The sequence below is a fragment of the Toxorhynchites rutilus genome, chromosome 3, assembly GCF_029784135.1.
Source record: "Toxorhynchites rutilus septentrionalis strain SRP chromosome 3, ASM2978413v1, whole genome shotgun sequence".
Classification (NCBI taxonomy): Eukaryota; Metazoa; Arthropoda; class Insecta; order Diptera; family Culicidae; genus Toxorhynchites; species Toxorhynchites rutilus.
The window spans coordinates 202617094-202673473 of NC_073746.1; the positions used below are offsets into that span (position 1 = coordinate 202617094).

A 56380-nucleotide genomic window follows, 5' to 3' on the forward strand; every position below is an offset into this window, starting at 1 on the left:
AATCTAATTTCCGTGTTGATATCGTCTAGTGGTGATCTGTGTTTGAACAGTTACGTTTGTGGATCGATCCGTACAGTTGTTGTGTAGCATTTTCTACTTCCCGCTGGTTTGTGTTTATTCGGTGGAACAAAACAACAAAGGTGCTTTACTCTCCACGCCGATTTTCTGGCTCGAAGCGACATCTACTGGACTCAAACTCAACCTCGCATCTGCTCGAATTTTCAAAAGCTCGGCACGCGCATTGTACTGCATACCCAAAGGCGCATCATCATGGCAAAAAACTGCGCTAAGTGCTCTAATGCTATTTCGGGCATCGATTATGTCGTTTGCCGCGGCTATTGCGGTGCGTCTTTTCACATGAATGCATGTTCCGGTGTAACTCGTGCGTTGCAATCGTACTTCGCATCTAACAGAAACAACCTTTTCTGGATGTGTGATCAATGTGCTGAGTTATTTGAGAACTCGCATTTTCGCGTCATCTCACGCCAGGCCGATGAAAAATCTCCACTATGCACGCTCACGACTGCGATTACTGAGCTGCGGTCGGAAATAAAACAACTGCATTCTAAGCCCGTTGCCCAGTTTTCACCCGCTACAAGCACGCACTGGCCAGCACTTGAGCAGCGCAGAGCATTGAAACGGCCTCGTGAGATCGATTTCACAATCCGAGCTTCTGAGAGTTGCCAAATAGGAAGCAAAAAGCCGATGGCAAATGTTGCTTCTGTGCCAATTTGCAATAATGATGCTGATCATAAATTCTGGTTATACGTATCAAAAATTCGCCCAGACGTCACCGTGGAATCGGTATCGACTATGGTTAAGGCTAATCTCGGGACCGAGGATAATATTTCAGTGGTCAAGCTCATTCCAAAAGGCAGAGAGTTGGATTCCCTCACTTTTTTGTCCTTTAAAATTGGACTGGACCACTCGTTCAGGGAAAAGGCACTTGACCCATCTACATGGCCCGAAGGATTGCTATTTCGTGAATTCGAAAACTACGGTTCACAAAAATTTGGAGTTCCAACGAAGTACAAGAAGTCTACAACGCCGTTGATGCCACCAGAAACGGTATCTTCTCCGACCGCGACTATCATGAATTTGAGTTAGTTCACTGCAGCCCGGGACGCAATAGTTTGAGTCATTCGGAAGGCCCCTCTCCTCCCATCCCAGTCATGCCCCTCACGCCGTCGGTCAGCAGTCGTCCCGGACCTGCGTTTGGGCTTGGAAAAGGGGTCTTCCAGCCAGTTTGCACAGGCAAGTACAGTTCCTCTGGATCTAATTTCGTTCCTGATTCTCGGTACGTTTTCAGTTGCATTTCTTCAATAAGTATGACAATGTCATACAGCCATTGCCCATTCGGCCAACCGCGGTTACTCCCAACGGAATGCACACAGAACAGCATGATGGAAGCTCCCAAACCGCCCGGCACAGTCGAGCACCGCTGTCGTCTCTCCGCTGACTGCTCCTGCCACTCAAGACATTCCGTTCCTGTGTTCGGAGCTGGTGAGGGAGTCTTCCAACTTGCTACCTCAGGCAAGTACGACTACAGTACCGTTCCTTCGCTTTCTGAAATCCGCCCCACTAATAGTGTTGCCTACATCGACGGTGCGGCTGATACCGCACCTTACTCTGATGCTCCCGTCGTTTCTGCTGTTTGTCGGTCATCATTCACCGAATCAGAGGATACATCGTCACCGTCACCGCTGACCGTTTCCAGCCGTCTGTGGTTACTTCCAACGGAATGCGCGCAAAATAGCATGATGGAAGCTCCCAAACCGCCCGGCACAGTCGAGCACCGCTGTCGTCTCTCCGCTGACTGCTCCTGCCACTCAAGACATTCCGTTCCTGTGTCCGGAGTTGGTGAGGGAGTCTTCCAACTTGCTACTTCAGGCAAGTACGATTGCAGTACCGTTTCTTCGCTTCCTGATATTGGTCCCATTGATAGTGCTGCGTACATCAATGGTGTGGTTGATGCCGAGCCGAACCTCGATGCCACTGTTGTTCCAGCTACCACAACCTCGCATTTCAACGCTCTTTCTTCCAACCGTCATCAGGAAATTAGTGTATATTACCAAAACGTTGGCGGTATCAACAACAAGGTCGACGATTTCCGGGTAGCTGTATCAGACCAATGCTACGACATAGTAGTTCTCACGGAGACTTGATTGGACTCACGTATACTCTCTCACCAAGTGTTCGGCTGCGATTACGATGTTTTTCGTTGCGATAGGAACGCTGATAATAGTCGTAAGGCTAGAGGCGGAGGCGTTTTAGTAGCCGTGAACTCTAGACTTGAGACGAGGGCTGTAGAAAACCAAAAATGGTCTTGTCTAGAGCAGGTATGGACGGCGATCACACTTGGCGACCGCACTTTATATCTATGCGCATTGTATATCCCTCCTGACCGAACACGAGAACGTGAACTTATCGAGATCCATTGCCAGTCAGTTTTCTCCGTTCTGGAAGTCGCTAAAGCAACAGATGAAATCATCTTGATGGGTGATTATAATATCCCAGGAATCTCCTGGAAGAAATCACGCAACGGTTTCCTTTATCCGGATCTGGGTCACTCAGCCCTCCATTCCAACGCGTCTTTCATGCTAGATACTTATAGCTTAGCCACTCTCTCGCAAATTAATCACGTCACTAACGAGAACGGCCGTAGCCTGGATCTTTGCTTTGTGAGTGCGCAGGACACAGCCCCATTCTTATGCGAGGCTCCCGCTCCTCTCGTGAAACTTACCCCTCATCACCCACCCTTGCTGGTTGCCGTTGGCACAAAACTGTTACAGGATATCAATATTTCACCTGTAGTCGTTTCTTACGACTTTCGAAATGCTGACCATCGTAATATCAGCCAGTTGTTCTCTAGCTTCAATTGGGGCGACATATTAGATACCGCTAACGTCGAGTCTGCAGCTGTAACATTCTCCAACGTCCTGGCATATGTCATTGATAGATATGTGCCAAAGAAGAAGTGCCTCCATACGTCCCGAAAACCGTGGCAAACACGCGAACTTCGACGAATGAAATCCATAAAGAGGGCCGCATTAAGAAAGTTCACCAGATACCGCACACAATCTCTTCAATGCCAGTATGCGAGAATCAATTACGAATACAAACGTGTCGCGAAACAATCTTTCCTGAATTATCAGCGCAGAATACAGAGGAAACTCAAATCCCGCCCAAAACAATTTTGGAATTTTATCAACGAGCAGCGCCATGAAGCTGGCCTGCCATCGTCTATGACGTTCAATGGAATTGCGGCCTCTACTCAGCAGGATATCTGCAACCTATTCTCAGAAAAATTCGCCAGTGTTTTCACCGATGAAACATTAACCGACGACTATATCAGGCATGCTGCTAGCTACCTCCCCCGTTCTAGCCAAACTCTGAGTAGGTTCGACATCAATACGGAGATGATTTCAAGGTCATTCTCAAAGCTCAAAACGTCGTTCAACCCGGGACCCGACGGTATTCCTTCAGCTTTTCTCAAAACGCACATGAATGACCTATTGATCCCGCTGCTCCACATATTTCAACTCTCTGTAGCCACCGGTGTTTTTCCGACCTGTTGGAAAATATCGCATATGTTCCCAGTCCATAAAAAGGGAAATAGACGAGATATTAACAATTATCGCGGCATCACTTCGCTTTGCGCTTTGGCAAAACTATTTGAGCTCGTTATTTTGGAACCGCTAGACGCTCTCAGCAAACCGTACATAAGTACTGACCAACACGGATTCATGACGGGCCGCTCCACCACCACAAATTTACTGTGCCTCACTTCTTACATTACCGACAGCATGTTGAAGCACGCCCAAACGGACGCTATTTATACGGATCTGACTGCAGCCTTCGATAGATTAAACCACAGTATAGCTGTCGCCAAACTGGACAGGCTTGGGATTAACGGCAACCTTCTACAATGGTTTCAATCATACCTCACTGGCCGTCGACTAGCCGTCGTTATAGGTGATTGCCAATCCCCTTTTTTCGCTGCTACGTCTGGTATACCACAAGGTAGCCATCTGGGCCCCTTGATATTTCTGATATACTTTAATGACGTAAATCTGGTAATTGAAGGTCCACGGCTATCATATGCTGACGATTTAAAAATTTACCTTCAGGTCAGCTCGATTGAAGATTGTCGCTTCCTTCAACGACAGATGGATGCTTTTGCCGATTGGTGTATTCTAAACCGAATGGAGGTTAACCCCGCTAAATGTTCTGTCATCTCGTTTTCGCGCACGAGACAGACCATATTGCACAACTATGTCCTGTTCGGCACGGAAATTGAGCGTGTCAGCGTAGTCAAGGACCTGGGTGTCATTTTAGACGTGCAACTCTCTTTCAAACCGCACATCACATACATGGTGAATAAAGCATCCAGAACTCTGGGGTTCATCTTCAGGATTGCTAAAAGTTTTACCGACATCTACTGTCTGAAGTCCCTCTACTGCTCCCTCACTCGCTCCATCTTAGAGTATGGTGCAGCTGTTTGGACTCCACACTACAGCAACGGTGTCGAAAGGATCGAATCAGTTCAACGAAGGTTTATAAGATATGCTCTGCGTAGATTGCCGTGGACTGACCCCCTCCGATTACCGAGTTACCAGAGTCGATGTCAGCTGATCAGCTTGGAAACTTTGTCGGTTCGTAGAGACACAGCCAGGGCTTTGATGATAGCTGATACCTTACAAGGACGCATCGATTGTCCCGGTCTTCTGGAAAAAATTAATTTCAACGTTCGACCTCGGGCTCTCCGAAATAACTTGATGTTACGATTGCCCGCCCTACGTACAAACTACGGCATGTTCGGTGGATTAAATGGTCTACAAAGACTTTTCAACAGGGTAGCCCAGCTGTTCGATTACCATTTATCCCGAACGCTTCTTCGTCGGAGATTTAGCTCTTTTTTTACTGAACAAACAGTCACGTGATTATTGTTTTTAAGTGTATCTTTAATATGTGATGACTGTAATTTGATGTAATCAGTTGTAACACGATGTCATTTGATTCATGTTTAGATTTAAATGTAGATTTAGAATTTTATATATCCTTAAGCACATCATTGGGGCCCTTACAGCCCGTTGATGAATTGACAAATAAATAAATAAATAAATAAATAATGGCACATTTACTTGGGTTCACCTTCATGCACGATAATTTGCTGTCTAGAAGTACCCCTAGATCTTTGATACAGTTGGTTCTCTCGACGGAAGTATCCAAGAGTTTATAATCGAACAAGATCGGTTCCTTTTTTCTTGAATAGGTGATAATGGCATATTTAGTTCACCTTCATACCTTCATACTTCATACAATTAGCAATACACCATTCGGCAAAACTATCCAACTATTGCTGAAGTAGGCAGGCATTCCTCGGTAGTTATCGATTTGAGTCTTGGCACCCTTTTTATGTACAGGAATCAAAAACGCCGACTTCCAGGAAGTTGGAAATTTTCCACTGATCAACGATAAGCGGAAAATGCGACAAAGAGGAATCATCAGAATAGCGGCGCATTTCTTCAATAGAATAGACGGAATTCCATCAGGACCAACGGAGCAAGATGCCTTGAGTTTGTTCATAGCAGATTTTATCATTGGCTCGTCAACCTCGATATGGGAGCAAGACTGGCCGAGAAAAGGTACATTTCCAGCAGCAGATTCAATTTGCTCGGGTGTTATCGACTCATCCGAAAACACGCTTCCAAATTTATCAGCAAATAGGTCACATATCGTTTGTGTGTCCGAACTCCGGCGCCCATTGTACTCCATTGTAGAAGGTAGACCGGACTCATTCCTTTGCTCGTTTACGAACTTCCAAAAAAATTTAGGATTTGATTTCAGTTTCAGCTGCATGTTAGTTATGTAACTACGATAACACGATTGAGTCATTCCTAAGTGGCACGGTTCGGTACTTGGCAAATCGACGTAATGCCGCTCTCTTTGCTTTTTTCATTTGACTTAGTTCCCTAGTCTGCCATGGAGTATGCGAATGCTCTGGAGTAGTTCGCTTTTTTTAATTTTTTTTTAATGGTTTTATTTGTCAGTTTATTTTGTAAATGTTGCTTGTTTCATTTTAATTCGTCAAAATTGCATATGTAGATGAAACTTCAATTGATCTATATCAATTCTATCATTGGAATCATTGATAAAGCAAATATAATTAATGAAAAGTTTAAGAATTTTCACTGTTTCCCTTCTGTTAATTCCTAGTAGGGTAGGTTTTTTCAGCTTCTCGAAATCAAGCCTCCTCCATCCGCCTAAGATGCCTGATATCATCTGTTGAAGTACCGTCCAAGCTAGTTGGACGCGAACACATGTACAAAACTTGTGATTTACTGTTTCTGCAACTCGGTTGTCGCAGTGTGTACAATTTTCGTCATCTACACGCCGCGCTTTCGGATATCGCAGACCATATTTCTGTCGTAATGTCGCTCATGCAGACTTCGTCGTTTGGCGGAATAACAGGTTCACATATGAAACTGTTCCCATCGGCCTCTCTCGCCTCCTCTGAGTATAGTGACGAAAAGTAGGTGACCATGTGGTCCTCGATCGATCTCGACTCTGTTATTGTTTGCTCCCGCTCTGTATGCAGCTGCGTGATTATGGTTTTCTTTCTCCGTCTTTCCCCCAACTGGAATATCGATATGGGTTCTCCCGCCACGTATGTTTCGTTGATTCTCATGAAATTGTGAGAAAATCTCCGTTGGAGCGCTAGCATTTCGCCTTTCAGTCGGATGATAGTGGTCAACATTTCTGGATGCTGGTAGTACCTGTCGTATGCACGTCGTGGTTCGCCGTACAGACGTTGATGTTCACTGTGCAATTAATCGAAAACGGATCAACTTTTCCACTTAAAGAAGCGCTTTCTTTTGGGTTTCGCGAAACAGAGCCACCACAATCCAAGAGCCGTAATTTCTGCGTTGTCGGGTCCAGTATTGCCACTTATACTGGAATTCCGCAACGTTTTCGTTAGTCATAAGATATGGTCGAAGGGACCAAAATCTACGACCATGTTCTTGTCCATGGTGGGGAAGACATAGACGAAGTGTGAACGCTTTGTGGTCGGTGAACGAGCAGACGTGGGTGTGTGCTACTCGCAAATGCCGCTGCTGACATAGATGCGATCTAGGCGCGACTGGGCGTTGCGACAGACGTACGTGAAACCACTATCACTGGGACATAGTTTCTCCCAAACGTCGTGCAGCTGTAGTTGCTAGACGGCTGCTTTGAGAGCGGGACTCGCATTCGGGCTGCTTGAATCGCATGTTCGAAGCACGCAATTGAAATCGCCGGTCAAGATTACATTCGTGGTGTTATGACGAAGGTAGTAGGGAAGCGTTTCGTGGAAAAAAATTTCCCGAACGGCGCGTTGTGAAGATCCGGAGGGAGCGTAAAAATTGCAGATCGTCGTGTCTTGCACTCGTAGCGCAATCAGTCGGCTGTCCAGACTTCTCTCAACGTTTGTAACTTGTATATGTTGTTTCAGGGCAACAGCTGTGCCCCTTTTCGTATGGTCTACATTGAAGAAAACGACGTAGCCAGGCAAGGAGAGCTGCTCGTTCTCTACTTCTTGCAGACACACGATGTCAAGGCTCTGACTGTTGACGAAGTTTCGTAAAGCGTTCTGTTTCGTGGGGTTCGTGATGGTAGCGATGTTGATGGACGAAATGTTATACGATGTGGGAGCCATGTAGATTAGCATCACTTGAAAACTCTCTCCGTCGGTATCTTCCCGGCGAGGTTTTTTACCAGCCGGTCGTCCTCGATTCGATTTGCTGCTGATGGATGTGGTAGAGTCATCTGTTTCATTACCATTGGCTACTCTTGCTCTGCGATCGCAACGCTGGTTTTTGAAAAAATCGTCCACAGCCACGACAGCTTGCGGTGGCGCTAGCAATTTGGTTCGTTGAGATTGGGCTCTAGGCTGGCTGTTTGTATCCGGTTTTGGACATGAGGTGCTTTCGGGCTGCCCACTTGTGTGCTTTTTTGAACCCGAAGGTTCACTCTGGTTCGTAACACTCAGTCCCGGAAACACTTGTGATGATGTCAGTGGTGGAGTGGTAGATTTCTTCATTTGTGTCGGTCTCGCACCAGCTGATTTCTTGTGTTGTTGATTGGAGGTTGACCTGTTAGTCTGTCCAGATTGCTTCGCCACGTTCGCGTAGCTTTTCTGGTACATAAGCTTTTTGTTCTGGACACATGATATGCCAGTGTGTGCTTGCTCTTTGCAGTGGCGGCAGGAATGAAGCTGTCCCTTATACACGACAAACGCTTGCTCTCCGTCGATTGTTACCCATGAGTCTATATTTCGCTTTACCAGCATACGAGCGGACCAAATGCCGAGCGGTATATCTTGGGCTTCATTGTTTTCGCCCACGATACTTCTCTGATCGAGATTACTTCACCGAACGCAGTGAGAAAATCGACGACCTTCCTTTCGGATACATCTTCCGGGAGATCGTAAACACGTACTCCTACACTACCTTCTTCCAGCGTAATTCGAAGAGTGTGTTTCTTCCCCTCACACTCCACTTCGTGCTTTCCGTCATGTTCATCGACGACTTTTTGTGCGATCGCCAATTCACTGACTTTTACGAACGCACATGCATCACCTCTGTGGCACTGAAGTCGTTTGATGTCTTCCATCTTCAATCCGAGAACTGAAGAACAAAATCCAACAAGCTTTTCGACCGAAGGCTTGACGGCGAATTGAGAATAGTCTATTTTAAACGTGTTTTCTCGCCTCATCGCGGAGCACTGGTCACACGACGCGGCACAGTATAGTATTAGAAAAATCAACGGTTAATGCTTCACTTGTGGTAGGCGCAATGGGAATATACGTCTGCACGTGTCAAAAGCTGAGCGGTATATGCGTTTCGTACATGCCTGTCAATAGCATAGTTCACGATAATGGAGAACATTTGAACTGCAGTGTCTACATCGTCACAATCTAAAACATCTTCCCAGTCGATAGTAGACAGGACGTTAGAAATGGTGTATAGTCAGCTTTTTTGAAGTCATAGTACACTGCAGTAGCGTTTTATTAGGAATATATTACTTAACAAACAAAAAATAAATTGGTGTCAATTGGACTGTCCCCTGAATAGCCCCAACCGGTTGTGGATACTGTAACAGAAAGTTACGTGCAATTTTTTTTCTTCTGTTGATTTTTTTAAATTTTTTTATTTTAATAAAAAAATATTTTTTTTTCACAACAAAACGGTACATATTTGACCCAAATCGGATAATTCGAAACATATTAAAAAAAGGTTTGAATTTCACGTAAAAATATTGGATTAGTTTTTCCCCAACCTAATATTATAATGATTAGTTTTGGTAAAAGTACTAGGAAATTGTAAAGTGCCAATTTAAAGATCAATCAATGAAGAGTTCTGTGAATGAATCCACGGACATTCGCTTAGTAAGAAAAAGTGAATGTTCGAAAGAATTTACATCAAAAAATCAATTTTGGGCGGGAAAAGTTCGCCGGGTCAGCTAATTGAGAAATAAAAATGGAATTATTAAGTAACGATCACGGTTACCTCCTCCCTCTTTGTCATAACGCTACTTCGACCCCCTCTTCCACCTTCTCGCGTTTCGTAATTTGTACACGACGCCTAAGCTAGACAGTTACTTGACCTTCTTTGTTTTAAATAGGCTTAAAACTTTTCAGTTCATTCGCCTCTGTCCCTGGACAGTTACTGATTAATATCAACATTCAATGTTTGTCATCTGATTCATACAAGTATATTCTTTAACAAATTTGGTATAGTACGGTACTTTTAATCGCTATACAAAAATATCACATTATTTGGAACACACAACTACTATATCGTCTAACCAATAGAAAGATTGATTGAAATCGCCTTCACACAAGTACGGAGCTTTGGTCCAAGATAATATTTTGAACCCGACGTATTCCAACTGCTCGAAAAACTTTTCAATTTCCTTTTCGATGGGTAGCCACGTCGAACTGCGCCAATGCTCCATTAACGGTCTCAAGGGCATGTGGCTGGAATCTGCAAGATATGTATTCATTTATATTGAACATTTTGCTCGTGATATATTTTATTTCAATTATAACACGAAACATTTTTTCCCCACAAAAAAATATTTTATACGAGAAAATTAAGGCAAAATACATTACTTTTTTCTACGTAATGGTTGTACGGCAGCACCAGAGCTACTAATAATCTTCCATTGGGAGCCAACGCGTTGTAAATATCTTGTAAAATTTTATGGGGATCTATGCATCGATCAAGTACATTCAGACAAGATATAAAGTTAACGTTGCTAAGCTGATTGATGTCTTCTAACACGCTGAAACAAAGAAAAAAATCATTGACTGATTGAGATGTATTGATTTATTAGACGGTGATTTATGTTTTTTGTTGAAAAAAACAGGAAGTGAAAAACAGGAATGGTATAACCGCAAGGGTGACGTAGGACTATCGTTGATTTAGAGATCATTTGTATGAAGTTGAATCTGAATTCATTCTGAATGAATGAATATTTGGAGAACTTCGAAAACGAGAGCGTTACGTTGGAGGCACAAGGTTTTATGCATCCAATATTGGATACGGAAATATCCTACTGATTGGGAAGAATAATCTTCAGAAGCTATCCTGTTGATTGCGATTGATTGAAAAATCACAAAACCTAATGTATTTGGTCATAGTGTTACATGGATAGAAAACATTAAAATAAACTCTTTCATATTAATGTAATTTTAAATTCCCAGAGGAACTGGCAGATTATTTTCAGTAACGATTAGATATTTCCACATTTTCCTCGATACTGGAAGCCCACCAGTGGTTAATGCTAACTCGATAACCATCTGTTAATAGCACTTGATTGAAACATATTTGGTCACAGTGTTACATGGATAGAAAACATTCAAATAATCTCTTTCACATGAATGTATTTTTAAATTCCTAGAGGAACTGGCAGATTATTTTCCGGATCTTTCTCGATCCAAACGGAAAGAATTCCGTGCGTGTATGTGTGTGTGTGTAGCGGCTGCTTCGAGATCTTCCCGGGGAACCGTTTGTAGCATAACTCTCCTCCTGATGGATTCACTTCTGGCCTAAGGTGCACAAACAGGCTCTTGGTGACACTGTTCATCCGCGCTTTCATGATAAATGGAGAGCTTCACCACAACAGCGACACCACGCTCCAATCGCTGTTCAATTAGAACTGAGTGGATTTCCGAGCGGCGCTCGCTTATATACCGATTGGTGATTTCAATAGCCTATTTTGAAAGCAAATTTAAGACTATTGAAACAAGTTTTTGGATCAGAAAGTAACAAGTATAGAACGCGTAGATATTTTATCTTTCGAATGAAGTGTTTATCATACCATTTCGTTCAGTTGTTTAGGAGCTATTAACACTCAAAATCTCGGTCTCCGGCGTAACGCTTTCGTTTTCGAAACTTTGATTTTACACCCCGGTATAGAAATGAAAGACGTAGTCCTACGTCAAAATGAAAGCAGTCATTAAATAAAGTTTCCTTATAGTAACCCCAAGAATCCGATTTCATAGAGCTAACTTCTGATTCTTGCCATTATAAAAAAAAGATGAAGGGTTGCGACCGAAACATGACCGCACATTTGACGTAAGTAATTAACGCAGTCGATCACCTGCTAGGGAAATGCCTTGCGGTTCCTTCTAGTTTGCCATACATGAAAGTATGGCATATTAGAAGCTCACATTTCAGTTCTACTTCAGAGGATCAACTGTTGAAAAAAAATGATCTATTTTGCATCAGTATTTAAATCGGTTGGTGCGAAAATTCGTGCATCCATAAAAAATTGAGCAATAAGCGATGAAAATATAAAAAAAACGATATTTTGTTTTTCAATCTATGTCCTCATCACGTTCCCGAAAGACCTAATCCTACATCCTAAAAATTCCTATCATTTAATGTTAGATATGCTAGCTTCGATATGATTATCACACAGTAGTACCTTACATTATTTCGCGAAATGGTACGTTTGTTGTGTAAAGGCATGAACTTTTTAATTTCTATTTTTTTTTCTACAAAAAAGGATTTTTAACGCTTCAATTTACTTACTTTATTTGTTTTTCGACCAGCCTTGATCTCATTGTCCAACTGGAATCAGTTGCATACAATTTCATTGGTATGTTTGGAAAGATCATAGTGATTGCCTTGACGAACCGCATGGTGACTTCGCCATCGCCAGCACCGATGTCTAGAACATGTATCTGAAAATATGATTAAAATTCGATTACAATTTTATGGATACAATCTATGATTTCCCTCTTCCGCTAGGATATCTATAAGGATGGGATAGAAGTATTTGTTTTGTCACGTCTAGATGTTTTGAAATTATTGTCTCATCCTTGTCCGCTTCAACAGGGACCGGTAAGTCCCTCAAACATATCCTACACAGAAATATGTTTCTTTCGAGAATAGCAAACTCATGCCATTACATATGCTCCGGCCTAAAAAAAACACTCGCAACCATTTCCTCTCATCCCTCTGTACTCTCCACTTCGACTTCTCAGCCCCGCCCAAACCACGACCTTATCTCCCTCATCTGTTGAAACTGCCCCCGCGTCAAGGTTCATCCGGGCAATGCACCTGACACTAGGCATGAGTTGCCCAAACCGAGTGGAAAAGCCATCTTGAAGGTCATCCAGATCATGACAGATCTGACAAGAAATCCCTCCGTAACAGATATTTGTAAGGTGCAACCGTGAAAACTATGAGTTGTCTTATCGCGTTTACATTCCTTCTCGTAATTTGAGAATGATTTAGCTAATGAACGACCGGACAAAGGACAATCGATACTTCGGGTATTTACAGGCATAAGTTGGACCACTAGCTCATTGTCCATTAACTCCTATCCCTATCTCCTTGTGATGCCCACTCAAGTACAAGCAGGGCCCGAAATATTCTAAGGTGAAAAATGAAGATCGACTCTACTCTCAGTAGCTTCGCTTCGACTAGAACTGCTTCGACAGTGGCCGTCAACAAAAATAAATTGACGAGCGTTGACTAGCGAGGATGACTGATAAATTAGTCCAGTCAGTGGTTATTCTAACTGACGCGACTAATGAATACAAATCTGCCACTTCATTCAACTAACTTCAATCCACATTTCAACGAAATTGTTATCCGCGTACGCAATCTCAAAAATCGGCCATCATTGTTGTTGATCGCGATCGACTAAAGGAAACAAGTAAATAAGTAAATAGATGCCTATGGAGTAGTTTATTGTATATAGTTGTCCTTCGAAACCGTCCATGTAAATGCTGTGTGTGCTCCGTAATCGCATGCGTGTTATTCAGTTCAATCGTATTTTCCCTGTACCGCAATTTGCATTTGCAAAAATCCATCGTTGTCTATATCGGACTCAGCCATTGTGCAAAGTTTCACTTGTCAGAAAACAATACGGGATAAGCGCTATCTCTTTCCGTACTCGTCAACCAGAATGTCAACACGAAGAACTCCTCCCAGTATCAGAGCAAATCTAAACAACAAGCGCGTACGATCGGACTACGATGTAGATGCTAATCTCCAGCCTCTGTCGTTAGGGGCTGTTATGCAGGCGATGAATCAACAGTTTGCGAAAACCTTAGCGCGGATGGAAGAAATCAATGAAAACATTAGTAAGAAAATTGATTCAATAAAAGCGGAGCTAGATGGTAAATTAGAAGCGGTATTGCTTGAGCTTGAGCTTGGGTACTGTACAATTCGTAGTTGCACTCCGCAATTGACCTGAACAAACCAAATTACACAAAGAACACATAGAATGACGCTTGGGACTAGCAAATCATTCTCGTTGTGCAATTTTCGGCGATTTGAGCTTTAAATGGTCAATAACGACGCCGGCCACGTCCTTACAGTCACCAGGGGAAGGGTAGGAATGTTAGCATGATATTCGCCGCCCGACAGTCAGAATGGTCGCCTCTTCCCTAGCATTTATCATGGAAGGGATAATTGTTAGTGGGAATGGTTAAGAAAAATCAGGATTCACTGCGGTGAGTGATGTGATTCTCAAAAAGTTAACTCTCAACTATTCGGCGAATTGAAATTTGAAGAAAATTTCGTTTTCGTTATTCATCGTGCGTAGTACATAGATATTTTTCCTGATCTAGGGAAATTGGAAGCGGTATCGCACGACATTAACATCTCCAAGACGGATTGTGCTGCAAAGTTAAGAGCAACGATGATGCGCTGAGTGTTTTGAATGGGAGAGTGGATGAAATATCATAATCTATTGGCGGTCTTGAAAACAGGAATGAGTTTATCGTGAGTGGAATCCCGTACCTGAAGGATGAAAACCTGACTACGTATTTCAATGCACTATGCACTTTTCCTTGTCAGCATTCAAGTGCACATGAATCTACCTTTCCGCTCACCACTAACTTGCGTTAATATGGTCTTTTGCGTTGGCTTAGATCATTCCATACTAGAAATAAAAAATGCCATTGCAATAGTGCACAGGAAACAACTCGATTTCAACTATCTACCTATATTTTTCTGCCATGATCGAGGCTCAATGATTGCTATTTGAGTGAAAAACGAATGATTTTACAGAGACACTCGCTGGCACAAGCAAAAGTTTCCTATTTGATTCTATCACCATTTAACGTCATTCCGAGAGGCAAATAAGGGAATGCAAAATTCTCTGAGCATAGATGAGCGGAATCGAGACAGAATTTTCCCGTTAAACTCGAGAATGAACTTTGCGAAGACGATAGGTGAATGTTTTCTGTCTCAAATAAAGTGAAGCATGAACGAAGAATAGATGGGTGAGTTTTATCTGTGAATGAGTGTTGTTGAACGAACTTCGATGCGATTTCGCCCATACTTGCCTATAGCCACACACTCGGATGGGCTTCTTGGACCATTGTTTTAGATAAGTGATAAAATTTAATATAAAACAAAAAAAAGTATAATGTAGTAGTTAATTTGTAGGATTTAATGTTGTTAGAAACGATCAATGCTATCGCCGTGGGGGCGGAATCGTGCTGTATTATAAAGATCATCTGTCCTGCTATATGATTTTTAATACACAATTGACACTCGAGTCTGTGGATATAACTGAGTGTGTGGCAGTGGAGTTGCGACTAGGAGTTGAAAAAATCTTGATTATGGTTATGTACAATCCCCCAGAGAATAACTGCTCACATTTCCTTGAAGAGAAACTGTCAGATTTCGCCACTCGCTACAATAACGTTCTGCTAATTGAAAATTTCAACACTGATTTGTCGAAGCCTAGTAGAAAAAGAATACAGCTCGGATCCATTCTAGTGAGGTTTGCCATGTGCTCCATGGGTAATGAACCAACGTTTTTCCATAGAGACGGTTCGTCACAGCTGGATCTGTTTATCTCAAGTTCTAGCGACAAAGTATTGCGGTTCAACCAAGTTAGTTTCCCTGGACTATCACAAAATGATCTCATCTTTGGTTCACTGGACTTTGACGTAAGCCCTGCTCAAAGGAACGCCACGTATCGAGATTACCTTAATTTCAATCCACATTCACTACGAAATGCCATTCTTTCCGTCCCCTGGAATATATTCTATGCGATCCACGGTCCCAGTGAATTGGTTAATTTTTTCAACTATCACATAAAACAAACTCACGATGACTGCATCCCGCTTCGTACCAGAAAGAATGAAAAATCATCCAACTCGTGGATCAATAGCGAAATTCATAAGGTTACGCTGGAACGCGATTTGGCTTACACAGAATGGATCAGGTCACCGAGAACATCCAAGGACCAAGCGCGTCATCGGTATAAAGTTCTGAGAAACCGAACCAATACGATAATTTCGGTTGCAAAAACGACATTTTTAAATCATCTCTTAGACGACCGGGTACCGTCAAATTTCCTTTGGAAACGGCTCAAAAGTATTGGAGTGGGTAAAGACAAAACGTCACCAATTTGCGAGTTTCACCCAGATGAAGTTAACCGTGTGTTCCTCTTGAGCTACATCTACAATGACAACCACAGTGAAATAAGAAGATCATCGTCAGACTCGCCTTACAGCTTCTCATTCCGGCCAGTGCATCAGTGGGAAGTGGTAAACGCCATATGTAGCATTAAATCCAATGCAATTGGACTGGATGGCTTTCCAATCAAATTAATCAAAATAATCCTGCCGTTGATCGTGCAGCAAACTACTTTTATATTCAACAGTATCATTGAGACCTCGACTTTTGCTTCATGTTGGAAACATTCCAAGGTTTTGCCACTTCGAAAGAAACCACATTTAAACGCTTTGTCAAATCTTAGCCCAATCAGTATCCTATGTTCGCTATCGAAGTCATTTGAGAAACTTATGGAACAACAGATGTCAGCCTTCATCACGGAAAACAATCTTCTATCAGAGTTTCAAGCGGGTTTCCGAAAAGGGTAAACATCCAAACAGCAACGGTTCGAGTATATGACGGCACTTGGCACAAACTATCAATAGGAAAGGTACTGCCATTTTGCTACTGTTAGACTTTTCCAAAGCCTTCGACACTGTTCCTCATCGCAAACTATGTTCGAAGCTACAAACTCAGTTCAACTTTGTCACGTCAACGATTTAACATTCGTTCCCAGGTGGTGGTCGATTCAGCTGTATGTTCAGCTCTATATCCTTCGCTTCGGTCCGTGTTGCAGCGAACTCATCAGAATGATGAATGAAGATCTCACAAGAATCACGGAATGGTCTTGTCGAAACCAGCTATTTGTGAATCCATCAAAGAGCAAAGCCATGTTTTTTAAGGGCCTCCGTAGGAACGCTGCTCAATCGAATCTGCTACTCTCTATTACTATGGATGGGCAATCTATAGAGTGGACGGAAAGCGCGACTATCCTCGGTTTCATTTTTTAATCGGATCTAAAATGGGATGGCATGATCAATCAGCAATTTTTTTTTTATCCAAAATATATATTTTATTAAGGCTCATATGGCGTCAGCCTAACGGGGCCGGGAGTTCAATATTTTGACAATGTTTACTTACAACTATGTTAGTAATATGTAACCGATTACTCGCGGTTGACTCGAGGTTAGTATTACAAGTGTTCTCATAATTGGTATGTCGCAGTCTTCGATGCTCTGTACGTGTGCCCGACACGGGATACTTCCTATTGGGATGCAGCTGACCATTAATCAGCAACGCCCCCCTAGTCTGTACCCCATATCTAGCGTGGTGCGTCTTCCCGACTCGAGGAATCCAGGATAGAATGGTCACTAGCCGGCGCAATCATCAGCTCGTGTAAAGTTGTCATGAGCGGTACAATCTTTGGCTCTTGTTGAATGATCAGTGGACTGCACAACCTTCGGCCCGTGCATCTGTAAAGAGTGTGTGTATGTATTGCCGCGACTAAGTAAAAGTTTATCGATCGGATAGGAGGGATATGAAACGGGGACACAACGAAGGAAACATCATTAAACGTTGACATCGGCGTTTCTGAGGAACAGGTATAGATGAAGCAGAAGATCAGGATCCCGGCTACCTAAGATATCCCGGACGGGGATATCCGATTGTCTGCCTTGTGCTCTCAGTGCTCTAGAGAGCTGAGAGCGAGCAGCATGGAACCGGATACACGACCAGACAACATGCTCGATGTCGTGGTAGCCATCGCCACAATCACAAAGATTGTTTGCTGCGAGCCCAATGCGATAGAGATGCGCGTTTAGGTTGTAGTGATTGGACATAAGCCGAGATATCACGCGAATGAAATCACGACCTACATTCAATCCCTTGAACCATGCACTCGTCGAGACCTTAGGGATAATCGTGTGTAACCAACGACCGAACTCATCAGCACTCCACAGGCGCTGCCAACTTACGAGCGTATACTGACGAGGAATGTGGAAAAATTCATTATAAGCAATTTGCCTTTCAAAAAGTGTGCCTTCTAAAGCGCCCACCTTAGCTAGCGAGTCCGCTTTCTCATTCCCCGGAATCGAGCAATGAGAGGGAACCCATGCTAAGGTAATCTTGAAGATTACCTTATCAATCATTATTAATCAGCAATGCGGGAAAATTTATGCAAGCCTTCGTTCGCTCTACTGTTATGCTTCTGCTGCTGCCAACGAAACGCGCCTGAAGCTGTTTAAAGCACTGATCCTACCACACTTCGTGTTTGGCGAACTCCTACATGTTGAACCAAGTTCCCATGCTATGGAAAGATTGAGGGTAGCGTTGTTTTCCTGTGTAAGATTTGTCTACGGCTTGAACCGCTACGCACACGTCAGCCATTTACAGAAAAATCTAATCGGATGTCCACTAGAGAAGTTCTACATGTATCGCTCATGTATATTCCTACACCAGTTGATAGTGACGCAGTCTCCACCAGTTCTCTTTCAAAAGCTGTTGTTTCCCCGAGGACGCCACCTTCAGAGCCTCATTATTCCACCCAACAACTCAACCAGCTACTCAAATTCTTTGTTCGTTCGAGGTGTGGTAAGCTACAACTCTTTACCTCCTATCGTCAGACGCTCGACATCGGTGGTTACTGGACAAGAAGCTAAGGACCACGAAATTATGCCTGCAGGTACATGAAGTACCGGTGGTACGCTTAGTCCTAGCGTTTGTTTACCACCCATGGAAAACGAGTGTTACTTTCTTCAAAAAGTTTGATCGATTACGACCCAAAAAAATGGCTTCAGAATTCTAAGACATAAAGGGGTTTTTTAATACAATCTCAATAGATACTTTCAGACAAAATAGTCCCTCGTGGTCTACAACACCTATTGAATTATATATCACACTAGAATGGTGCCAAAGAACTAGTTCGCCGAAAAGTGCACGAACCATACGAACTGATACCGAAAGAACTGTTTGAGAACAAATGAAGTGCAGATGAACTGAATACCTACATGTGGAAAACAGATTGCAGATTGTACGAAACGTATGAATGCAACAAGAACGCTTGGAGATAACTAAAAAAATAATGATATTGTCCTTCATGAGCAAAATGCTTGTAACGCTCGGCTTATTTTGCTGGCGTATGACCAACTTTTAATTTTAAATTAAGATTGGTTTCATTATTACATTTAATTTATATTTTTGGCAAAGCTGTGAATTTTTGAGCATTTTTTTTCCAATTCATGTGTAATGTTGAAATACTTCGAGTTCATCAGAAAGAATCCGGAAGAAGCTGAGACAATTAACTGGGTGAACAAATAATCTTCAAATAATCAAAATGAAAAAAAAGTTTTTCGTTGCTTTCAATCCATTGTTTGGTCTATTACGTGTACGTTTTATTGCGAAAAGCATTCCCGAATTGTTAGTGAAAATTGAAAAATGTTGGGACTTCTTCTCTGATAAGATTATTATTAAACATGATCTGTGATGAAACCAGAGCCATGTCAGTCCCAACAGAAAATACGAAAAATTGCGCGAATCAAATTATTACACACAGCATTATCGGGTTGGAAACATATGTTGACATACGATTTGCCGAATTGCGAAAAAAATGGACGGTGCGTTTCTCGGCAACAGATTTCGGGTTGAACGCAGTGTTGTCACACGTACAGATTTATCAGGAATTTCGATTTTTTCGTTATTTTTGGTACAGTTTCTGTACGGTACAGATTACAGATTTTCGTCAAAATATACAGATTATTACATGTCTAGAGGCGAATGAACTGAAAAGTTTAAACCCTCTTTAAGCCAAAAAGAAGAACAAGATTATTACAGATTTTTTCCGCGTGTGAAATTTTTCTCGAAAATTTTATTGAGTGATAGCAAGCAATATAAATTTAGAAAGACTATGGATAACCATCAACACACGAGAGATTGAAGGCTAGCAAATGTTATTGTACGTTGAATTCGACTCCGATTGCGTAACCTCGGCGGCTTGGGGCCGTCTCCTCGTTAGATTATGACTTCGCCCCCCACCCCCCTTACATTGACTCCAGAATAAATTTAATTTCGGAAAAATTAAAATTGTCGACGGCGTTCATACGTAAGTACTAGTATTTGTAGTACACCCATACCTCGCTTTACGGCCTAAATACGTTCCACGAACCTTGGCCGCAAAGCGAAAAGCCGTATAAGGAATCAATTATTCTAATACAAATTCAATCGGATCGGTTTTAATTTTATTGAATGTGACATGGTTTATCATTCAAAATGCATTTTATCTTTCAATTTAATCAAAAATGCATACATCATTTGAATCACATATATTTGTATATAAAATAATAATAGACTCCGAAAACTAACAATAATCCATAAACAGATATGAAGCAACTTCATATTACATTAAATTTGTGTATGTATATAGCAATTCCAGGCCAAACCGATATAGTTGTTCATAAGGTTGCCCATTTCTATTTAAGGGTGGTCCGAATTTTTTTTCCTTTTGACGTAGGACTGCGTCTAACCGGAAGATATAGGGGGTGAAATGGAAATCTAGGCACTGAACAAGTAGGAAAAAATGCAAGATTTGGAACGCTTATAACTCGAGCATTTCTCAATAGATCGCAAAGGTTTTTGCATCAATTGATAGGAAGTATATCTACGCGTCTATCATAACGAATAACATTTCATTTTCCTTGAGATAAATAATTGAATAATTGTGAAATATCAAGCATTGTTCAAATGCACTATGTGCCCATTTTTGATTGGTCCATTTTGTGCTCCTCAAATCGTATCGACCAAAACGAGCAACCAGAGCAGCAGCGAAATACAATGAAGCACGATTGGAAAGGAAAAAGAAAAAAAATGAACGAAACATTGGTCGCAGTCTCACACATGCGTAATTCTCGAGCCAGCCAGTCAGCTTAAAAATCCCCGCTCCGCTGCCGTAACGATCATTCACATCCAAACCGTACACCACATCGTTTCGCATCACATCACATCAACAAACCAACACAAGCAGCCATGTCTGGACATGGCAAAGGAGAAAAGGTAAAGGGAAAGGCAAAATCCCGCTCGAACCGTGTTGGTCTGCAATTTCCCGTAGGTGTATTCGACATGCTCCGCAAGGGTAGCTAGGCCGAGCGCGTTAGTACCAGTGCACCAGTCCACCTAGTCGGCGATATATAGTTTCGGCCACCGGAGTGATCGAGTTAGCTGGCAAAGCTGTTCGCGACGATAAGAAAATCCGCATTCAGAACAGACCACATTCGGTTCGGTGGACATCAAGACAACAACAGGCAATTGCAACGAGTGGCGAGTGGCAAACGCAATCGCAAAACGGCAGCAGATAGCATAAGAAAAAAGCTTGTTCAAACTTGTACAAACTACTTTGGTGGCAAATCCAGAACAAGGCGGCATCAAGGGCGTGGTTTTTTTTTCAAAACCACGAGTACTAAGTTTTCTAAATTGGAACCATTCCATAAAACACGGCGCTTTTCAGGGCCACTAAACCTTCCAAAAAAGAGTTTACGAAATACAGTTCAATGCTTTCTGAAACAATATCCCAAATAATAATAAAACACAAATTGATTTTTTCATAATTTGTTTTCCAGGATATGATGAGTATGAGAATTTGACAGGAGGAGGCGATCTGGCGTAGCGGTAACATCCATACCTCTCACGCTAAGGGTCACGAGTTCAATTCTCACTCCCGACATTCTTCCGAAATGGAAGGTAAAAGTGACGAACCAGCCAAATGTGTTGAAAATCACTATAATACAGAAATAAAAAAAAAAAAAAAAGAATTTGGCAGTTGTTCTGAGCTTATTGATGGTTGGGGACTTTCCCGATTATTCAATTTTCATCAATTCTTAACTTGCTTCTAGATTGAAAGTACAGTCGACATTTAGCTAATTGAACGGACCTGTAATGCGACATATTTATTTGGACTTTTTTGTAAACATAGAGTTCGGGGTCCAAATTATGACCCCCCCATTGAAAGTCGACACTGTACCACTGTCATCGCAAATGTTTAATTACAGGTTAAAATCGTCTCTAATGCGACACTGAGTGGTGCTTCGGCACGTCGCATTGAATATAATTTACTGTACAACATGTCACAAGCTGGATGGGAAGAAATTTTCCAACTGTGAAAGCTGTGGCGAGTGGCAAACGCAATCGTTAAACAGGAAGGTTTAGCCGAACAATATGAGGATATCGATAATAACAAAACAATAAACTCTTTAGATTAAAGATATTTTTGTGATCCTGAAAAGGACCCTTTTTAGCCTGCATGTGAATCCAACGAGCGAACAAATCGTAATGAATGTACTTTTTGCCATCGCTGCCTTTTAACGCTCATTCGTTCGTCACGTTGGACTCGCCCCTTTGGCTGAGTTTGCCAATTTGTCTCTATCCTGTAATCGTGTACCGCTAAAGTACAAAACGCGCGGATCCGCTGAAAAATATATCTCTTTCAAACCGTAAATCAGGGTGGTTGTATGGCATCGTTTCACATCACATCGCATCAACGGATTGGTGCCTGAGCACCAGTATACCTAATAGCGGTTATAGAATTTCGGCCGCCGGAGTGCTCGAGTTGGCTTGCGAAGCTGCTCACGACAATAAGAAAACCCGCTTACAGAACAGAGCACATTCGGTTCGGTGGCAACAACTAGTTTCAGCGAGTGGCAAACGCAATCGCAAAACGGCAGCAGATAGACCGCCACCGTACAACACGGTGCTTTTCAGGGCCATTAAACCTTTCAAAGAAGAGTTATTAAAAGTTTTTCACAACACCAATGCATTCTAAAGTGACATAATATGACATATAATATAAACTGATTTATTTTGTATATGCTTGTTCTTGAACTTATTGGTGGTTGGGGTCTTTTAAATTGATCATTCAGTTTTCACAAACCCATGCTTGGTTTCCGAATTAAAAGTGGCTTCAAATTACACCACATTGTATGCAGGATGGCATTAACGAATTTCCTTGGTAGCAAGAACTGCTTTCTTTTGTTTATAAATGATGTTGAAAATTGACTGACGTTACATCTGCATTGTATAGAAAAATAACTAAGGAGCAACATGATGAGCTATGTATTTCCTGCTGCTCTGTTCTTATTTTAAAGGACTTTAATCCGAATGTCATCCATCCGTGTATTTACTGTTGGTTTTTCAGAACGCTTATAGCTCGTTTATTTCTCGACAGATCGTAGAGTTCGTCTCCAAAACCTCAGTTCTTTTTAATTTGTATTTACTTTGTTTGCGGAGATTACAAATCTTACAATTCATTCGTCTCCGAAACCACAGTTTAAGGTACGGTAATGTACTCAATAGTGAAATACGTGATAGTGAATGAGCTGATGACCACCTATGCATTCCCTATCACTGCCATCACTTTGATTGTACGATATGTGCATACGCCGAAAGATGCCCGGCGTTGAACATTTAATAAGTACAAAGCCTTCAGAAAAAAAATCAAGAATCAAGTTTGTAAAAAAACGCAAAAACACAACACCAAAGGTTCTTTTCAGAACCCCAACATGTTCATAAAGAGTAAACAGTAAACTAATCCATTTGTCAGGTAGATAGGTAGATATTCACATAGGAGAAGAAAATAAAACAATAAATTTAAAATATATATTTAGCAATAGCTGTCCCCTTTGTATAGTCCTACGTCACTCCGGTTATGTCCCCGACATTACCCACCCGTCTTTTTTTCCCCAAATATGAATCATCTGAATTGGTCCAGAGTTCGAAAGTTAAGTATTTTAAAAAAAGTCATTTTTGGGGGGAAAAAAGGAAAAAAAAGTTAATTTTTCGAACCACCCTAAGATGAGAAGCTTGCTGTGATAGGAAACGGCTCCCCACACTGTCAAACTTCCGCCCCCAAAGCTTCGCTTCGATCTCACGGCATGTCGTTGACTTAAATTGTACCAATAGCAACTGTAACAGTCCGGACCATCCAAATTGAACTTTTTTCGCCGGAAAATACAACATTTCTCCATTCTAGTTTCCATTCCATGTATTGCCGGGCGACAATGAGATGGTTCTGCTTATGGGTGGCGGTCAGTTTCGACTTCTCTTGAGGTTTCTTCCACATGATGTTTGGTGACTCATTCGAGATGCGCGCAATATGCCTCTTCGTTACTGGAACAACCGATTCTGCCTTGATGTATGAGCAGGACATCATTTCCTGGTTGCTTGGTGTCTTATTCGACCTTTAAGACTCAAAGTAACTTTGGTGTTTCCATTTGTTGGTCGTTATATCCCATATTTCTGGCACTATTTAAAGAAATTCTGTACCACTTTCTCAGATAGACCAATTTTTGTTACGATCGAGCGATTAGAAAACTTTTGTTTACTCAATATTTCTATTATTTTCCGCCCTCTTCCGTCAATAGAATACCTTTCGCCATTCCTTTAAATTCTACGTAAATCACTAATCTGACCAACTTCTTGCGTTGCACATCTAATATTTATCTTGTAAATTGAACATTCCCAAGTATTTTTTCAAAAAAACACGGATAAAGGCTTGGTGATTATGCGAAAACTCGATTTTTATGCCTTGCGGCTAAACGCATGTCTCGGGAAAACGACGTTTGAATGTTTATATCCACCGATGCCACCTTGTGTGTGTGATTGTGACGCACGTCCTTTCAATAAAAGTGACTTAAATATACTATCACTACAGCAAATAAGTATCCCGATAAAAAGAACATTCCTAGTTGTTTTGTAAGTGTTTCAAGTTTTTTTTCAAGTGCGGCTAAACGAATGTCTATCACTGTACTGGTTTTCGAAATAATTGACCAAATGTTTTATAAAAATGTGTTTTTCCATGTTTTTTACTGAAATTAAAACAAGCCGAAAGGTAACAGTTCGGCTGAAAAGTTCATAAGGTTGACGTCTAGATGGCGCCTCTTGCAAAAATCTACTTGACTATCACACAGCACCATCTTTCAATGGGTACATGTCAAAATTTGACAGCAATCGTACTATTGGTCGTTTACAGCATTGAGAGTGTAGCAATTTTTATTAAAGTGAAAAAAATGGAAAAACCACAAAACCGAAAGCGATAGCAAAATTGCAAAAATTGGGCTTCGAGTTGCTTCCGTATACACCGTATTCTACAGATCTGGCTCCCAGCGACTATTTTCTGTTCGCAGACCTGAAGAGAATGCTCGCTGGCAAGAAATTTAAGACCGATGATGGAGTGATTACCGAAACTGAGGCCTATTTTAAGGAAAAACCGAAAGAGTTATATAAAAACGGTATCAAGTTGCATGATCGCTATAATCGCTGTATCGCCCTCGATAGCAATTATGTTGAATAAAAAATTAGAATTTTGCAAAAAAATAGTTTTACAGTGTTACCTTATAAACTTTTCAGCCGAACTGTTAGAACATTTTTATCGGTGCGGGTATAATGGACATATAGTGGGAAAATATGGACAGTAGAGTGCCAATGGATGTATGGGAAAAAATGACCTTCGAATTTTCAAAGTGAACTTGATTAAAAATGTTGATTCCTATGAAAAACTAACCTATGCAAAATATCAGCTCAATCGGACTTCATTTACTAGTGACGCACAGCCGTCAAAGTTTGAGTTTTTTTTGAAAACCGAAAAATAACCCAAGAGGGGTGTAAAGGATATCAGGCAAAACGTATGGTTTAGGGTGCCAATGAAAATCGTCATATCAATTTTTCATACAGGACTGCGAAATGTTGATTTGCACGATAAAATAAATTATGCAAAATATTAGCTCATTCGGACTTCATTTACTATTGTCGCAGATGTCAAAATTAAAGTTTCCTGAAAATCGAAAAATCACCCAAGGGGGGAGAAGTGAATTCGGGGGTTTCAAAAAAAAGTTTTTGATGCCTAATGTCTTAGAATTGCATAAAACGTCAAGATTTACTGTTATCCCGAAAAATTTTGACGTAGGACTACGTCTAACCGGAAGATATAGGAGGTGAAATGAAAATCTAGGCACTGAACAAGTAGGAAAAAATGCAAGATTTGGAACGCTTATAACTCGAGAATTTCTCAATAGATCGCAAAGGTTTTTGAATCAATTGATAGGAAATATATCTACGCATCTATCATAACGAATAACATTACATTTTTCTTGAGGTCAATAATTGAATAATTGCGAAATATCAAGCATTGTCCAAATGCACTATGTGCCCATTTTTGATTGGTCCATTTTGTGCTCCTCAAATCTTACCGACCAAAACGGGCAACCACAGCAGCAGCGAAATACAATGAAGCACGATTGGAAAGGAAAAAGAAAAACAGGAAGTGGGTTATATCTATGGTATAACCGCAAGAGTGACGTAGGACTATCGTTGATTTAGAGATCATTTGTTTGAAGTTGAATCTGAATTCATTCTGAATGAATGAATATTTGGAGAACTTCGAAAACGAGAGCGTTACGTTGGAGCCACAAGGTTTTATGCATCCAATATTGGATACGGAAATATCCTACTGATGGGAAAGAATAATCTTCAGAAGCTATCCTGTTAATTGCGATTGATTGAAAAATCACAAAACCAAATGTATTTGGTCACAGTGTTTCTTGGATAGAAAACATTAAAATAAACTCTTTCACATGAATGTAATTTTAAATTCCCAGAGGAACTGGCAGATTATTTTCAGTAACGATTAGATATTTCCACATTTTCCTCGATACTGGAAGCCCACCAGTGGTTAATGCTAACTCGATAACCATCTGTTAATAGCACTTGATTGAAACATATTTGGTCACAGTGTTACATGGATAGAAAACATTCAATTAAACTCTTTCACATGAATATATTTTGAAAATTCCCAGAGGAACTGGCAGATTATTTTCAGTAACGATTAGTTATTTCCACATTTTCCTCGATACTGGAAGCCCACCAGTGGTTAATGCCAACTCGATAACCACCTGTTAATAGCACTTGATTGAAACATATTTGGTCACAGTGTAACATGGATAGAAAACATTCAACTAAACTCTTTCACATGAATATATTTTGAAAATTCCCAGAGGAACTGGCAGATTATTTTCCAGCAATGATTAGATCTTTCCGGAACTTTCCCGATGCTGAATGGCATCCTAACGGAAAGAGTTCTTCGCGTGTATGTGTCGATCCTTTGCCGTCCACCTCCTCCAGCACGTTAGGCAACGATGTTGTCTTGTCGATGTCCTCACGAAAAATGAATGTGTCTCACCACCAGAATATCGCTTAAGTATGCTTTTTGTGTGTGATTGAATCGAGAGAAGGTGTGGTTTACGATGGCAATTTGGAAGGCAAACTAGAGGGGAATGAACTCTCTGAGCTCGGAACTTTCGGCGACTGAGCAATAATCGCTTGCGGGCGCATACAATATTGGATACGGAAATATCCTACTGATGGGGAAGAATAATCTTCTGAAGCTATCCTGTTAATTGCGATTGATTGAAAAACCACAAAACCAAATGTATTTGGTCACAGTGTTACATGGATAGAAAACATTCAATTAAACTCTTTCACATGAATATATTTTGAAAATTCCCAAAGGAACTGGCAGATTATTTTCAGTAACGATTAGTTATTTCCACATTTTCCTCGATACTGGAAGCCCACCAGTGGTTAATGCTAACTCGATAACCACCTGTTAATAGCACTTGATTGAAACATATTTGGTCACAGTGTAACATGGATAGAAAACATTCAATTAAACTCTTTCACATGAATATATTTTGAAAATTCCCAAAGGAACTGGCAGATTATATTCAGTAACGATTAGATATTTCCACATTTTCCTCGATACTGGAAGCCCACCAGTGGTTAATGCCAACTCGATAACCACCTGTTAATAGCACTTGATTGAAACATATTTGGTCACAGTGTAACATGGATAGAAAACTTCAATTAAACTCTTTCACATGAATATATTTTGAAAATTCCCAAAGGAACTGCCAGATTATTTTCCAGCAATGATTAGATCTTTCCGGAACTTTCTCGATGCTGAATGGCATCCTAACGGAAAGAGTTCTGCGCGTGTATGTGTCGATCCTTCGCCGTCCACCTCCTCCAGCACGTTATGCAACGATGTTGTCTTGTCGATGTCCTCACGAAAAATGAATGTGTCTCACCACCAGAATATCGCTTAAGTATGCTTTTTGTGTGTGATTGAATCGAGAGAAGGTGTGGTTTACGATGGCAATTTGGAAGGCAAACTAGAGGGGAATGAACTCTCTGAGCTTGGAACTTTCGGCGACTGAGCAATAATCGATTGCGGGCGCATACAATATTGGATACGGAAATATCCTACTGATGGGGAAGAATAATCTTCTGAAGCTATCCTGTTAATTGCGATTGATTGAAAAACCACAAAACCAAATGTATTTGGTCACAGTGTTACATGGATAGAAAACATTCAATTAAACTCTTTCACATGAATATATTTTGAAAATTCCCAAAGGAACTGGCAGATTATTTTCAGTAACGATTAGATATTTCCATATTTTCCTCGATACTGGAAGCCCACCAGTGGTTAATGCCAACTCGATAACCATCTGTTAATAGCACTTGATTGAAACATATTTGGTCACAGTGTTACATGGATAGAAAACATTCAATTAAACTCTTTCACATGAATATATTTTGAAAATTCCCAAAGGAACTGGCAAATTATTTTCAGTAACGATTAGATATTTCCACATTTTCCTCGATACTGGAAGCCCACCAGTGGTTAATGCCAACTCGATAACCACCTGTTAATAGCCGCGCGTGTATGTGTGTGTAGCGATGTCTTCCCAGGGAACCGTTTGTGGCATCACTCTCCTCCTGATAGATTCCCTTCTGGCCTAGGGTGCACAAACAGGCTCTTGGTGACACCGTTCATCCGCGCTTTCATGATAAATAAAGAGCTTCACCGCAACAGCGACAACATGCTCCAATCGCTGTTCAATTAGAACTGAGTGGATTTCCGAGCGCCGCTCGCTTATATACCGATTGGTGATTTCAATAGCCTGTTTTGAAAGCAATTTTAAGACTATTGAAACAAGTTTTTGGATCAAAAAGTAACAAGTATATAACGCGTAGACATTTTATCTTTCGAATGAAGTGTTTATCATACCATTTCGTTCAGTTGTTTAGGAGCTATTAACGCTCAAAATCTCGGTCTCCGGCGTAACGCTTTCGTTTTCGAAACTTTGATTTTACACCCCGGTATAGAAATGAAAGACGTAGTCCTACGTCAAAAACCATTTCGAACGCCCTCGATGCCGCCTTGTTCTGGATTTGCCACCAAAGCAGTTTGTATAAAGAACAAACTTTTTTCTTCTGCTACCTGATGCCGTTTTGCGATTGCGTTTGCCACTCGCCACTCGCTGCAACTGCCTGTTGTCTTGATGTCCACCGAATCGAATGTGTTCTGTTCCGAATGCGGGTTTTCTTATCGTCGCGAGCAGCTTTGCCAGCTAACTCGATCACTTCGGCGGCCGAAACTATATAACGCCGTCTAGGTGGACTGGTGCACTGGTACTAACGCGCTCGGCCTAGTTACCCTTGCGGGGAACTCCAGATCAACACGGTTCGAGCGGGATTTCGTCTTTCCCTTCACTTTTCCTCCTTTACCATGTCCAGACATGGCTGCTTGGGTTGGTTTGTTGATGTGTTGTGATGCGAACCGATGTGGTGTACGGTTTGAATGAGAAGAAGGTATTGTATTATAGAGACTTTAAACTTTTGCAGTTCATTCGTCTCTAGCCTTGAGAAAGGCCCTTTGAAAACTCTACTCTACTCTACTCCAGCGCTACCACCTCCGCCCTCTTGCCTTGAGAAAGGCACTCGATCCCTCGCCGTCCAGCTCGTCCAGCAACGATGTTGCCCAGTCGGTGCCCACACAAAGAATGATCGTTACGGCAGCGGAGCGGGGATTTTTAAGCTGACTGGCTGGCTCGAGAATTACGCATGTGTGAGACTGCGACCAATGTTTCGTTCCTTTTTCTCTTTTTCCTTTCCAATCGTGCTTCATTCTTATTCGCTGCTGCTCTGGTTGCCCGTTTTGGTCGGTACGATATGAGGAGCACAAAATGGACCAATCAAAAATGGGCACATAGTGCATTTTGACAATGCTTGTTATTTGACAATTATTCAATTATTTATCTCAAGAAAAATTAAATGTTATTCGTTATGATAGATGCGTAGATATATTTCCTATCAATTGATGCAAAAACCTTTGCGATCTATTGAGAAATGCTCGAGTTATAAGCGTTCCAAATCTTGCATTTTTTCCTACTTGTTCAGTGCCTAGATTTCCATTTCACCCCCTATATCTTCCGGTTAGACGTAGTCCTACGTCAAAAAATGAACGAAACATTTGTCGCAGTCTCACACATGCGTAATTCTCGAGCGAGCCAGACGATCATTCTCATCCAAACCGTACACCACATCGTTTCGCATCACATCACATCAACAGACTAACACAAGCAGCCATGTCTGGACATGGCAAAGGAGGAAAAGTGAAGGGAAAGGCAAAATCCCGCTCGAACCGTGTTGGACTGCAGGTTCCCGTAGGTGTATTCGCCAATTGCTCCGCAAGGGTAGCTAGGCCGAGCGCGTTATTACCAGTGCACCAGTCCACCTAGCCGCCGTTATAGAGTTTTGGCTGCCGAAGTGATCGAGTTGGCTGGCAAAGCTGCTCTCGCTTTGGTTCGGTGGACATCAAGACAACAACAGGCAGACGCAAACGCAATCGCAAAACGGCAGCAGGTAGAAGAAGGAAAAAGTTTATTTATACAGACTGCTTTGGTGGCAAAACCAGCCACCGTATAACACGGCGCTTTTCAGGGCCATTAAACGATTCAAAGAAGAGTTATTAAATGTTTTTCACAATACCAATGCTTCTAAAGTGACATAATATGACATATAATATGAACTGATTTATTTTGTTTATGCTTGTTCTTGAACTTATTGGTGGTTGGAGTCTTTTAAATTGATCATTCAGTTTTCACAAACCCATGCATGGTTTCCGAATTAAAAGCGGCTTCAAATTACAACAAATTGTATGCAGGATGGCATTAACGGCATTAACATGGCATTAACGAATTTTCTCGGTAACAAGAACTGCTTTCTTTGGTTGATAACTGATGTTGTAAATTGACTGACGTTACATCTGCATTGTATAGAAAAAATAACTAAGGAGCAACATTATGAGTTATGTATTTCCTGCTGCTCTGTTCTTATTTTAAAGGACTTTAATCCGAAGGTCATCCGTCCCTGTATTTACTGTTGGTTTTTCAGAACGCTTATAGCTCGTTTATTTCTCGACAGATCGTAGAGTTCGTCTCCAAAACCTCAGTTCTTTTTCATTCCTATTTACTTTGTTTGCAAATCTTACAATTCATTCGTCTCCGAACCCACAGTTTGAGTTTGAAATATATGATAGTGAATGAGCTGATGACCACCTATGCATTCCCTATCACAGCCATCATTTTGATTGTACGATATGTGCATACGCCGAAAGATGCCCGGCATTGAACATTTAATAAGTACAATGCCTTCAGAAAAAAAACAAGAATCAACTATAAGATAGTGAAAAAAAATTGAGAAAGTTTGTAAAAAAAAACGCAAAAACACTACACCAAAGGTTGTTTTCAGAACCCCCAACATGTTCATAAAGAGTAAACAGTAAACTAATCCATTTTTCAGGTAGATAGGTAGGTATTCACGTAGGAGAAGAAAATAAAACAATATATTTAAAATATATATTTAGCAAAAGCTGTCCCCTTTGTATAGTCATACGTCACTCCGGTTATGTCCCCGACATTACCCACCCGTCTTTTTTTTGTCAAAAATTGACTTTTTGACTTTTTAGCACCTACACGTTTTCTCGTCTGAAGAAAATCCCAGAGAAAGTCACAGGGTGTCGTTTCATGCAATTTGAAGACATTTGGCATCAGAAATTTCATTTCGCATTTTTCGAAAACCCCGATTGCCGATCCCCCCTTGGGTGATTTTTCGGTTTTCAAAAAACTCAAACTTTAACGGCTGTGCGATACTAGTAAATGAAGTTCAATTGAGCTGATTGAGCTGGTAGTTTTTCGTGGGAATCAACATTTTTAATCAAGTTCGCTTTGAAAATTCGAGATGGCCATTTTCATTGGCACTCTAATGGACAGGTATGGTATTTAAATTACATAAATTCTTTCGGGAATATACGAAGCGTAAAAGGTTATCGCTCTTGAGAGGCTCTCTCTGTGTGTGTGTGTCCAGTAACTGAAATGTAACAAACAGAGAAAGCAATGGAAAAAAGAGTTGAATATTCTTCCCTTCACTTTCCATCAGGCATTGGATGTGATCTTGGATATGACTGTCCATTTTAACCCCACCAGTACCCCTAAGTTAAATTAAGTAATTAAGTTACTTGAATCAAATCTCATCCGCATGCCTGAACAATCAAAATAAAGAAAAATACCCGAATGTAACACATACCCGAATACATTCACTCGAATGTAACATTACCCAAATGTAGCAAACACCCGAATGCGACAATTACCCGAATGCAACATTTACCCGAATAGAATGTTTACCCGAATGAAGGAGGAAAAATTCCGACAATAAATTCGAAAAAGATGTTAAAGACTTCGCTGCGTCATTTCAATAAATAAGTGTAGACACAATTGGCATGGCGTCTTCTCTCCTTTCCGTATTGCTCTTTAAGGCCAAGAGATCATTCAGAAATGAGCATGGTTTATGGAATACTCCGAAAAATAGACAGGTAACTTTAAATGAAAATGCGAAAAGAATAGATAAGAAAACAAGATAGAAACAAGGGACGAATTCCCCATTCAACGAGGATGAGGAACGGAGGCGGCATCAACCCACCGAGGTGACGCAATCCGAGTCGGCTGTCGACCCGCCGTCGGAAACGGCGGCCTCTCGCAAGCAAACCTGTGTACCACCGATTGCCCGGTTTGTTTGAAACATAGGAGACGATCCTTTAGTGACTGGCTCTACATTGAAAAGTACGCTACGGACGACGATTCTGTTGCTTCCATTTGAAAGATGAGAGAAATTAGTATAGGATATTGAAGTGGAACATCTAAATTATTGGATTTAAATAACATTTTGAATGTGAAAAACTTTAAAGTTTTAAAGTTTGGACTGCTGTGCTCTTCAAGTGGATGTAGATACTCTGCTGGAATGGTGCTCAATAAATGGCATGGAGGTGAATATTAGGAAATGTCATGCGATAACATTTTCGCGACTTTGCTCACCAATCACATTTGAATATGCGATGGGGTCGACCGAAGTGGAAAGAGTTGCAGCCGTCAAAGACCTGGGAATCGTGCTTGACAACAAGCTAAAATTTACGAAGCATATTGCAACGGTCACCGCTAAGGCTTTCACCGTTCTCGGGTTCATTAGACGCCACACTCAGGCATTTAGAGATGTCTATTGCCTCAAATCGTTGTATGTGTCTCTTTTATGCAGTATATTGGAATATGGTGTTACTGTTTGAGCCCCATACCACGCTGTTCACATCGCTCGTCTGGAACGTGTGCAGAAAAGTTTCATCCGATATGCTCTTCGTCATCTCCCCTGGCGCAACGACCAACATCTGACCACATATGAAGAACGCTGCGCACTGATTCACTCACCGACACTGCAAAAACGACGAGAATTTCTCCAGAGACTGCTGACTTTCGACCTTCTTAACAACAATCTTTGCTGTGCTGAAGTTTTGGGCAAGCTTCGAATCAACGCTCCAGGTAGAACAACCAGACAATTTGTTTTCTTCCGGCAAGCAGCACATCGTACTCTATACGGACAGAACAATCCCTTGGATGTTTGTTGCCAACGGTTCAATGAAGTGTATTATTTGTTTGAATTCGATATGTCCAGAAATGTGTTTGTTATAAGGATTCAATAATTGAATTTTAGTCTGTCCGACAATTTCTTGGAAAAAACTGAATAAATAAATAAATATCCAGCGGACTTATTGTGTTATTATTAATTTTATCTTAAAAAATCGTATTAAACTTGTTTGTTTCTATTAATTAAATTTAAGCTCTACAATTTGTTCTTCGACACCCAACTTCTATCTTTCTTAATTTCGCTGCAATATCGATATAAACAATTTCTGGTGGAAATGAAAGCAAAATAGCAAAATAGCGATTCAAATTTCAACTTAACGTTCAAAGGTTACATTTTTTCTTGAAATAAGTCATATTAAAAAAAATATGTTTTTTCAAACTGTATATAATCGATACCAACATTGTATATAATCGAATCACATATAATCGAGTCCGACCTGTACTTCCTAATAATAATATTTGCGTATTATTCGCACATATTCTTCTTTCGGATAAGTGTCGCATTCGAGTAGATGTTACATTCGGGTAACTGTCGCATTCGGGTAAATGTTATATTCGGATAACTGTTACATTCGGGTTATTGTTGCATTCGGGTAAATGTCAGTTAGACTAGATGTAGCATTCGGGTAGCTGTCGCATTCGAGTAAGTGGAATTTGGGTGAATATCTTTCGGGTGAGTGGGGTTCGGGTAATTGTGCCACAATCGGTTCTATAATATCACCGATCATGATCGGGACGTTAACAAAAGCATATCGCAGGAAGACTGCATCAACCTGAAAAGCGGGAAAAACGGCAATTTTGCCCGACAGTGCTTTCGATCTACGGAAATGGATCACATCTTTAAAAGTGTAAATTTTCCACATAAATCATTTTTATAACATATTCATACAATGTACATCGATCAATAAGGTGTCAAATCGTGGGGTCTTAACATTCAGCCTGATTTATAAATATTCCTACATGATTTAGGACGTTCCGTTCTTAGGGAGGCCATATTGCCCCTATCTACCCTATGGATCTATTTCCTTATAAACATACTTACATTCAATGCTTGGTCTAGTCCCGACTCGTGAAATCCACTCTTCAAAAGAAGTATTTGGTATTGGAGTTCAGAGAGTATGAACATTGATCCTCTTTTCAGAAGCCCATTTATATCTGTTTGCGTCATGAACACACTGAGCAATGTTTTTGCCAATAAATGCCATAGCTGGAGCCAAAATTTACTCGATGTTTCTTTAGATTCCTTCAACCACATCAGAGTGATTTCATCAGGCTGTTTGAGGTCCACAAAGGTGTCCTCATATTTCTGGGGGATCTTAGGTAGTATGTACCACTGGAACGAAACACAAGTGAATTAGTGTATTAAACTTAACATTGATTGTTTGGACAGTATTCTCGTAAAGCTGAAGGTGGAAGGTGTTGAATTATAGAGGTTTTAAACTTTTCAGTTCATTCGCCTCGAACCGTAAAGTTGAAACCGAAAAGTGCCTCTTCTACAATCTTTTAAAAGTCTCTTAGTAATAGTTAAGGCCTCCTTTCAATGGATACAATCTCTAGTTTAATGTAGATATTTCGAAAATTTTATTTAAAACTACTACTCTATTTTCGATACATTAGAATAACATATATAAAATTAACTAGCGATAAATTTCTTGCATAGAAATCTCTATAATCGATCGTATATCTCAACACGATCTACGCTACCTATTTCACTTACTTTTTTCATATCGCAATTGTCTAAAGTTTTGTCAATTCTCGATTTATCCACCACGAGCCGAGCGAGGTATCCTCTTGGGGAGTAAGACATTCCTGTAAATAATCAATTAATATTCAATTTATTTAGCAATAACAAATTTTTTTGATAAACTTTATTTTTCTTTAATAACAATCAAAATGAAGCAAAACCGATCGCTAAAAGGCGTTGCCTGGAGTTACGAGAATAGGTCTTCAAGGTTCAGGAGCAAGAGAGTAGCTACCTCTAGGATGTATTTAATTATAGATGTGATCAAGATGGCAAAAATCACAGAATAAGGCCATGCCGTTGTCCTTCTGGCCACTATTTTACGTAGAGCTGTAAAAGATGTCTCAACAATCCATGTATGTATCCATGAATTTGACCACTTTTCCAATAGCCATGGAATGTGATAAGGCCAAAGCTATGGTCTTTTGTAAACTATCGTACTGTTTATTCTACCATATTATACAATTTTATAGTTTAGTCCAGAGAAGCTTCAATGAAGACCGAGCTAATACTCGAAGTAGCTCAAATAAACATAATTGTATCGAAACTGATCATGTGTTAAGAGGTTAAAAGTACGGTATACATACACATTGCTCATTTATCAACATTATTAATGCTATAAAAACCATTTTCTTGTAGAATTAACAACTACTTCAATTGAAGAAAAGTTTCATTCGGTATCGCAAAATGGTTTAGATTTCAAGCTGTTGATTGTTGTTTCGAAAAATAAGCTGTCCATCTTTTTCGCCACAATGAAACACTCAAATTGTCATATTTTTTTGATGGATGCCTGGTATTTAAATTACAGTTGATCACAAAACAATACTACCCAAATTACGAATGAATTAATCTTTCAAAACATACTATTTCATTAACTGTAAATCGAGAAATTCTTACTTGATTTTGATGTTAAAAAAATCAGACCAACACGGGTGGATGTTATACGCGTTGACAACATTGAGTTTCGTGTGCTGTCATTGTGAAGCGAAAATTGATTTCGCGGTGAAATGAACAATTTTTCTAAATAATAAATATAAATGAGAATTTACTTTATCGTATCGGATATGCATTCTATGTTATAGTGTAACACGTTTTTTGCAAATTATTAAAAGATTAAACAACAAAAAATATGTCTGATACTGGTTTTATATTACATCTACAAGTTTTAGTAGAAATATCAAGATATGTATAAACGAATGGTAACATAAGGATCAAGTCTACGTGGTTTAAGTAATTAGATAATTTTAATTAAAAATTTTCATTCAAATTCTAACAATATAAACTTGCCTTCGAGCCTGTTAATTTCATAAAGAGTATTTTGCCTCACAAGCACATTAGTTGCCACCAGACGTCGACACTGTACATTTGTTCTCGCGGATTTATAACCCATTTTTCTTTGACAACATCAAGTAGAAATACTAGGTGGATCAATATAGGTACTACACCCAGAAAATCACTTACTAAAATAAGCTACCAAATATTTGGTAATGCAAAAATTGGTGGAATGTACATATTCATATTCTACCCGTTAGCCTATAATCCAAAAGGGCGGTTAATTTCGAATTTCGAACTTTCATCGCCGCAGTCAGACAACTGTGAAACCAAAACAAAAACGGCAAATGGTTATGGAAGTTATAGTTTCTGCAGAAAATTATTTATTGCGTATTCGTATACATTTGAATTAAAGATAAAACCGTATAGATTCTGATCAATAATTTTTCTCATCGAATTTTAGAGTAAACGGTCGCAGGAGGATAGTCATCAGATTCTAAATACCACAAAGCAACGACGCGGATGTGACGGTTTACTATTTGGAGAAACGTCGTTTTGTGAACGTATTTACCGATGAAGGTTGCGTTAATGGATAATTTTTTGTTGCATGTCCGAATAATCGCTTCCTGGCTACAGGAAACCGACGGGGTGTGGTTCCCATCTACAGGATGTACAAGGTTTTGGAGGAAAAATATACCTCACCCGAGAAAACCATTTCGAATCTCATGACATTAAGCGGATGAATTGCCTACATACGAGTTGTTGGCCATAGCATCCCAGACATGCCAAATGCGGTCAGGTTGACACGCCTGAAGAGTGGCAGTTTTCCGAAATTTCCCGATGATGAAGACAAATCTTGAAAACATAACGCTGTCCGGCAGCGGTTCTTTAGTGGTTAGAAACCGAAATGACGAGGTTCCGCTATTTAAAGTTTAGTTTTATCAGAACGATTTAAGTGTTAGTTAAGATGTTAAGATGAACTTAAATAAACTTTTTCCTTCTTCTACCTGCTGCCGTTTTGCGATTGCGTTTGCGTCTGCCTGTTGTTGTCTTGATGTCCACCGAACCAAAGCGAGAGCAGCTTTGCCAGCCAACTCGATCACTTCGGCAGCCGAAACTCTATAACGGCGGCTAGGTGGACTGGTGCACTGGTAATAACGCGCTCGGCCTAGCTACCCTTGCGGAGCAATTGGCGAATACACCTACGGGAACCTTCAGTCCAACACGGTTCGAGCGGGATTTTGCCTTTCCCTTCACTTTTCCTCCTTTGCCATGTCCAGACATGGCTGCTTGTGTTAGTTTGTTGATGTGATGTGATGCGAAACGATGTGGTGTACGGTTTGGATGAGAATGATCGTCTGGCTCGCTCGAGAATTACGCATGTGTGAGACTGCGACAAATGTTTCGTTCATTTTTTTCTTTTTCCTTTCCAATCGTGCTTCATTGTATTTCGCTGCTGCTGTGGTTGCCCATTTTGGTCGGTAAGATTTGAGGAGCACAAAATGGACCAATCAAAAATGGGCACATAGTGCATTTGGACAATGCTTGATATTTCACAATTATTCAATTATTGACCTCAAGAAAAATGTAATGTTATTCGTTATGATAGATGCGTAGATATATTTCCTATCAATTGATTCAAAAACCTTTGCGATCTATTGAGAAATTCTCGAGTTATAAGCGTTCCAAATCTTGCATTTTTTCCTACTTGTTCAGTGCCTAGATTTTCATTTCACTTCCTATATCTTCCGGTTAGACGTAGTCCTACGTCAAAAAATCATAAAATGAAAGAAAATTACGATCTTGAATCGCTCAAAAATCATCATGAGAAACTACTTATACAGTGCTATAAACTGCACCACGAACGCTTCCAAATGGAATATATGTTTGCTTCCTTGCTGCATCCGGTGTCCATACTGCTAGGCAAAGTTCAACGTTTGCGCCTTCAGACTCATCACAATTTTCATCCAGAATCTGTACTAATTAAAGTAATATAACATCCGATACGCCTTGGGTTAGCAGCTCGTATAGCCCTTCCCACACCACTTCCAGTTGCTGTGGATATTGAGGACAATCTGATTGGTGGTTTCTCGGAGGAATACTTGGTTTTCAGCATCTCTTCGTTCGCCTTGAACGGATACTGTTGTACCTTGCAAACTATCAGCATGAGGAAAGCACGTCGCAAATTGCGCCTGGACTTGGCGGTAATTATTTTCGCTAGCTCCGAATGAATGTGTAAACTTTCTTTCTTCCCGATGTGCTGAAATGCATATAGTGCTGTTACACTCAAGAAACAAACAAATAACAATATTACATTAAAATTTTTAAGAATATCCTCCTCAGATGGCCTCTTAAGCAACGACTTCTAACCGCGGTTATAACCCGCGAAGTAGAGTTGACGCGCAGAATCAATCTGCACATAGACACACTTTTCCATGATTCTCCTCAGCGCATGTTGTCAGCTCATCCACCTCGGACAAGACGATCGCCTTAAATTCCGTCTATCCACTGGGATCAATTTTCTGCGTCTGAGCAATTTAGTTGATCAAATCCGTCACGACCACCATAATATATTCCGGTATCCGATGGATTCACCTCGATGTGATAATTACTGCTGACGGTCATGATTTCCGCCTTCCGGTTAGAGGACGTTGTGAAGTTCACTATTCCACGCCAGGTCCATAAAGTTCCCACAGCAGACACATGATGCGAGTTGTCTTACCGGCCCCAGACAGACCGTAGAACATGAGATGCGGGAAGTCATCCTGGGAGCAAAGATTAATTAGATGCGTAGCTTGCGTTTTGTGGTAGTTCTATTTGGACAGCTCACGCGGTCGGTAGCAGTCAACCCAGAGAGCCATTGTACTGTATAAAGTACACAAAAATATTCCTGAGCACGAAAATTGCTTTCAAATTGATCTTTTTATACACAGATTAAATAGAGCGCACAAAATATAAACAGTGCCCTTTAAAAACTTACAAGAGTAAATGTCATCATCCAGAGATGCCAGATGATTTTGACGTAGGACTACGTCTAACCGGAAGATATAGGGGGTGAAATGAAAATCTAGGCACTGAACGAGTAGGAAAAAATGCAAGATTTGGAACTATATATTTATATATTTATATTTATTGATTTGCCAACAGATACAATGGTTATCCCAATGACATGAAAATTACGACACTACACATATTAATTAAAAACTCTACGGAAACAACTGTTATTTCTACAACGTGAAACATTAAAGTCAAACACATCGTAGTATCTGTTGAAGACACGGCACATCCTTCGCATGGGCTCGTTAAATCCATAATTTGTTCGCGAGGGATGGACGCATAAGAAAACGTGAGAGCGTAAATTACGGCGGCGGATGTTTATGTTAAGACAGCTTAACAACGAAGTACAGTCGATGTTACCTTGAAGCAGGTCACCAATGAAGCATGCCATCGTGATGTTACGTCTCGCCTCAAGTGATTCCAAGTGTATTAATATGCAACGACTTTTGTAGCTGGGCATGTTGTGGACGTCATTCCAAGGAAGATGCCTCAGAGCGAAACGGATAAACTTTCGTTGGATTGCTTCGATGCGGTTCACCTCGTTTTGGTAGTATGGGCACCACACTACAGCCGAATATTCCAGTATTGGTCGAACCAAAGAACAGTACAAAGCCTTAAGGCAATATATTTCCTTGAATTCTTTGGCGAAGCGGAACATGAACCCGAGTTGAGATGAAGCTTTCGACACCACGTAGGCGACGTGGTCCTTGAATGTAAGCTTGGAATCAAGTAGTAATCCAAGATCCTTGACCGTCGATTCCCGTTTCAAGCTTATCCCCGATAGAACATAGTTGTGTTGAATCAATGCACGTTGTCTACCGAATAAAATTATAGAGCATTTCGATGCATTGAGTGACATGCGGTTTAGTTGGCACCACTCGGTGAAAGCTTCTAATTGCAGCTGTAGAAAAACAGCATCGCTTGGTTTCCGTATCACGAGATACAACTTGAGGTCGTCGGCGTACGACGACTTGCGGCATTTCAGAATGTAGTTGACGTCATTCATATACAGCAGAAACAGGAACGGCCCTAGATGGCTGCCTTGAGGAACGCCAGATGTCACGGGGAAGGAAGGAGCAACATAGTCCGCAATTTTGACAGACATGCTTCGACCAGTCAAATAAGAAGAAAGCCAAGCAAGCAGGTCGTTCTGAACACCTAACCTGTCATACTTAGCCAAAGCTATGTCGTGATTCATTTTATCGAATGCTGCAGAGAGGTCTGTATATATAGCATCTACTTGATGGCCTTGCTCAATTTCACGGATGATGTAGGAAGTGAACTGTACTAAATTGGTAGTCGTTGAGCGCTTGGACATGAAACCATGCTGGTCCATCGAAATGCAGTGAGCGAAGTTTTGAACCAATTCTTCGAGAATAATTAGCTCGAGAAGTTTCGACGTAGCACTTAAAGCGGCTATTCCACGATAGTTCGATACAGTCCTTTTGCAACCTTTTTGTGAATCGGAAAAACGTAAGATTCCTTCCAGCAGGATGGGAAGTAACCCGACCTCAGGGAGAGATTGAAAGTATTTGTTAGAGGTGTTGCTAGAGCAATCAAGCAGCGTTTCAGGACCAAGGACGGAATACCATCAGGACCGGAACCCCTCGAACTTTTCAGTTGACTCCCGGCTGAGATAACCATTTCTCTCGTAATAGTAAACGGACCACTTGAGAAGGATGAGAAAGGAACGTTGCGAGATGCAGCTGCTACGTCCTGGCTGTTTGTTCGTTCGTTACTGAAAACGCTGCTAAACTGTTTACGAAATAATTCTGCAATATCTGGAATGGTTGCAGCGTTCACTTACCGTTAGTCATGGTTGAGGGGAGGCCTGTTTCCTTCCTTTGACTATTCACGTGTTGCCAGAACCTCTTAGGGTTGGATTTCAGACGACGTTGGAGCTGTCTTAGGTGCGCTTGATGTAGTTGATCGTTCAACCGCCTGTAGTCCGAATTAGCCTTGGAATAACGCGTTTTCGTGGATTCGGTATGAAGTTTGGCATGTTCCCGAAGAGCTGCCCTTTTCCGTTTCTTCAAACGCTTAAGCTTCGAGTTCGACCATGCAGGTTTAAGAGGTACACGGTTAGTTCGCTTTGGTACAAATTGATCAATGGCATAGATTATGATGCACGATACCGTTGATGCTGCGTCGTTGACGTCGCGATTGGCCAATTCTTCATCCCAATTAACGTTTGAGAGGAAATTGTTCATCTCGTCGAAGTTGGCTTTGTCGAAGTTGTAGTATATGCTCTCTGTCGTGTCTTTGTAATCACATTGTACGCAAATATCAATGCTGACCAGCAACGGGGGATGATGTATGCAACTTTTCACTAGCGGAGCTGGTATTACGGAGCAACTGGAACACATTTCCTCACTCACAAAGCAGAGGTCAAGCATACGGTTGTTACGATTCATAACTCCGCTCTTTTGTCCGAGTCTTGAAGTGCGATAAGCATCCAACAGATTACGGGATGCGAGTCTAGTCGATGAGTCAGATGTAGGGAACGCTTATAACTCGAGCATTTCTCAATAGATCGCAAAGGTTTTTGCATCAATTGATAGGAAATATATCTACGCATCTATCATCACGAATAACATTTCATTTATCTTGAGATAAATAATTGAATAATTGTGAAATATCAAGCATTGTCCAAATGCACTATGTGCCCATTGCTGATTGGTCCATTTTGTGCTCCTCAAATCGTACCGACCAAAACGGTCAACCAGAGCAGCAGCGAAATACAATGAAGCACGATTGGAAAGGAAAAAGAAAAAATATGAACGAAAGATTGGTCGCAGTCTCACACATGCGTAATTCTCGAGCCAGCCAGTCAGCTTAAAAATCCCCGCTCCGCTGCCGTAACGATCATTCTCATCCAAACCGTACACCACATCGTTTCGCATCACATCACATCAACAAACTAACACAAGCAGCCATGGTTGGATGTGGCAAAGGAGGAAAAGTGAAGGGAAAGGCAAAATCCCGCTCGAACCGTGTTAGTCTGGAGTTCCCCGCAAGGGTAGCTAGGCCGAGCGCGTTAGTACCAGTGCATCAGTCCACCTAGCCGGCGTTATATAGTTTCGGCCGCCGAAGTGGAAAAGCTGCTCGCGACGATAAGAAAACCCGCATTCAGAACAGACCACATTCGGTTCGGTGGACATCAAGACAACAACAGGCAGTTGCAGCGAGTGGTAAACGCAATCGCAAAACGACAGCAGGTAGCGGAAGAAAAAAGTCTGTTCTTTATACAATCTGCTTTGGTGGCAAATCCAGAACAAGGCGGCATCGAGGGCGTTCGAAATGGTTTTTTTTTAAGACCACGAGTACTAAGTTATCTAAATTGGAACCATTCCATAAAACACGGCGCCATTAAACCTTTCAAAAAAGACGAGTGGGTAATGTCGGGGACATAACCGGAGTGACGTAGGACTATACAAAGGGGACAGCTTTTGCTAAATATATATTTTAAATATATTGTTTTATTTTCTTCTCCTACGTGAATACCTACCTATCTAACTGAAAAATGGATTAGTTTACTGTTTACTCTTTATGAACATGTTGAAGGTTCTGAAAAGAACCTTTGATGTTGTGTTTTTGCGTTTTTTACAAACATTCTCAATTTTTTCTCACTATCTTATAGTTGCTTCTTGATATTTTTCTGAAGGCTTTGTACTTAATCAATGTTCAACGCCGGGCATCTTTTGGCGTATGCACATATCGTACAATCAAAATGATGGCTATGATAGGGAATGCATAGTGGTCCTCAGCTCATTCACTATCATATATTTCACTATTGAGCACATTACCGTACCTTAAACTGTGGTTTCGGAAACGAATGAATTGTAAGATTTGTAGTCTCCGCAAACAATGTAAATAAAAATGAAATGGAAACGAACTTTACGATCTGTCGAGAAATAGAAGAGCTATAAGCGTTCTGAAAAACCAACAGTGAATACAGGGACGGATGACCTTCGGATTAAAGTCCTTTAAAATAAGAACAGAGCAGCAGGTCCATTTTGTGCTCCTCAAATCGTACCGACCAAAACGGGCAACCAGAGCAGCAGCGAAATACAATGAAGCATGATTGGAAAGGAAAAAAAAAAAATATGAACGAAACATTGGTCGCAGTCTCACACATGCTCACACAAAACAATAAGCTCTTTAGATTAAAGATAATTTTGTGATCTTGAAAAGGACCCTTTTTAGCCTGCATGTGAATCCAACGAGCGAACAAATCGTAATGAATGTATTTTTTTGCTATCGCTGCCTTATAACGCTCATTCGTTCGTCTCGTTGGACTCGCCCCTTTGGCTGAGTCTGCCGATTTTTCTCTATCCTGTGAGCGTGTACCGCTAAAGTACAAAACGCACGGATCCGCTGAAAAATATATCATTCTCTTTTAAACCGTAAATCAGTGTGGTTGTATGGCATCGTTTCACATCACATCGCATCAACGGATTGGTTCCGGAGCACCAGTATACCTAATAGCGGTTATAGAATTTCGGCCGGTGGAGTGCTCGAGTTCGCTTGCAATGCTGCTCACGACAATAAGAAAACCCGCCTACAGAACAGAGCACATTTGGTTCGGTGGCAACAACTAGTTTCAGCGAGTGGTAAACGCAATCGCAAAACGGCAGCAGGTAGGAGAAGGAAAAAAATTGTTTATACAGACTGCTTTGGTGGCAAAACCAGCCACCGTAAAACAAGGCGCTTTTCAGGGCCATTAAACCTTTTAAAGAAGAGTTATTAAAAGTTATTCACAATACCAATGCATTCTGAAGTGACATAATATGATATATAATATGAACTGATTTATTTTGTTTATGCTTGTTTTTGAACTTCTTGGTGGTTGTGGTCTTTTAAGTTGATCATTCAGTTCTCACAAACCCATGCATGGTTCCCGAATTGAAAGTGGCTTCATGCAGGATGGCATTCACGATTTTCTCGGTAGCAAGAACTGCTTTCTTAGGTTGATAACTGATGTTGAAAATTGACTGAGGTTACATCTGCATTGTATAGAAACATAACTAAGGAGCAACATGATGAGCTATGTATTTCCTGCTGCTCTGTTCTTATTTTAACGGACTTTAATCCGAAGGTCATCCGTCCCTGTATTCACTGTTGGTTTTTCAGAACGCTTATAGCTCATCTATTTCTCGACAGATCGTAAAGTTTGTCTCCATTTCATTTTTATTTACATTGTTTGCGGAGACTACAAATCTTACAATTCATTCGTTTACGAAACCACAGTTTAAGGTACGGTAATGTGCTCAATAGTGAAATATATGATAGTGAATGAGCTGAGGACCACTATGCATTCCCTATCATAGCCATCATTTTGATTGTACGATATGTGCATACGCCAAAAGATGCCCGGCGTTGAACATTGAATAAGTACAAAGCCTTCAGAAAAATATCAAGAAGCAACTATAAGATAGTGAGAAAAAATTGAGAATGTTTGTAAAAAAAACGCAAAAACACAACATCAAAGGTTCTGTTCAGAACCTTCAACATATTCATAAAGAGTAAACAGTAAACTTATCCATTTTTCAGTTAGATAGGTAGGTATTCACGTAGGAGAAGAAAATAAAACAATATATTTAAAATATATATTTAGCAAAAGCTGTCCCCTTTGTATAGTCCTACGTCACTCCGGTTATGTTCCCGACATTACCCACTCGTCGTTTTCTTTTTCCTACTTGTTCAGTGCCTAGATTTTCATTTCACCCCCTATATCTTCCGGTTAGACGTAGTCCTACGTCAAAAGAGTTTACGAAACACAGTTCAATGCATTCTAAAATAATATCCCAAATTATAATAATACACAAATTGATTTTTTCATAATTTGTTTGCCAGGATCGGATGAGTATGTGAATTTGGCAGTTGTTCTGAGTTTATTGATAGTTGGGGACTTTCCTGGTTATTCAATTTTCACCAATTCTCAAATTGTTTCCAGATTGAAAGTACAGTAATTTACAATTAGTTCGACATTTAGCTAATTGGACGGACATGTAATGCGACATTTTTGTAAACATAGAGTTCGGGGTCCAAATTATGGTTAAAACACAGGTTAAAATCTCCTCCAATGCGACACTGAGTGTTTCGGCACGTCGCATAAAATGTAATTTACTGAACAACATGTCACAAGCTGGATGGGAAGAAATTTTCCAACTGTGAAAGCTGTGGCGAGTGGCAAACGCAATAGCTAAACAGGAAGGTTTAACCGAACAAGATGGGGATATCGAGTGATAGCAAAAACACAACACCAAAGGTTCTTTTCAGAACCATCAACATGTTCATAAAGAGTAAACAGTAAACTAATCCATTTTTCAGGTAGATTAGTAGGTATTCACGTAGGAGAAGAAAATAAAACAATATATAAAAAATATATATTTAACAAAAGCTGTCCCCTTTGTATAGTCCTACGTCACTCCGGTTATGTCCCCGACATTACCCACCCGTCTGTTTTTGAAAGTTTTAGATGAAAATTTGAAATGTGTATAAATATTGCCAGTTACCTTTGTATCCGCGAGAATTGCAAAGTAGTGTCTGAAAAAAGAGGAAGCTGAATCAAGCCATTAAGAAAAGTAATACCACATCCCTGTAGTCTGCAACTGAAATTTAAGGGTGCAACAGGATAGAGCTTGTGAACATATCTGCAAATTTGGCATCCTTGCTATGCTGGAAAACAAATTTCAAAATAATTCGAAGTCGAACGGATTGATAAATGTGCCTAATCGAAGTCGAACGGGTAACAAAATGCATCATTTTTCCAATTTCAAACCCGATCGTGAACCGGAATAAGGGTGAATGTCAAACATCGAACATGGAAAAAATTCGACAGAAATATTCAAAGTAACCATGTACCGACAGGTTCAAAGAACTGACCGAAAACATATTTTAGGCATCCAATAACTGAATATTTGCTCGTCGTGTTTTTGTCAAATATATTTGATCAGCTGAGGGAATGTGCCCAGCAAACATTAAATCGCATAACAAGCGTATATATATAACATCATATGCCCTAAAATTTGGTTGGCATATAATGCGCCTAACTGGCATATGCATGCAAAAGTGGAGGCCACCCAGCAAATTAAATCGCATAACAAGCGTATATATAACATCATATAATGCGCCTAACTGGCATGTGCATGCAAAAGTGGAGGCCATATACATACATGGCAAATGCTTACCGAATTTGTTTGGATGAATATGCAACTTTGACCGACTATAATAGCGATTATGTTGAAAATGAATTGCATTCTAATATGAATATATTCATGAATTGTCAAAGCACCAAATACGACTTTTGCCATACTCATATACGATTTATTACAGACATAGAAAAAAAATTAATGGCGCAAAATATCTTCGTGAAATGTTTATTATAGCCTCAGGAAATAATCATTATTTGATTGACTTGTATTGGGATTGGTATATGAATGTTTAAAATGGCACAGATTGATGTTTGGTGAAAACTGCTCCGAAGTGAGTTCAAACTCTGGTCGTCTGGATTATCATCCACCAGCTATCTCGCGCGGCTATCTGAAATTTAATTCAACAACGGTTAAAACTTTCGAGTTTTGACATTTCAATATGATGTAATATGTTCTTTATTAGGATCTAATATGATTTACTGTTTCATGATTTTCTTTAACATGCAACACGATTTACTACAGTACTGAATCGATTTAAATTATACGCTTATACGACATACAAACTGCATCAGCGTAATATACGCATATGATGCGGATTAAATATATTTTACGACAATGTACATAATAAAATTGATGTTTATTATACCGAATTGCGACTTAATTTGATAATGGTATATACAATCGAGTTTATACATTTTATGCGATTTCAAATATACACGATACATACTTTGATTGATATTATATGCTATTATGATTTATTCGGATTTCTTGTAAGACTTGGCACGTGCAAAATTATACGATTTAATGTTTGCTGGGCATATACATACATGGCAAATGCTTACCGAATTTGTTTGGATGAATATGCAACTTTGACCGGCTATAATAGCGATTATGTTGAAAATGAATTGCGATCTAGTATGAATATATTTATGAATTGTCAAAGCACCAAATACGACTTTTGCCATACTCATATACGATTTATTACAGGGTTCGAACTCCGGTCGTCTGGATCTAAGTGGTGCGGACTCAATTCACTTCATTTACAAGCAAATTCGTGCATTTTTTCAAGCGATTTCTTGCAATACATTCTCAAACCACCAGAGATGCCAGATTTACAAATATGTTTGTAAATTCACAGACATATCTGTAAAATACTTTTTATTTTTATTGCAGACTTTTTGGATATAACAATATTTCACAGGTTTATGAAAAATGAGAGGCTCTATTCATCACATCAAAGATATTAGACTCACCTTATGACATATTTCCATAGTTTTAATATATCAAACGTTTTCATATTTAGTTTATATCAATACACATGACGTTAGACCTATTTTTTGAGTCATTCATTAACACTTTGGCGTCCGGCGTAAGTAAAGTGGTTACATTCGCAAAATATGTCGCAACGCAGTGATGTCGTTAGCATAGTATTGCTCAGTGGCCGACGACAGTATTTCAGTATCTTTTGCATTCTGTTGGTGTTTTTTTTTTTGGTAACAATAACTTGTACACGTCAACGTTTTTTTATGAATTCATAAGTACTTTTGCCCTGACATCATTGCAGACGAAAAAGACAATACGATTCTTCACGATGAATGAAAAATTGCATTAATTTACTATACATACTATACATTTACTATACTACACTTCGAAATTTCATGACAGTGAGGGAACGGAGTCGAGAACTTATGAGATGAGATTGGTAAAACTTAACAGATTGTAATTTCCCGATAATGTCAAGAACGGCCGGCGACAATCCAAGTAAACCGAATTAGCCCTCCGGCGCCAAGCGAATCATTTTGACGTAGAACTACGTCTTTCATTAAGGGTGTAAAATTAGAAAACAGGTCACGTTTTTATGAAATAAAGTTAACGTTAATAACTATTTTTGCCGCTAACGGATTTTGGCGATTTACATACTAAACGAATCGGAAATTCCGTAAGATTTGTTTAATATGCCATACAATAGAATACCCTGGTTAGTAAATGGTTAAAATTCATGAAAACTTTTAGTGTTTCTATTTTCCCATACATTTGTTTTGTCCATTTGAGTGCTTTCCCGAAGAGAGATATCAATAACGAGCAACTTATCGACGACCAACGGAGGGGAAATCGTAGGATTCAAAGTCTCCGTGAACAAAGGAAAAGAAGAAGAATGAAGGGGAATACTTGCCTAGAGTATAAACAGTGGATCTCGCTGAGGCAAACTTTCATTCGGCATCGGACTGTTGAGCAATCCAGTTCACTTTGCTATCGCTGCGCTTCGATCTAAGATTGGACCCCACCAGTGGTAATCCAACTTGGATATCGTCGTGTGGTTTTTCCAGTTCGTTTTTCGTGTTATTCGTATCGTGTGTTCTTCTTTCCGCGTCATAAATTGGACGCTTCGCGTAGTGTGCGATGAGCAAGAAGAAGAGGAAGGCAGGCTCGAGCCCTGCAAAAAACAGGAAGTGGGTTATATCTATGGTATAACCGCAAGGGTGACGTAGGACTATCGTTGATTTAGAGATCATTTGTTTGAAGTTGAATCTAAATCCATTCTGAATGAATGAATAAATGAATATTTGGGGGACTTTGAAAACGAGAGCGTTACGTTGGAGGCACAAGGTTTTATGCATCCAATATAGAATACGAAAAACCTTGTTCTGAAGAATAATCTTCAGAAGCTAACCTGCTAACTGTACTTGATTCACAAATCACAAACCCAAATGTATTATATGGATATTTTATGGATAGAAAACATTAAAATAAATTGCTTGAATGTAATTTTCAATTCCAAGGGGAACTGGCAGATTACTTTCCAGCAACGATTAGATATTTCCACATTTTCCTTGATACTGGAAGCCCACCAGTGGTTAATACTAATTCGATAACCACCTGTTAATAACACTTGATTGAAACATATTTGGTCACAGTGTTACATGGATAGAAAACATTCAAATAAACTCTTTCACATGAATGTATTTTTAAATTCCCAGAGGAACTGGCAGATTATTTTCAGTAACGATTAGATATTTCCACATTATCCTCGATACTGGAAGCCCACCAGTGGTTAATGCTAATTCGATAACCACCTGTTAATAGCACTTGATTGAAACATATTTAGTCACAGTGTTACATGGATAGAAAACATTCAAATAAACTCTTTCACATGAATGTATTTTTAAATTCCCAGAGGAACTGGCAGATTATTTTCCAGCAATGATTAGATCTTTCCGGAACTTTCTCGATGCTGAATGGCATCCAAACGGAAAGAATTCTGCGCGTGTATGTGTCGATCCTTCGCCGTCCACCTCGCCAGCACGTTAGGCAACGAAGTTGTCTTGTCGATGTCCTCACGAAAAATTAATGTGTCACATCACCAGAATATCGCTTAAGTATGCTTTTTATGTGTGATTGAATCGAGAGAAGGTGTGGTTTACGATGGCAATTTGGAAGGCAAACTAGAGGGGAATGAACTCTCTGAGCTCGGAACTTTCGGCGACTGAGCAATAATCGATTGCGGGCGCATACAATATTGGATACGGAAATATCCTACTGATGGGGAAGAATAATCTTCTGAAGCTATCCTGTTAATTACGATTGATTGAAAAATCACAAAACCAAATGTATTTGGTCACAGTGTTACATGGATAGAAAACATTCAAATAAACTCTTTCACATGAATGTATTTTTAAATTCCCAGAGGAACTGGCAGATTATTTTTAGTAACGATTAGATATTTCCACATTTTCCTCGATACTGGAAGCCCACCAGTGGTTAATGCTAATTCGATAACCACCTGTTAATAGCACTTGATTGAAACATATTTGGTCACAGTGTTACATGGATAGAAAACATTCAAATAAACTCTTTCACATGAATGTATTTTTAAATTCCCAGAGGAACTGGCAGATTATTTTCAGTAACGATTAGATATTTCCACGTTTTCCTCGATACTGGAAGCCCACCAGTGGTTAATGCTAATTCGATAACCACCTGTTAATAGCACTTGATTGAAACATATTTGGTCACAGTGTTACATGGATAGAAAACATTCAAATAAACTCTTTCACATGAATGTATTTTTAAATTCCCAGAGGAACTGGCAGATTATTTTCCAGCAATGATTAGATCTTTCCGGAAATTTCCCGATGCTGAATGGCATCCAAACGGAAAGAATTCCGCGCGTGTATGTGTGTGTAGCGATGTCTTCCCGGGGAACCGTTTGTGGCATCACTCTCCTCCTGATGGATTCCCTTCTGGCCTAGGGTGCACAAACAGGCTCTTGGTGACACCGTTCATCCGCGCTTTCATGATAAACGAAGAGCTTCACCACAACAGCGACAACATGCTCCAATCGCTGTTCAATTAGAACTGAGTGGATTTCACAGCGGCACTCGCTTATATACCGATTGGTGATTTCAATAGCCTGTTTAGAAAGCAATTTTAAGACTATTGAAACATGTTTTTGGATCAAAAAGTAACAAGTATAGAACGCGTAGACATTTTATCTTTCGAATGAAGTGTTTATCATACCATTTCGTTCAGTTGCTTAGGAGCTATTTATTGGCGGATAAGGTGGAACAATCGGACCGGAATTGAAAAGACACAACTAAAGGATTAAACGTCTGTATTTAACGGTTGTAGTTTTCAAAGTAATAGAGAAAAATAATTGACAAGCAATGGTTGCTTCGAGTTGACGTTGCTCGCTGCGTTGCTACTCTCAACACTCCTTTCTCCAGACGTACCCGTGGAAGTGGTTTCGTCAGAAGGTCCGCTGCCATCGTTTCCGTAGGACAGTACTCGTATTGGACAACACCTTTCGTCTTCAAGTCCTTCGCGTAATGGAATTTGGTGGAAATGTGCTTTGTACGATCACTGAACTTTTCGGAATCCAACATCTTCAAGCAGCTTTGGTTGTCCTCGAACAACATCACTCCGGTTTATTCTCCTAGGTTCTCTAATAATTTCTGCAACCAAATCGCTTCTCGTGATGCGTCGGAAAGTGCCACGAAATCCGCCTCTGCCGTAGACAGTGAGACGCAGGTTTGCTTGCGACACGCCCAAGAAATAGTGCCTCCACAGAACTGGAAGACAAACCCGCTGTTGGATTTCTGATCGCTGCGACATTCAGCCCAATCGGCATCAGCGTAACCAACCAGACCGGAAGAATCGCCACTACTGCTTAGTCGAAGTTTTAAATCAGCTGTCCCCTTTAAGTAACGAACCATTCGCTTTACTTCGTTCCAGTCACGCTGGGTTGGGCAACATACTTTACGACTCAGGATCGAAATTGCTGCTGCGATGTCGGGCCTACTGTTGACTGCGATATACAGCAACTGCCCAACTACCTTCTGGTATTGTTGATTACTTGGGAGCAGGTCCCTGCCCTCGTTCTCGTCTGTCTTACTGTATCCTGGATCAATTGGCACGGTTGACACTTTTGCGTCTTGTAGACCAACAGAACGGACAACGTCTTCGATATACTTCCGTTGGCTGATGAGGAAGTCTCCAATCTGATCTCGGTGGACCTCGATTCCCAGGTAAAACCCAACGTCGCCCAGGCTGCTGATTTGGAAATTTCTGGTAAGTGTTTGCTCCAATGCTTCGATGATACGTTCGTCCTCACTAGCCACAATGAGATCGTCTACGTACACGAGAACATAGCACCGCTTTCTACCAGTTTGCTTCCTGTATAAGCAAGGGTCAGCATCGCACCGTTCAAAACCATCTTCTTCCAACACCTCGTGCAGTCGCTGGTTCCAAGAACGAGCCGCTTGTTTGAGCCCATACTTTTCTTCAAACGGCATACCTTGCCTTTCATACCGCTGACGACAAACCCGGGAGGTTGCTTCATGAAGATCTCCTCCTCAAGGTTGCCGTTCAGGAACGCCGTTTTCACGTCGAACTGCTTGACACTCATCTTTTTCTTTGCTGCAACGGACATCATGGTGCGGAACGTGGTATGTCGAACAACTGGCGCAAAAACTTTGTCGTAGTCCGTTCCACAATGTTGGCTGAATCCCTGAACTACCAACCTGGCCTTGTATCGAACTACATTACCTTTTTCATCTTGCTTCCGTTTGAACACCCACTTGCATCCAATGGCGCGTTTCCCAGCCGGTAGGTCAACCAAATCCCAAGTTTCGTTCGCTTCAATTGATTCTAGCTCTTCCATCATCGCGTGACGCCACTTGGTGCTGTCCGGACAAGACAACGCTTGCTTTAATGATGTTGGCTCTTGGATCGACGTTTCTGCTGTACATGCATACCGCTTAGGTGTTACACCAAGGTTGGATCGTGTTGACCTACGGGGCATATCGACATCCACATGCTGCGAGCTGCCCGCCATAGTATCGAAGAGTGGGTCAGTTTCAACTCCTTTTTCATCAGGACCATTATCGTCGTCGACTTCCTCGTCATCACCAGACTCGATTGGTGCCACCTCGCACACTGGATCTACACGTTGGAAATTTATGGATGGAACAATCAATCTTTCCTCCACCGGCTCTGGTTCCAGCCCACAAGACGATAGGAATTTCACATCACGACTAATGGTTACTTTTACTGTAGTCTCGTCCACCAGGCCTTCGATGTCTCGATGTCTCGCTGTAACCGACGAACCTCAGCTTGACTGCCTTGATGTCTAGCTTACCTCGCTTCGCTGATGGCACATAACAGTATGCGTCTACGCCAAACCGCTGAATGTGTACAAGATTGGGCTTCCTTCCAAACCACCGCTGATATGGTGTGCCGGTGATCGACCGCGACGGCAACCGGTTCTGCATGTAGTTTGCTGTCACCACCGCCTCTCCCCAGAAGCGTTTATTCAGATTTCCATCGATGAGCATGCACCTAGCCATCTCGACGAGATACCGGTTCTTCCTTTCGGCAACCCCGTTCTGCTGTGGGGTATACGGTGCCGTCAGCTGCCCAATGATCCCATTATGCTTCAGGAACGCCTTGAATTTCTCACCGATGTACTCACCACCCCGATCTGACCGCAGAATTTTCGGTTTCCTTCCAAACTGCGTGATGACAAGCTCAACGTACTCCTGCAGCTTCTGAATCGCTTCGGATTTCTCACGTAACAAATAGACGACCGTGTATTTGCTGTGATCGTCGATGAATGTATCGCCTTCCGCCCACAGTCTGCGTACGCATTGGTCCACAAATATCGGTGTGAACCAAATCCATTACTGCAGACGATACACTTCCTGAAACCTTAGGGAATGGCACCCTGTGCAGCTTCCCTTCAATGCACACTTCGCATGGGCCAATGCAACTGCAATTTCAGCACCGCTTCACAGTCCCTATGGCCGAAGCGCCTATGCCAGGCATGGACACAATCATTACTCGATACTGCTATGGATGCACTCTCGATGGTTTGCCGAAGCACGAACAAATTTCCAACGGACTCCGCCGTCGCGCACAGTTTGTCACCTCTCATGATTCTCGCACTGCTTGCATCGAATGTAACGGTAAAACCTCTTTGCACCAGCCGCTTCACAGACAACAAACTTGACATCATTTCTGGTATGAACAGAGCACATTCAACTTGCACTGCACGTTCTTGACCGAAACCATCAATAACGTTTATCCGTCCAGCACCCCGGCCTTTAGACACACCTTCGTCCCGTTGGCAATCCACACGTTCTCTGTAATTGATTCATCCAGATCCTCGAAGAAATTGCGGTAGTTTGCAATGTGACAGGTTGCGCCGGAATCCAAAATCCACCGCTTTCCGGCTTGATTGGCACATCCAGTGAGAAACGCGTAGTGATCTTCGTCGTCATGATGCGTGACATGGTTTGCTTTATGCTGCTTGGTTACCACTTTCGGTTGCTTGGATACCGGACCGCTTCCTTTCGCAGCTTTCCACGCTCGGAATTTTTCACAACTTGCCTTCTGGTGACCCAACTTTTTGCAGAAAAAACACCGATCTTTTTCAGTCTTCGAATCTGCATACAGCACGGCTTCGGAATCTCCTTCATCACTTTTGCGCTGCTTCTTCTTCTGCCACTCGTCAATAAGCTTGCTCTTCACCATGTCCAGGGTTAAATCCTCCTCCGGTCGGGCTTCAAGAGCGGTTACCAACGTCTCGTACTCCTCTGGCAGACCGCTGAACAAAATGGTCACACACAACTGTTCGTCCAGGATCTTCTGTGGCATTAAAATGTTGAGCTTTTCAAACAAATCCGTCATCTTTGATACGTGCGCTTCCATATCACCGTTCCTCTCTAGACGTGAAGTGAGGATTTTCTTCATTACAGAAACCTTCGTCGAGAACGTTTTCTTCACGTGGAAATTTTCCAGAGCTTTCCACGCCTCCGCTGCTGATTTGGCCTTCCTTATGTGAAGCAATTGGTTGTCCTCCACGGCCAATCCGATCGATGCCAGCGCTTGCTCGTCCTTGGTTTTCCACGCATCCGTGACCGGTTCCGGTTTCGCGTTCGCTACAGCCGTCCAGTTTCCCTCCTTGGTTAGCAACAGCTTCATGCGGAAGCTCCAATTATCGTAGTTGGAGCCATTGAGCTTCGCGAACGACACCAGCCTTTCTCCCATCGTGATAGATTAGCTGCAACTTATGTTTCTTCACCAGTGTTCCGACTCCGCGGGCAAAGGGCCCATAACCTATTGGCGGATAAGGTGGAACAATCGGACCAGAAATGAAAAGACACAACTGAAGGATTAAACGTCTGTACTTAACTGTTGTAGTTTTCAAAGTAATAGAGAAAAATAATTGACAAGCAATGGTTGCTTCGACTTGACGTTGCTCGCTGCGTTCAACACTATTGCTCGCTACTCTCAACACTATTAACGCTCAAAATCTTGGTCTCCGGCGTAACGCTTTCGTTTTCGAAACTTCGATTTTACACCCCGGTATAGAAATGAAAGACGTAGTCCTACGTCAAAACGAACGCATTGCCAGGGGCAATAAAATTTCGAGGTAAGAGTCATCTAATGATGCACGCGGTGTTGGTGCAGTGAAAAGCGCTCGCACTGAACCGAGCCTTCGTTAATGTGACACCGCACCGAATAACAGCGAAGTAGGCGATTTCGGCGCGTCGGTCGAAAATGTAAACGCCGTTACCCAAGCAGCAACCAAAATCAAGCTCCCCCCGCTGGTGGTGAAGGCGGTTGCTCTTGACAAACTCATCAGCGAATTCGAATCGATGGGTGTTACAGCAGAGTACAAGCTGTGTGGCATAATTCAGTCTTTTTCCAAGCAGTTAACATTGTTTATTTTCCGTCTTCATAAGGGCTTCGTTGGTGCCTTTGAGAATGCATCAATGCATTAAACTGACGTTATGGTGAAGCAGACGTTAAGGTTGTGCACCAAAAAATTATTTGGGAATACTAAGCATCTTGAATATCTTACCGGAATGTTATAAGTTATTTGGGTTCGCGTGCCAGTCGCAAAACTGCCTTCAACTAGGATTGCATTTGCGCTAATATTGA

At 41.0% G+C, this 56380-nt stretch overlaps 3 protein-coding genes across 3 annotated transcripts; 2 read left to right on the forward strand and 1 right to left on the reverse strand.

Moving 5' to 3' along the window:
• Nucleotides 1–270: 270 nt before the first annotated feature.
• LOC129773841 (uncharacterized) lies at nt 271–1107 on the forward strand. The gene has a single exon (XM_055777498.1). It carries the CDS (start codon nt 271–273, stop codon nt 1105–1107), a length of 837 nt encoding a protein of 278 aa, XP_055633473.1.
• A 75-nt stretch (nt 1108–1182) lies between these two features.
• Nucleotides 1183–2165, forward strand: LOC129773842 (uncharacterized). Its single transcript, XM_055777499.1, has 2 exons — nt 1183–1254; nt 1310–2165. Exon 2 carries the CDS (start codon nt 1329–1331, stop codon nt 2163–2165), a length of 837 nt encoding a protein of 278 aa, XP_055633474.1. The 5' UTR covers nt 1183–1254; nt 1310–1328.
• A 7606-nt stretch (nt 2166–9771) lies between these two features.
• On the reverse strand, nt 9772–36466 carry LOC129780423 (protein-L-histidine N-pros-methyltransferase). The gene is made up of 6 exons (XM_055788691.1): nt 36348–36466; nt 35427–35518; nt 34752–35042; nt 12084–12235; nt 10157–10329; nt 9772–10028 (listed from the first exon to the last, which is right to left on the reverse strand). Exons 1-6 carry the CDS (start codon nt 36406–36408, stop codon nt 9817–9819), a joined length of 981 nt encoding a protein of 326 aa, XP_055644666.1. The 5' UTR covers nt 36409–36466; the 3' UTR covers nt 9772–9816.
• Between the last annotated feature and the right edge of the window lie 19914 nt (nt 36467–56380).

Excerpts from the sequence above, each read along its gene's own strand:
- LOC129773841 (XM_055777498.1), top strand. The coding sequence starts at position 271 with ATGGCAAAAAACTGCGCTAAGTGCTCTAATGCTATTTCGGGCATCGAT.
- LOC129773842 (XM_055777499.1), top strand. The coding sequence starts at position 1,329 with ATGACAATGTCATACAGCCATTGCCCATTCGGCCAACCGCGGTTACTC.
- LOC129780423 (XM_055788691.1), bottom strand. The coding sequence starts at position 36,408 with ATGTTGTCAACGCGTATAACATCCACCCGTGTTGGTCTGATTTTTTTA. Across the intron at positions 12,236-34,751 it reads GACTAGACCAAGCATTGAAT|ATACATGTTCTAGACATCGG; the intron begins GTAAGTATGTTT and ends TCATATTTTCAG. Across the intron at positions 10,029-10,156 it reads CAACCATTACGTAGAAAAAA|ATTCCAGCCACATGCCCTTG; the intron begins GTAATGTATTTT and ends CATATCTTGCAG.